Source organism: Pistacia vera, unplaced genomic scaffold, assembly GCF_008641045.1.
Source record: "Pistacia vera cultivar Batoury unplaced genomic scaffold, PisVer_v2 Contig171, whole genome shotgun sequence".
NCBI classification, from domain to species: Eukaryota; Viridiplantae; Streptophyta; class Magnoliopsida; order Sapindales; family Anacardiaceae; genus Pistacia; species Pistacia vera.
The window spans coordinates 7,958-80,046 of record NW_022195801.1 but is presented as its reverse complement, the minus strand read 5'-3'; the positions used below and the strand labels follow the sequence as shown (position 1 = coordinate 80,046).

Genomic DNA, 72,089 nt, shown 5'->3' with positions numbered 1-72,089 from the left:
TGTAGTAGGTGAGTATCAAGCTTGTGAGTGGTTAGGAATTAGCCACCTGCCCAAGCACTACGCAATTTGAAGATATTTCTCGTGTAGACCACCAATGGGACGCAGAGAAGGATTTACACGACACCGACCCACTTGCAAGACTTGTAATCATTACCTTAGACTCTCCTACTATAAATAGAGGATACCCCTCTCATTTGCGGGATTGGCTAATCTTAGTCAAAAATAGCTTACACATTCTCTCTCTTTTTGTATTCTCTCTAGATTATAACTCAGCTCGCTGCACGCGACCTGATCTTACCCATCTATTAATCCAATAGCAGTGGACGTAGGATTCGCTTTTGAGCATCTGAACCATTTTAAATATCGTTTCTTATTCATTGCATTATTTCATTTCTCTTTATCACGTGTAATTTCTAAGTCCGTTTAGCACTTTACACTTGCGAGTCGTTGGTGTCAGAATCAATTATCAACAGTTTGGCGCTAGAAGGAGAGCCTGATTTAGTATCTGCTCTTCATCAGAAATCTCTAACTAATCAGTCCTCCCGATCAACAAATGGCTCGCGGTTTTGAACCTGAGTGAACCGACTATGATAATGAGGAAATCCCCTAGGTACAGGAAGACATTTCTCCTAAAGTGTCGCCAGTCCAACAGAGTATCGTGGCGGATATTCCCTCAAGCTCGCGACTCAACCCAGCCATCATGAGTTACTTGGATAGGTTCAATAATACTCTCCAAACGGTTAGCCAAAGGCTAGACCATTTGGATCGGGTTATGCCACCAAAATCCAATGAGGTGGTGCCACCACAAAAAATGCTTGTAAGTCACGTGAAAGCGCGGAAAAGGGCGAAAGTCCATACCGCGCACTACAGCGCGTCAAAGAAAGGAAAAGCAAGTGGCAAACAGCGGACTGGAGGGTTTCGAGAGACCAGCAAACTTCAGTCGCGCCACAAATAGAATACCTGTGGCACTACGACTCGGCGACATATCACAGCATGAGCTGTCCCGTGCCACGTCGCATGGGCATTCCCACAAAAGTGCAAGGCGGGGAGATTCCCAATATCACGAAAATGACGACCTCGACCGTCGTCATGCAGGGAATTCCCGTTGTCCATGGGTCGGTTCGGACCATTGTGAAGATCGGGAAAAATTTCCAAATCATTCAACGCCATCACACGGCTCCAGCCACATGTGTCAAGGTTTGCCGAAGCTTCCGATCGAGTGTAGGAAGAGCCTGATTTGCGGCCTTTCCTCAACCGCAATCGTGAGGGTCAAACCCACGTTACGGAAAGTGATTCCCAGACAAGTCCGCTGCCTCAGATTAAGAAACTATAGCGAGCGTTGGATCAACTTAAGGCTCAGCTAAATGAGCATAGGAAGGTCGTAGAGGCATCTCTCTTTTCTCCAGTAGTGTTAGCTGCTCATTTCCCATCGAGATTCAAAATGCTCGACATGCGAGCATTCGATGGGAATTCAGACCCGCAAGATCACCTGTACGAGTTCAACAACCTCATGGAACTCCACCAAGTCTCCGACTTGACAAAATGTCATTGTTTGGCAATAACTCTAACTGCTCATGGCAAGCGTTGGTTCAAGTTACTTCTTGGGGGATCAGTCAGGTCATGGCCTCAAATGAGCTCGTCATTCCTGAAACACTTCCAGGCGAACATGAAGTTCTCGATGTCGTTTAGCTATCTGAACAACATACGGCAGGAGAGGGACGAATCCTTCCAATCTTACATAGACATATTCCACAAGGAACTCCACAAAGTGGCTCATGCTCCCGAAAAGTCCGTTCGGACTCTCATTATCGTCGGAGTTTGCCTGCAGACAGATTTGTGGAAGAAACTGCAATCAGAGGACGATGTTTCCCTCACTCGCTTCTACAACCTCACCGAAAGATACCTTCAAATTAAAAATTTTGTGGCCGCTCTCAATCGCCATGACTCCGATCCCTCGGGCAGTGCTCCCAACCGGGGGGAGAATATGAGGATTGATCGCAGATGGGCTAATGACGATCAGCGGAAAAGAAAGAAGCAGTGGTTTGAGCCCAAGAAATCTTATGCCTTGGTTCCTCGTCGTGGTCGCGACAAGAATCAATACACTCCTCTGAACGCCTCGATATCGGCCATTCTGGATAAATTAGAGGAGGCCAGCTTGCTCAGAGAGCCAGAACCCACAAAGAATCCCCCTTCAGCCAGAAACAATAAAAAGTATTGTCGCTATCATAGGGATAATGGGTATAACACTGATGAGTGTCGAGCTCTCAAGTAGGCAATCGAAGACCTCATCAAGCAGGGGCACTTCAAAGAATATGTTAATGGCTCAACTCCCATTCGGGAGAAGGATCAAAAGAAACCAAGGAAGAAGTGTCGTGGTCACAAAGGACTCATTGTGTGGGAATCCTCTTCGGAGGACCACATCTCGCAGGGAATTCTTGAGGTGCCTAGGAGAGGTATGCTCGGGAAGCCCGCCATGACCTGGTGAGTGTAATGAGCATGGCACTGCAACCCGCTAATGTTCATAGAGAGGAGGAGATCACCTTTTCTGGGAAGACGCAGTGCGATTGCATCATCCCCATAAGGATGCTCTTGTCATCGCGCTTGAAATAGGTCGGTGTAAAGTCCACAGGATGTTGGTGGACAATGGGAGCGTCGTGAATATCCTATTTTTGCGAGCATTCGAGAAAATGCAATTGGATAAGGCAGACCTGAAGCTTGCCTCCATCCCTCTTTATGGTTTCACCGAGGTTCATCTGATTCCCAAGGGAATGATCTTGTTTCCAGTCATGTTGGGAGTAACCGATGAAATGACCAAAATAATAGAATTTTTGGTAGTATACTATCCGTCCTTCTTCAATGGAATTTTGAGACGACCTCTACTGAGAAAGTTCAAGGCAGTCATCTCCATCTACCATCTGAAAATGAAGTTCCCCACCCCGACGGGGATAAGGGAAGCAATCGAATCTCAATGTGAATCTCGCGACTGCTATATAAGAGCAGTGCAGATGACGTGCAAGGGAAGAGGAATACCAGTCAGCATCCCCGAACAGGCAATGGCAATTAGTAGGATCGAGCCACAACCCAACCCTGTTGAGGATAAAATAGATCCTCGCATCCAGGAATGCCCTTACAATGGGCTGGTCGAGGATTTATCTAAGGTGTCAATCAACTAAAATGAGCCAACCCGAGTGTTGAGAATCGGGAGTAATCTCAACCCTCAACTCACCCAAGACCTGACAAGTTTCCTTAGAGAAAATGTCGACGTGTTCGCATGGACTCACGTTGACATGATCAGGATCAACCCAAATGTCATATGCCATGCGCTAAATATTGACGGTGCGGTCAAGTCTGTTCACCAAAAGAGAAGAGCAATGGACCCTGAACGATATGTTGTCTTAAAAGTTGAGGTAGATAAGCTTCTTTTGAACGGGTCCATCCGAGAGGCACTCTACCCGAGTTGGGTTGTAAACCCGGTCTTGGTAAAGAAGCCTAGAGGTAAGTGGCGAACCTGTGTTGACTTCATCGACCTCAATAGAGCTTGTCCAAAGGATAAGTTTCCCTTGTCAAGAATCGACCAACTCGTCGATGCCACCTCCGGGCACGGGCTACTAAGTTTTATGGATGCCTACTCGGGATATAATCAGATTCTAATGTATGCACCGAACGAAGAGCATACCTCGTTTGTTACAGATCGGGGGCTATATTGTTACAAGGTTATGCTCTTCGGCTTAAAAAACGCTGGGATGACTTACTAGCGCCTGGTTAACCGAATGTTTTCCGAACAGATTGGAAAATCGATGGAAGTCTATGTTGATGACATGTTGGTCAAATCGCATGTCGCTTTAGATCACATAGCGCATCTCACTGAGATGTTCAACGTACTCCGAAGGTATAAAATGAAGCTTAATCCTCTCAAGTGCTCATTCGGAGTATCCTCGAAAAAATTCCTAGGGTACATGGTTAACCAGAGGGGGATAGAAATCAACCCTGAGAAGATCTAAGCTCTCTTTGATATGAAAAGTTTGACTAACCGAAAACAGGTTCAAAGTCTCAATGAGAGAAAAGCGGCTCTTAGTCGCTTCATATCAAGGGCAACAGATTGCTACTTGCCATTTTTTAACATACTCAGGGCCAACAAAAAGTTCAAATGGACTCCGGACTACAAGCAGACTTTTCAGAGTATAAAAGAGCACCTCAGAAAGCCACCTCTCCTGTCCAAGCCTCTCCCCGAGGAAATTCTACTTACGTACCTGTTCGTCTCTCTATATGCGGTCAGTACAACTTTCATTCGGGAGGAAAGCAAAGTCCAATGGCCGGTATACTATGCGAGCAAGCGACTGCTAGACGTCGAAATGCGGTTACCAGAAATAGAGCGATTAGCTTATGCCCTGCTGATCGCCTCCAGAAAGTTACGACCTTACTTCCATGCCCACACAATTCATGTCTTGACCAACTATCCGCTCAGGCAAGTCCTTCAGAAGCCAGAGGCTTCAGGTAAGTTACTCAAATGGGCAATGGAACTGAGTCAGTTTGATTTACATTATAGACCAAAAGCAACCATTAAAGGGCAGGCTGTTGTCGATTTCATTTCAGAGTTCTCATACCAACCGAATCAGGAATCCGAACAACAAGCCAACAAAGTCACCTAGAAAACTGTTCAAAATTTATCGACTTGGAGCCTTTATGTCGATGGCTCCTCGAACATGAAAAGAGCTGGGCCAGGCCTTATCCTCCTTAGTCCCGAAGAGACTCACATCCATGGAATTCTTTGATTCGGGTTCCAAGTTACAAACAACAAGGCTGAATACGAAGCGTTACTCGCTGGTCTGCGATTGGCAAAGGAAATGGGGTCAAGTACGATTAGTATTCATAGCGATTCCCAACCGGTTGTCAACTAGATCTTGGGAGAATATCAAGCCAAGGAAGAAAACATGATCAGTTATCTGAAGAAAGCTAAGATCGCACTCGAGTCTTTCAAGCACTTCACAATCAGACAGATTCCTAGGGACAGTAACTCTATCGTGGATGCCTTGGCAAGAATAGCCTCTTTGCTACACTCAGATGAGCCAAAAAGTATTCTTGTTTGATACATAGGGACTCCTAGTATCAGCTTGCCCAAGCAGGCCATGGCTATAACAGAGTCGGTTTCCTAGATGACTCTAATCATTTAGTACGTCTAAGATGGGACTTTGCCTAATGAAAAAACTGAGGCCAAAGTCCTGTGCACCAAAGCTACTTGTTACACACTTATAGGAGATCAGTTGTACAAACGAGGGTTTAATGCCTCTCTCTTCCGATGTGTAACCGATAAGGAAGCAGACTATGTCATGAGGGAGATACATGAAGGGATCTGTGGTAATCACACTGTCGCGTGATCCCTCACCATCAAAATTATCCGCCAAGGATACCACTGGTCTCTACTTTAGGAAGACACTTTCAACTTTGTAAGAAAGTGTGACAAGTGTTAGCGGTTCGTGAATATACTACGAGCTCCTTCCCACCAGCTGATAACCATGACCAGCCATCGGCCGTTCTTCGTGTGGGGAATCGATCTTATTGGGCTCATGCTGGCCGAAAAGAGAGGAGTCAAGTACATTGAGGTCGCGGTGAATTACTTCATCAAATGGGCCGAGGCTGAACCTTTGGCCATGATCACTACCAAGAAACTCAAAGACTTCGTCTTCAAAAATATAGTGTGCCGCTACAGAATTCCTCATACACTCATCTCTGATAATGGGAAACAGTTCGACAATGAGGAATTCAAGCAGTTTTGCGATGAGTTGGGGATCCATAAAAAGTTTGCCTCAGTCATAAGATCGCAAGCGAATGGTTAGGTTGAAGTTATCAACAAGACCATTAAGTACACTTTAAAGGCTAAGCTTGGCGTTGCCAAGAGTAATTAAGTCGACGACCTCCCAGAAGTTCTATAGGCGTAAAGAACAACTCCAAGAACCCCTACTTCAGAAACGCCCTTCTCGCTAGCATATAGCTGCGAGGCTATGATCCTAGTGGAAGTAGGGACTGGTTCACTTCAGATAGACCTATTCAATAAAATAGACAATAAAGCACTTCTGCGTGCAAGTCTAGACTTAGTTGAAGAACACCGCGGCAAGGCTCGGTTAAGGATAGCATTCTATTAGTAGCGCGCAAAAAGGTTCTTTGATTCTAAGGTCAGGAGAAGAGACTTTCAGGTCAGCAACCTAGTTCTGAAAGAAGTCTTTTTCGGTACAAGGGAACCAAGCGCGGGGGTATTGGGACCAAACTGGGAAGGCCCATACCGCATCGCCAAGGTGATACGGCTAGGAACGTATCACCTCAAAAGACTTAACGGTTCTAAAGTACCGCGAGCTTGGAATGTTGAGCATTTTCGTCCCTATTACCAGTAATTACGAACTCGCTTTTAATTTTTAATCTCCTTGTAAAATTTGTAAATAAGATCGCTCTTAAGCAAATTATCTTGTATGATCTTGTTCGTGGCAATATTTTTACAAAGCTTTATGTTCGCATACGTAACATTAGTCTTGTGGAGTACGCAAAATTATAAATGCTATCACAAATGGCTAGAAAAATATTTTTTTTATTTATGTAATAGAGATCAGTTCATATAAAATTAGGATATGCAGAAATAAGATTGAAGGCAAGGTTGTGCAGAAGCAGGAAGAAGCGATCATTGGTGTCCACCTCTAAACCCTGAGGGTGCGACCTCGATATCCCTCGATTAGTTGTCGACCACCCGGCCAACTGTTAGGTCCTCTAAGCCATATTCCTCCGCCTGATCGCCCCTTGGAAGAGGCTCTTGTTCCTCATCCCCCATGTCATCATTAGCATCCGTCATGGAAGTGAGGATGTCCTAGTACTCGATCGACAGGTCGGAAAGGTCCATCCTCGGGTTCCTTGGCTGTAGGCTATAAATGGCTTGGATCGCCTAATTGGCAGCCTTCCTCTTAATTTCCAGGCTTTGCCGCTTCTTTTAATCAGTTAATGAAGCAACCCACCCCCAATGCTCTCTTCTGCTTCTTGGTGTTTTCCTACAACCGAGCTCTTTCTTCCTTTACCTTCTTGGCCTGTTTGGAGTTTGCTTGTAGCTCCTGCTCTTTCTTGCCACTGTCCTCTAGAGCTCTTTGATCACTTCTCCTTGCTTCTCAAACTCAGCCTTTTGGAACTCTACTGTACGAAGGGCAGAGTTCCTTTCTACATGGTACTAGTTTACCTGCATGTGATATGCCTTTGCCTCCACGTCCACAACTGCTAAGTCATACTTCAACTTTGCATTTTCTTCCCTCAGCTCGTGGAGCCCCTTAGCAGAGTCCAGGTCAGTATTCTGTTGGGCTAAGTGTAGAGCGAGCAAGGACTACATGGGAAAGAAAACAAGGGATAAACTCCATTGTTCTAAAAAAAATAAAGGACATGAAAAACAACCGATATTGGGAAACCCTCGATAAGGACGAGCTGCCTTACTTGGCTTTGTAACTGCAGCGCTGTAGTGATCAGGTTTGTAGGTCGAGAGGCCACGAACTCTTCAAAAACCGCAACAAGTTGGCATTCTAGTAGGATGTATACCACCGGCTGCAAATGTTCCGGAAGTTGTCCCATGGAGTCCAACATAGGTCTGTCAAACCCTGAAGGAGTTGGCACCTCGCCAACCGGATCTTTGCTAGCTCTCCTTCGGGGGACCGCGGCCTTCCCCTGTTCCCCCTGTCCCCTACGCAAGCGCTCCAAGACTATTGTCATGTCAGGCATGGGCTTCAAGGTCACCCCCGAGCGAGAGGTTTGGTAAGGTTGTGACCTCCCGAGCTGCACACTCGTTCCCTCTGGCTCGGACTCCGATTCCTCAGCTCGCAGCTGCTTCCTCTTCCTAGTTTTTTGGCCCATGGTTTTCTACTTAGGGGTGCGAGCAACTACGGGCCAGGAAGCTTCCCCTGGTCGGTCTGTGGGTATTCGCGCTCCCACCTGTGTGCCTCCGATAGGGGGATCACCAGGGATCGCCTCGGCTGGCTCAATGTGGGTGACCTAAGGAAAAACGACCCCCCTGGCCCTTGTCAACGGTCTTGGGACTTTGGGTGGCATGGTTGCTACATGAAAGTATGATTAGTGAAAAAGGTCACTACATGCAAAAGAAAGAACTTTTAAAAGTGCACGGACACTTATGAACTAAGGGTTCTAGAAACGCTTCAGAATTGAAAAAACCATACTTCCTCAGGTTGGCAGTTGTCATAAGCAGTCTCGCGTCATGACTCTGCTTGGGCAGATTACCAAATGCTACTATTCAGTTGAAATCAGTTAAAGCCGACAACCTAGTCATCTTGTTTCCTGTAAATGGACGAAAAAGTTTGTCAGAAAGCAAAAACTAAAGGAAAATAAAAAATTCGTAAAGTAAAAGAGGCGAAAACGTACTCAATTCCCTAAATTGGTAGACGCCATCATATTGAAAAAAGAAAAATTTGGTTTCGTAGGCCCCGACATTACTAGGGTAACCAAATATGCCTCCCTCGATCGTAGATCGCTTTGAGAGGTAGAAAGAGTCTGTGTCCTTGCTCTTTTTCAGATAATAGTAGCATCCAAGCTCCAGCGCAATCAACTAGCCAAGGCCATTCTCACCACATGCGATATACATAGTCACAGCTATCATATACGCATTGGGTGTCAGCTGCAGTGTTGCGACCTCGAAGTGATCGAGGATCAACCTAATAAAGGGGTGGAAAGGAATTAGCGCCCCGTATTTGAAAATCGTCTCGGAGACTGCGGCCATTCCCTCTAGGGGATTCCGAGCTATATATGTTCTATACTGGTAGACGTCCACGCTAAGTGCATATTGGTCCACTGCCTTCTGTATTTCATCTCAGGTGGCTACCGACATGATCTCCTACACGGGACCCGTCGGGGTGTCTTGTGCCTGCGAGCTTGTCCCTTCAGTTGTTTTAGTCGTTGAGGCATCCATTGCTCCTACGGTCTGAAAAAAGGGTGATACACAAAGATTACTCAGTCTTAGTATAGTATTTCGTACGACGATGTGGAAGGACAAAAGAACCCTAATGTACCTTCCTTAAACCCTAGAAAAACCTTTAAAAACCCTTGGGGACCACCCACAAGGATTCGTGCCCTAAATACTTACTCTTTATGAAAGAAAAAGTCTTCTCCTCACAACTGCCTATAAACATGCATCTTAAAGGTTTACCAAACAGTTCACATCCACCATTATCGTCAAGACAAGCTATCTACAAAGCATAAAAGAAAAGTAAAGGAGAAATCCTCTTTACCTCTTGGTTGTGGAAACGGACTTCCTATTGTAAACAAAAGGTGCGCACCAACTGGAAGATAGGGAGACTAGTCTCGTGAGAGCTTTGTTCTTTCTTTGAAAATATGAGTTTCGTGACAATGCTTGAGGCGAGCCTGGAGTTTTATAGGGGGAGGAAGCGATGATTGATTTTCCCTAAGTTAAGCGACGCTTGGGCAGAATACGTTTCTCGCCATTGATTACGACTACGTGTCATCAATCTTCGAGAAGGAGTAACTGCCACGCTTCGAGAACGTCAATCGACGCTTCCCTCCATTGGAATAACTGAGCGACGACTCGATTACCTCCTCCACATTAAATGTGCCCTCATCCGCATTTAATGCCTTGAAAGGGAATGTCGTTTCAGCATGGCTTGCATTTAATGCGCATAGCTGGCACTTATTGCGCACTAGACACATCTGTCAGAATAAAGATTATTTTATTGAATGGATTAGCTGTCAAGCGCAACGGATAACATCTGAAGAGGTCTTTGGGCAGAACACTCTTCGCCGCATATTAATTATGAGACAATGCAATTCTTTGTCTTTGGTAAAGATATGCTCAGTATTATCAGGTCGTAGACCGCAGATGGGATGTGAAGCACATCAGTATGGCAATGAGTAGGGTCTGATCCAGGTCGTTGACTTTGTGGAAGAAGGCCATCTCAGGTCGCTCGTAGAGGCATGTGCTATGACCTCCTTGCAGCTCGGTCAGCTCGACCAAGCGTCATTCGAAACAGGTCAAGTCGTGGCATAATTATGAAGTTCTCAAGGTTAAATCCTTAAACCTTAAAAACTATGGGACTTCTGTTATGCTTGAAAAGTTAGGGCTGACGTGGACTCTTAACAGTAAGAGCCAATCAAGGGTCAGGAAGGTTTTATGTCGTCCAGGCGCTGCCACGTCGTGCAGTAACGCAAGTGGCATGGTTCTTGTCAGTGTAGTAGGTGAGTGTCAGGCTTGTGAGTGGTTAGGAATTAGCCACCTACCCAAGCCCTACGCAATTTGAGGATATTTCTCGTGCAGACCACCAATGGGATGCAAAGAAGGATTTGCACGACACCTACCCACTTGCAGACTTGTAATCATTACCTTGGACTCTCCCACTATAAATAAAGGATACCCCTCTCATTTGCGGGATTGGCTAATCTTAGTAAAAAATAGCTTACACATTCTCTCTCTCTTTGTATTCTCTCTAGATTATAACTCAGCTCACTGCACGCGATCTGATCTTACCCATTTATTAATACAATAGCAGTGAACGTAGGATTCGCTTTTGAGCATCCAAACCACTTTAAATATCATTTCTTATTCACTGCATCATTTCATTTCTTTTATCACATGTGATTTAAGTCCGTTTAGCACTTTGCACGTGCAAGTCGTTGGTGTCAAAATCAAGCATCAACACATTACTTGCGAAGAGAAATTTGGTTATAATGTAATATTATTTGTTATTATCAATGACCATCTTTTTTTCGAGGAAAGTAAAATTGCACAAGGGAAACTGGTGCTAAAAAGCTAATAGTTTAGGCTTAGTTCCCATTAAAAGAAAATATTTTGGTAATTCTAAAAGTGAAATCGACTTTCGGAATCACATTTCTTTCAAATTAAAAAAAGTTTTGTGTAAATTTATAGATTTTTTTTTTTTTTTTTTTTCAGAACAAAGAAAGAAAGATAACCTAAATGTTCTAATCTACCATCTTATAAACTTCACTTTTATATTATTTATGGTTTGACAAAAATAATGTGAAGTGCTTCTCCAAAAAGTTTGGTGACTTTTTTTTTTTAAATAAAAGGTGGAGAAAGTAGAGGTATATAATTAACAACATCATGATTATAAAAGTTGTAATCCAACCGAGTAGATATTTTTTTTTTTACACTCAATTTGTACGAATTTGCTTTTGGTTTTACGTAGGTGTGTTTTACCCAAAACACGTTTACTTAGTTATATGGACTCTAAGCTTATAAACTGGACCAATCTTCATTCGTTAGAAATGTGAAATGTGACATCGTGGATTAGTTGAAGACTCAAACACCTCAAAGACAGTAAAACAAAGAGAAAATAAAGAGTTGTTGGACATTGCAATAAATTAACATGATATATGTTGATTTGGACCCAAAAAAAAAAATAATAAATAAATAATAAAATTTAGGTCAAGAAAATCAGATAATTCACAGGCTAAACTTTTTTACCTAAAAGTTTCAATTGTATAGTCCTAATAAACAACTACTTCTTCTAAGATTTCAAAGTTTGACACCATATGTCAATTGATCTGATCTTTATCTTCATATATAATATATATATATATTTAATTGTTTTCTTATTAAAGTTAATGATTCAATCGAGGAATTTTTTTTTATATCAAGTTGAATATCAAATAATAATACCAAGATTAATAATGTTGAAAGCTAAAGGACTTATAAAGATAAAAGCATACCAAAATCTAAGCATGCGAAGAGTATATTATTTCTAAAGTCCAACCTTGTTGGATATTATTTTGAAACATATAACATCGCAACAATTTATATAATAATCATGTTAGGTTTGAAGCTTTTGAATATGTATGTTAATATTTGTTTTCCAATGAGAAGATTTTCACAAAATAATTTGCATTATAAATTGTTTAGAAGATAATAATATTTTCTCATGTAACAACTTAGATATTTGTTATCTTATCAGCTAACAGTTTGGTTTGAATCGAGTAGATCTGTTGTATTTTTTTGTCTGTTTCAAATCATCAGCCTTTAGAATTTACTTTTATTGCTAAATTTATTTTAATTTCTCATAAACATAAACGTCTTATTGTCTAAACAATCCAAGATTTTGGTCAAGACTTTTTTTTCCAATAGTAATTGAGACTTTTCTTATATGGACGATAATCTCTCTGCACCATCAAATTACACAACTGTACTCCAATATCGCTTTTAAAGCCAAATCAAACTGAGTAGATACTGCTTCTGAATATATATACTTATTAGAGATCAACAAAGCTACGCACCGAAAAATTTACACCGAAAATGTGATCCGGCTTACGTATACCAGGCACCTGATTTTCTATCAATTTTTTTCTAGTGAACGGCCGTTTACTCACATGACTCCCATCCAATTATAGGACGGGTCCATATACCAAGGACGGGCGTCCCCATTTAAAGGACGCCCGTCCATAAATAAAATACAAAAAAACATTTGCAAAACATTAGGGACGGTCGTCCATTAGGGACGGCCGTCTATTACTTTGGACGAACCCCACAAATAATGGACGCCTGTCCTTGACCCAAATATGAAAAAAAAAAAAAAAAAAACTTTTGGGACGGCCGTACATAATTACGTTTGGACGAGCGTCCATTCTGTCCATACTTTTATAAAAAAAAAAAAAAAAAATTCTAAACAAAAACTCATTCTTCTTCGTCTTCATTCCCCATCTCCTCTCTTTTTCTTCGTCTTCATTCCCCATCTCCCTGTTTTGCTTTTTCACTCCTGTTCTCTCTCACTTCCTTTTGAGCATAAAGTTTTTTCTTGTTGGTTTTATTTAGTTCATTTCTTCATACTTACAGGAGCTCACATTGGACCGTGTGGTTTTGAACAAGGCAGACCAAGTTCATACTCAACAAGTAAATTTTTTTTATCCCAGTCATTTATTTTTCTGGTTTTGAGCATGTAAATTTGGAGATGCAGGTCTTTTATCATATCAATAGAACCTGCTTACCTGGTCTCCTTTTTCAGCTGATTAGGGTTTATGGAGCTTTGATGTGGTCACTAGGAAAAGTACTTAATACTCCTGAAGTTGTCAACGCCTATATTGGGTAGATTCTTTATCTTTTTAAGTGTATAAATGTTGATACATTTCTCTCTGATGATTTAAGTTCAATATTATTTGAATATGCAAAGTTAATCTCCCGCTTGCTTTTTACAGCTCATTCAATGAGAACATTGTAACTGAAGCTGCAACTGGTCCAATTGAGAAAGAACTTTTTGAAAAAGAACAAGAAGACCTTCTAGCTGATCTGAAAGACATTCCGAAAAAGGCTTGTGATCGCCGAGTGAGTTAGTTTCATTCTTTTCTGCATATTAGTAAAGGTGTAAAGAAAGCAGTCATCGCCCATCCACTCCATTTTCCATATAATCTTTATTTCAAAATATTTCCTCAAAGATGCTTCTTGAAGGGGATTCTAACTGCAATTTTTCCTCATAGGTCAATGAAGTCGTGAAACAAGCCAGAGCTGCCAAGATGCATGCTTATATCATCAGTCATCTTAGAAAGGAGATGGGGAATGAAGACGAAGAAAAATAGAGGAGATGGGGAATGAAGACGAAGAAGAATGGGTTTTTGTTTAGAATTTTTTTTTTTATTAAAAGTATGGACGGTCCAAATGTAAAGGATGGGCGTCCTGTCCAAACGTAAGGGACGGCCGTCTAAAATTTATGGACGGCCGTCCCAAAAGTTTTTTTTTTTTTTTTTTTTTTTCATATTTGGGTCAAGGATGGGCGTCCATTATTTGTGGGCGCCCGTCCAAAAGTAATGGATTGTTGTCCATAATGGATGGACGGCCGTCCCTAATGTTTTGCAAAATTTTTTATTGTATTTTATTTATAGACGGGTGTCCTTTAAATGGGGACACCCGTCCCTGGTATATGGACCCCCGTCCATATAATATGGACAGGAGTCCATGTGAGTGAACGGCCGTCCATCAAACTAGAAAAAAAATTGATAGAAAAATCAGGCGCCTGGTACACGTAGGCCGGTACACATTTTCAGTGCAAATTTTTCGGTGTCCGTAGCTTTGTTGTATTAGAGATAACCCATAACTTACATTTTTTTTTTCTGTTAATTATCCGAGGGGGGCATTTGGATCATATAATATTTTATTATAGGATGAAGATTCTTGAGCGGAATTGAAAAGAAGAATAAAAAACAACAAAATATTGAGAGAAGAGTTTAGAGCTGGAAAACGAGCTGAAGAAAATGAGTGGTATTCTATTAACTGAATCTTCGCTAATAATAAAAACAGAAATAACAATCTCTTATATAGAGATTGAAGCATATTACAAAACGGTGCGTTTAAGCACTACTTGCAAACTTTGCAAAACACACCTTAAGCACTACTTACAAACTTTACAAAAACAACCTTACTAACTCTTATACCTAATATTCCCCCTTAAACTAAAGTGCCTAAACACTTGTCAAACTACCTTGCTTAACCATCCTTGTACTTAATATTTCCCCATAAACCAAAGTATCTTAGTGATCTTTGTCCAAGCTTGACTAGTGCATCCTTATATTCTATACCTCCAGAGTACATTTACACATGGTTCTAGAGTAAGCACTTGCTCAAATTAATACACAGTCAGTGAATGCTCCAGCAACATTTATCAATAGCACAACATACCAGAAACAATATTATATTAACGGAAAGAAAAAATAACCATAAAGATTATTGGCAATATTTAGAAAATGTGTTTGGTTGGGAGAATAAATAGGTGGATATGTTATATAGATTATTAAATTGCCCTCCTTTTTAAACATTAATATAATAGTATTTTTTTTTTTTTTAAATCATTTCTTTTAATCCCCTACATTTGAAATTTTGCTAAAACATCCCAAACATATAAAACTTTAATTTGCAGCAAAATTATCCCCACCCACCCCCAAGCCACTACCGACAGAAAGCCACCACCGCTGGCTACCATCGACAAACAACGGAATGGTGCACAACTGACAGTATATGGTCAATCGTGTGCTGACAAAGCCGGAAATGGCCATGGATCACAAATCCATGGCTGAAAAACAGCTAGATCTATGGCCATTTCACGGCCAAAGATGTGGCCATGAAATGGCCACAAATCTGGCTGTGAAAAGGCCATATCTATGGTCATTTCATGGCCACGTAAAATGACCATAGAAACGCCAAATCTGGCAGTTTTCAGCAGATCCATGGCCAGAAAAGGCCTTATCGACGCACAACCGATCAGATCTCGCCTATTGTGCACCATTACGGCAACTGACGCCGACGGTCAGCAGTGGTCTTGGGTGGCTAGGGGTATTTTGTTAACTTTTAAACTTTTTGTGGTCAGGGTGTCCAAAATGGTTTTTAATTAAGGGCAAAATGGATAGAAAAATCATATTACCCCGGTAATGTTTTAATAACACCCCCAGCAAGGTAATAAGATTACCCCTCACATTATCAACAGTAAACTCTATTTGCAATAAAGATTACTGTAATATTTTATTACTTGCAAACCAAACATCGGAATCTTTTAAAATAAACTAAGATTACCATCATTGTCTTATATACCCCTGATCCAAACGGCCCTGAGATGTAACATTATTTTACAAAATTTCAAAAATACTATGCGCCAAATTTTGTTTCACACCATAACCTTAAACCCATGAAAACATGCCAAAGCATGTGTCATCATTGGGTATGGAAGACTTTTTTGCAATCTAATATTGGCCTTTTCTATAAAAAAAAAATAAAAAAAATAAAAGAATCCTCTCAAGTCTTGAATCTTCACCCATGCTACTACATTGGGGAGGGTCTCTAGAGTCTAAACATAATACCAAATTTTTATCCATAATTAGGCTTAGTGGAAGGTGTTTTGGGGGACAAAAAGTCGCACAAATTCCACCTTGTTGGGTCCCTTTGCTTTGAATTTTCATGCCTTTTGTATTATTTCAATTAATTTAAAATTCTTGTTGTATCCCTCCTTTTCCTTTCTTTTCTTTTATTACCAACCGAAAGAGATTCATTTCCTTTTCTCTCCAACCGCCAAAAAACTATTCATATATAACCATAGGTTGAGGAAAAAAGTCTATGGACTATGGCACAATCAACATATCATGTCAATACAATAGTACATGATTGAGAAACTATATATTAGTTATTCTCTTTTGCGAACATCCTGATTTTCTTTTCATAAATTGTGAATTTGCAATTCTGCCATCAAGATGTGTTAAAAGAAAAAAAAATTTAACATATATTCTTGATGCAAGAAACTTGGTTAAAATTTTATCTTTCAAAACATTCCTATTGTGAGGAGATTTTACCAAAAATTTTCAAGTAATTCATATGGAGACAAATCTTCGGTCTAGCGAGTATTTCAAATCGCCCATAAACTTAACGTATATACATGTTATATATAATTTTTTTATCATTTATTTTAATAATCGACATAATAACTCTACTATTTTAAGATTCTTTCTCTTTCTGTGTATTATTAAATGAGCATATAAATGACGCGGGAAACATTTGTAACTTGAAACTTCTTGTCAGAATCATTGTATCACCAAAAAGCTAAGTGGAAAATCTGGCTACAAAAGTCCCTTGGTTTTGACTATAAACACTTAATTAAGTTGGTCCTAAATGGTGGATCAATGTAGATTTATTCTCTTTAATCGAAAACATATAATGATTTTTTCACCTAATTTACCTGCCTACTAGATTCTTGTTGGTTTCTCAATAGGCAGCAAGAAATGTAGTTGTTTCATTTACCCACTTAACTCATTGTGTCTTGAATGTTGGTAAAGTTGTATTCTTACATGTGGCTTTGAAATTTTGAAGAAATTTCCAAATAAATAAATAAAATACTATGATTCCATTTACTCTTTTGCTAAATGACTAAACAATTATGTGGTTTTGTTTTTTTAATTTCTAATGTGTTCTTAATCATAACTTTATTAGATTCTTGATTGACTTTAGGTTGCATATGTAAATATATATATTGGAAGCTTATATATATTCAGGATTATCATTGATGGGTTAGAGAAAAAAAAAAAAAAAAAAAAAAAACCAACTAGAAAACATGTGAAATTCAAAGGAAATTATGTTAGTGAGCCAATTTTTCATTCATCTTATTCTTTTCGACATTGGCGATCACATAAAAATCATTATATATATACGCAATATTTTGATTTAAATAGTGCGAAAAATCTTTCTCGAGATCACAAATAAATAAATGAGAATTAAAATATTGATTTGATAACATTATCAATAATAAGTGATTGCTGTTGATGGATCGTTTATATTGAATTTAACAGTTTATTTCATACACCCTTTGTAGGATAGTTTAATCTTAAGTGCACTAGATTTTTTTTGGAAATTATTAAAACTCCTTTATAATTAGAGCAAACGACATGTTCCTACCTAAGGTTTAGCGAAATCCTGAGTTCATACCTCATGTTGTATTTATTCTATATTCACACACTTAAACTAACACTATTCATAAATTTTGATTTCTGACTTGTGTTTAAACACAACACCCCCCCCAAAACACAGCCACCACCACCACCTAGCCACCGGCGTTTTTAGCCTTGTTCTGACTAGTTTTTCACCCAAAATCACCTCCAACCTCTTCCCTATAACCCCTACACCAAAACTCTTCATTGTTGCACCCTCCCATCATCGGAAAATGGCGTGTGCTTGGCTGGGCAGCTGGTTGAGGAGTTTCCTCAGACAACTGGTAGGCGTAACTTTGAATGGAGATTATGGGCTGGTGGATGATAACCGGTGCCCAAAGAATGCACAACAACCACAACAAAGCAACAAAGAGGAGGATGGGGGGTCAAAAAGGGGGTGGAAACAGTGGAAAAGGGCACAAAAAAAGTTGTCGCATGGCGATGGGAATGGAACTTGGGCAGCAAACAGCGAGTGACGACGATCGATGAGGGTTTTGTAAAGGTGATGAAAGGATTTGATTGGTGGCTTTGGGGTGAATTTTCAATAAGGGAATCGGCCGAAATTTGGTCACAAAGTTGAGAGAAAATGCAATGCCAAGGAGGCCATTTTCTGGTGATGGGAGAGTGCAACGGTGAAGGGGTTTAGAGGATTTTGGGTTAAAAACCAGCCAAAACAAGGCTGAAAACGTTAGCGTCTGGTTGGTGGTGGTGGCTGGATGGTAACGGTGATGGTGGCTGTGTTGGGGGGAAATAAAAAGTGAAGGATATGATGGTAATAGCCAAGTCAGAATTAAAATTTAATTAACAGTGTTAGTTTAAGAGTGTAAATTTGGAATAAATGCAACTAGGGATATGAACTCAAGATTTTGCTAAACCTCGGGGGAGAATATTTCGTTTGCTCTTATAATTATTAAAAATCCACTTGAAACTTTCAAGTGGATTTATAATAATTTAAAGGGGTATTTAATAAGCATAGGAAGATTTTTTTTGGTTTACGAAAAGTTTTGAGTATGTTTATATCAAACAATCCTATGAGGAAATAAACGAAATAAAACCCTGAATTTAAATATTACAGATCTAATACTGTAATATAACTTTAATAATATTATAATTTGGCATGCTCTCCTTATATCTTAAAATTCTGATTTAAAATGTAAGCATGGCAATGTTCCCCAGAATTCTGGGGACCCGTCCCTCCCCACCCCATATAGGGCGGGGAAGCCCCGGTTTTTTAGGGGATAGAGGCGGGGGTGGGGGGCGTTTTAATCCCCGTCCTCGGGGGTGGGGGGCGTTTTAATCCCCGTCCTCGGGGATGGGGCGGGGGTGGGTGATGCCTTTCCCCCATCCCGCCTCGTATATAATATATAAAATTAAAAATCATATATATATACACTTATACTTTTCACTAACACCCCTATATTTCACTTAATTATACAATTATCTTACCTATATAAACCCATATTTTCCCAATTTTCCTCACCCTAAACAATTGAACAAGAATAAACCCTAACCCATATTTATGTATAATTAATTATGTTTAAACGATTAATTTAAGTGTTTGTTATGTGGATGAGAATTAACTATTATGTTTAGTAATGCTCAAATTAATTTATGTTTATGTAAAATTAACGGGGTGAGGACGGGCCTCCAACATTCCCCTTTGGGGTGGGGAAGGGGAATTCCTATCATCCCCGTAATGGGGATGGGGCGGGGGCGGGGAGTGATTTTGAGGGCGGGGATGGGTACGGTGAATGAGATCCCCGCCCCGCCCCGCCCCGCCCCATTGCCATGCCTATTGAAATGAGAGATTATATCTTATGATTGTAGGTAAAAAAAACACATTTATTGAATTAATCTAACTTGACATTGGAAGCCACATGATAAAAAAAAAAAAAATTTTTATTAATTTAAAATTTTGGGTTTAATAAAAAGTCACACCAGTAATAATATAATTTGACACTACTTTTTAAGACTAATTAAATTCTATTCAAACCAGCAATTGAAGAACTTTCTAATTAAGCCTATAAATTCTCGCAATTTTTCAATTATTACACTTAATTCTTAAATTCAACTTAGCTAACATGAAAACTTTTCAACTTAGCTAACATGAAAACTTTTCGGCCATGAAAGAAAATTTTGCCAAATGGAAGAAAATATTGAAAATTTTCTTGATCTAATTTGACATGTGTTTTGCATGATTCAAAATGATAAATATTCTCTTCTCCGTATATAGTACATGCTTTTATTATTACTCATGTGTGGTCAAGAGGATGAACAAAAGTTCTCTCATTATTTAATTTTATTTTACTAGGTTGAAAATAAGATTATCGTCGGTGAAAGAGAATTTAAAAAATAATACATCATATTATACATCATATTAATATAACCTTAAACTAACAAGTACGGGCCTTGCATTATGTTATAATAGTTCAGAAGAATGATGAAAAACGAAAAATTTGAATTCCTTTATATTCTTACTCTGATATCATGTTAAGAAACCATATGTTAGTTAATAGTAATTAAAGGCTCTATAACTTTAATTTTAAAAGTGACGACAATTACGCTTATTTTACAATTCATTCTCTTGTTATATTTATTTATTTTATTACTCATATACATGTTAAAGAGTTAAATATGCCCTTACCTAATATTTTAAGTTATTAAGTTGAGAGGTTTCTTACTAAATTACCATGGTAACAAAGTTACATAAAATGTTTCATGATTCATTATAGCGTTTCTAACAAAATCGAATCGTTGTTTTAAAAAAAAAAAAAATTGAGTGTTTGCAATAGCGGAAGAAAAAACTCAAAAAAATAAGTTCATTAGAAAGTCGACTACAACAAACTCTTAGCAACGCGAAAAATCACTATAGTAAACTATCAGTGAATGTTGTATCATACATTTAATTTTCTTAATAGGAGTTCACTACAACCACTGTTGGAGAAGGTAGATGTTGTGACGCAACCAATGTCGAGAAACACATAAAATGTCTTGATGATGACAATCGGAAATTCGTCAGGACATGATTGTCGAGGGCAATGTGTCCCAACGAGATTAGTGTATGGTTCCTCTATACCAAAGCGTCCTACGTCAGCCATGAGTAGATTTGATGGAAAGTAGTATTTCATTATAAATAGATGATTTTGTAAAGTTGATCACTCCAATTTTAAATAGTCTCTTTGACTCATAAATTGAATTAGTCCAAGACTATATCTATTAGACTTAAATATGAATGTTGGGAAATTTCTCTACTTTGGATTGGTGAGTGGTGAAGTGAAAAATACACAAGAAAATAGTAGATTTGATGGGAAGACTTTAACACAAAATTCAACTGGTTGTTAAATCATTGAAACACATTCATTGACAAACTGCAATAGACCCCATAATTGACTGAAATTATAATAATTGGTTCCATTATCTCTAAGATCTTCATCTTCTTAATTTCTAAAACCTCATTATGAATTAGTTTTGCCATTGGGACCAGACTAATTAGCTTTTTCAATTTTCATCTTTTCAAATTTTTTTTTTTTTTTTTTCTGCCACTTGATCTTTATTTTTGATCTTTTGGAGAAATTGAAGTAAAAATATTATAAGAAAATTACTCTAATTGACTTGACTCAGGAGGCATGAATATGAAAGGCCAAATTAAACAAGAGAAATTACAATTAATGGAATTAGAATAGGTCTTAATTTCACTGTTCATTTCTAGGCATAACGTGTTTACAATTTTCTAAGATAAACTTTTGTTCAACCAACCGCCACTGGCAGTCTAATTCTAAGAGTAAAGGAGAATTTAATAGGATTTTCTAAGTTTGAGTTCTCTTGATGATAAAAGAGTAAGACGAAAATCTAATATAGACTCTTAAGTTTGAGTCTCACGACCCCTATTTGTGGTGATCATTGGAGCTCTTATCCGACTTATAGGTTAAAGATCTTTGAGGATTAGTTGACGTGCACGCAAACTGGTCCGGACACCCCTGATCATTAAAAAAAAAAAAAATTTGTTCAACCCTCTTAATTAAGTTTGACAATTGACATAATTATAGTAATAGACATGACTCTAAAAGAGTGTCCATGTTCATACGTTAGAATTTTCAATTTTTTTACAAATGTCTTTAAGAAAATGTTTAATGCTAATTATTGGAATTTTAACTAAATTTTCTAAGGGAGACCAATGAAATTTTTATCTAAAAGATCAATTAATTTTCATTGAGTTGTCATCAAGGTAATATTAAATCTCTTTCATATGTTAAATTCTTTGTAATAAAACTATTTAGGTCTAGGATGGCCTCGTTACACTTTGACCTCCCAAATGCAATTTTCTGATTTCGTCACTGGATGATAACGTTAAATTTTAGAATTATTCAAACAAACCGAATTAATTGACTTTAGAGTTTTTTTCGTTCTGATCAAAACCACACCTTAACATATAAATTTGGTGGTATTAATAACGTTCTAAAGCATGTGTTTCTTTCAAATATATTTCAAGACCAAGCCACGTTCTACAAGACATGAAAATTAAGATTGCGTATGACTAAATCAAGGTCACATGCATGCTCTTGTACTAATATTGTTTATTCCAAAATAAAACGTGTTACAAACAAGAAAGAAAAACGTTAGGGACACTCCACGAACGCGATTAGGGATGACAATAAATCGGAGTCTTAGATGAATCGAATCTATATTCTATAAACAAAACAAAATATTCAATCAATGACAATCGAATTTATTTTTATTTTAGATTTGTTGAATGTATCCGTTAACACAATAATTTGACATTATAATTCATCGAATGTAACGAATGCCAGAATATTACTGTATGAACAGGTTATGATATTGAAGGAAGAAAATATGGCAATTAGCGTGGTCAATGGAGATTTAAAAAAGCACCCAAATGAGTGAAGAAAATATTCATTGAATTTTACAAAGAGGAGGGTTCAGCTTTCTTTTAACTGCCGACTCTTTGTTTATATGATCATAATCTTATGTTATATATTAAATTAATTTAAATTTAATAAGTGGAGAATGTTGACCAATTGATGATATATATATATATAATGTTTCTGATACTGACATTTGCACGTTCTTCTTCTCCCTTAGTCCCACAAATCTTTAGGATGTGGGCATTTATGTTTGTTTGTCATGTAATTCAAATGGACATGCTTTCATTTGTAATGAAACATATTTTGCTTTATTCATGTTAAATCCTTTTCTTCAAGGTCGTTTTAAATGTTGCTATTAATCTAATTCTTTCTTGCAACACGTCTAATTATATATTTACCGCCATCACTTTTTACTTTAAGGTTGTCTTAACGTGTGTTCTGGAAGACAAAAAAATAATTATTTAGATGTAAATTAATACTACTATTAGAAGGTTTTAAAATCAAACAAATAAATTAAACATATGAATTAAATTTTTGATGTTAGTATAATAACAAAGGTAAAGGTATATAACAGAGAAAATAAGTTTATATATCATTCTCTTGTACGAACGTTCTCATTTTTTTTAAAAGACAAATTTGTAGTATTTTAATATGAAAATTAATTATTTTACTAAAAATTTGTCTCTAAACAATAGAAAATACTAACTAACATACTTTGGATTTTATAAAAATTGTGTCTGTTAACAATGACACTCTGCATCTCAATAAATTACATTTATTGACGTTTATATTGTGTACTCGGAAATAATAATGTCTCTAAAGATTAGTTTTTTAATAGTGTTTACACCTGATAATTTCACGACAGTTTAATTAAAATTTTATCTTTTTTTTTTTTTTTTATAACTGAAGTATTCGGGTTAACTTTTATGTATCTTAATTAATCTTTAAGATTTATTGAACACCTTATAAATCTAATATTTCCAGTAAGTCACAAATGTAGTACGTGATTTTAAGGTGGTTTAAACTCAAAAAATTAATAAAATGAACAAACCTTCTTGACCATCAGATCAAGATTAAAATTTTTACCTTTTAATTATTAGATAACACAAACTAACTTACGCCGGATTTTATAAGAATCAGGAGGTCCATAATTATAAATATGTGGATTGTAGATGAAGACTTTGTAAAGAATCCCCGCCAAGAAAAATATATATTAAAATCTAACAAAATCATTCACAACTAATCATATGTTAGACTTATTTCAAAACCATCTTTTAGGTATGATTATAGTAATGATTTTGGTTAATGCGATAATAATTTTATGTCATATTCATCCACTAGAATGAGAGATTTGAGACAGTTTATTTCTTGATGTTGGCAAAAAGTCAATGAAATTAAATACTATTTAATTATTATTTTTAATCTAAAAATTTAATGACAAATTAATTAAAGATTTGAAGGGCATGTTTGAGTTGAAGTCATGATATATATGGCATCTATACAGGAATTCATTTTGTCTGTTGATGATTATGGTGGTTAATTGGTCCAAACCACTTACTTTTTTTTAGCTAATTAATTAATTAAAAAACCACTAAGATATTAATTAATTAGTGGATATTCTAAAGAGGATTATAAAGAAATAGTAAAGTGAAAAGTTTGCTAAGTATTATTGTTGTTGGGGCAGGTGGTTAGTCACTAAGCATACATAATATTGTAGCTTAGAAGTCAAGGCAGGAACAAGATGAAGAAGAGGAAGGCCATATACTTGAATTGTTATGTAATTGCATGAGGATTGAGGCCTTTTTATTTCTTTATGTTTTTGGTTGACCTTCACATTATGACATCCTATTTATATATTTAACAATTGAATCTAAGTCTCAAGTCTCGATTAATTTATAAGTCTTAATGCTCTTCAATCAATTAGTAGATGTTATGTGAAATCAATCTTAACAGTATCATAAAGGGTACCACATCAGTTTTACTCTACAAACTGATGTCTTTATTACGCGTATATTTTATGATATACATAGTAGCTTATAGTATTGCTGATGTGATGCTTTTGTGGTACTATAAACCCTCTAGTATTGATTTTTTTTTTTTATAATTTCGATTATTTCAAGTATTGACCTTAACAGACCTAAAGTAATGCATAATTAATCGTGCACACCTGACAAAATTATATATCTTTCTTAAAATTCTACTCTGCTTTCATAATCCCACTTAAAAAAGTTGTATTAAAAGGAAGTCTCAATTTTTAACTTCTATACAAATGTCAATTGATTTCCACTAGTAATTGCCAAAGTAAAAGACTCAACACCCCTCCAAATTGTTTAATCAATTGTCATATACAGTACTCCTTAGTGTTTTCCAAATCCTCATTTCATAACCACTACTTTTGCAAAATATTTCCAAGAATATTTTCAAAAAGAGTAATCATCTACACCTCTAACTTTCTAACAAAGAGTGCATACAATTTACTTTTCTCCCTTTTTCTTTAGCTTTAGCTTTAGAGACTTAAAATTCTAGTCATGTACCCTTGGTATATTCCCAATTCTAGTATTATTTGGTCCATATATTCACACCAATTTGATATATAATCCAAAATCCATGCGCCACATGAAGAGCCAATAGATTTAATATTTCCAAGGGCGTGGAACACTAGAAATGGAAAACTTTTTATTCATATTTCATACATTGGATCCATAATTTCTCTAATTTTTATAATTGGATAACTATCATTTAGCCCCCTAAAGTTTTGGTTGATAAATGGAATCAATAGTTTTCAAAATTTCAAGAACCCGTTATTTTTTTAAGTTTTTGTGTGAGGTTTGGTTGCAATTCAGAAAAGCTTATAGGTGATTAATTTTGTTGTGCTTCATGTCTAATAGGAGAGTTTAAAATTTGGGCTTTAATATTTTTAAGGTTTATTTGAAGTTTTTTTAAAATATCAAAAACATCCCATGTTATTGTTCTTTTTATGTTATAAACATTTTGATAACATAAAATTAAAAAGTTTATGTACATTTCTCTAGTCACTATTTTATCAAAATTTCCATTATCTGACTTACCTATTTTTTTTTCCTTGATTTATTTAATTAAACAGTAAACCCCAACGAATCTTTGACAACAGAATGGAACTTGTTACTTTCGATACTTGAGGGGTAACTTGTAATTTAGTGATATACAGGGGAAACATTAAAATTAACACTAACCAAGGTTACAAGATGGGGTAGAATGTGTTGATTCATGTCTCAAGTATCCATGGAAGCATCATATTTTAGAACACTATTTAGGTAGAATATAAGGACCCACCAAATGAACCATCATGAACCTTCTTTAATTGACAAAAACCCAACAAAATCATACCTTTATATTATGAGTATTATACTATATAATAGCATGCATTCATGGACACATTCAGATAATTAAATCAAAAATAGAATAAATTATCCACAACCCCAGAAATAATTTAAAAAAAAAAAAAAAACCCATTAAATAAACTAAAAAGAGTCTTGTCAATAGAGATGTAGATGAGCCCACGTCCTCAAATGTTTACTCACTCTCTCACTCTTTTCCTTATATAATCAGCTCAACCTCTCCCCTTCAACCCCTCTTCATCTTCTCTTTTAATTTCCTTGTCAATCTTTCTCTCTATAGCAGTACTTTATCATATCTTGCTCTTTCTTCCTCTCTTCACTAGCTCACTATAGCTCTCTCTTTTTGATCTTTTGTCTTTGAGCACAATACCCTTTTGTCTTTTCGACGCAAGGTGCCCTACAAATTGAGGGCAAGTTGTATGTTCACAAGTGAGAATTTGGGGCTATTGTGTTTGTGTTTTTGTACTTTTGTGCCGTAAAGTTACACAATTGGAAGAAAAGAGCATGAAGGAGAGTGGAAGAAAGCAAGGAGCACCTTCACCATGTGCAGCATGCAAGCTTTTAAGGAGAAGGTGTGCTCAAGACTGTGTTTTTGCTCCTTATTTTCCTGCAGATGAGCCCCAGAAATTTGCCAATGTTCACAAGGTTTTTGGTGCTAGTAACGTCATCAAGATGCTCCAGGTTCATCTCTACTTTTAATTTACTTGCATTTTTCTTAAATCACTTCGAGTTTTTTCTTCAAGTTCTTCTCTTCTTCATGTTATAGGTGAAATTTGGGTCAAAATGACAGATCTAAATCAACTTTTTCATGTGATTTTGTTTATGGTTTCATGCAAATNGCACTTCAATCAATTAGTAGATGTTATGTGAAATCAATCTTAACAGTATCATAAAGGGTACCACATCAGTTTTACTCTACAAACTGATGTCTTCATTACGCGTATATTTTATGATATACATAGTAGCTTATAGTATGGCTGATGTGATGCTTTTGTGGTACTATAAACCCTCTAGTATTGATTTTTTTTTTTTATAATTTCGATTATTTCAAGTATTGACCTTAACAGACCTAAAGTAATGCATAATTAATCGTGCACACCTGACAAAATTATATATCTTTCTTAAAATTCTACTCTGCTTTCATAATCCCACTTAAAAAAGTTGTATTAAAAGGAAGTCTCAATTTTTAACTTCTATACAAATGTCAATTGATTTCCACTAGTAATTGCCAAAGTAAAAGACTCAACACCCCTCCAAATTGTTTAATCAATTGTCATATACAGTACTCCTTAGTGTTTTCCAAATCCTCATTTCATAACCACTACTTTTGCAAAATATTTCCAAGAATATTTTCATAAAGAGTAATCATCTACACCTCTAACTTTCGAACAAAGAGTGCATACAATTTACTTTTCTCCCTTTTTCTTTAGCTTTAGCTTTAGAGACTTAAAATTCTAGTCATGTACCCTTGGTATATTCCCAATTCTAGTATTATTTGGTCCATATATTCACACCAATTTGATATATAATCCAAAATCCATGCGCCACATGAAGAGCCAATAGATTTAATATTTCCAAGTGCGTGGAACACTAGAAATGGAAAACTTTTTATTCATATTTCATACATTGGATCCATAATTTCTCTAATTTTTATAATTGGATAACTATCATTTAGCCCCCTAAAGTTTTGGTTGATAAATGGAATCAATAGTTTTCAAAATTTCAAGAACCCGTTATTTTTTTAAGTTTTTGTGTGAGGTTTGGTTGCAATTCAGAAAAGCTTATAGGTGATTAATTTTGTTGTGCTTCATGTCTAATAGGAGAGTTTAAAATTTGGGCTTTAATATTTTTAAGGTTTATTTGAAGTTTTTTTAAAATATCAAAAACATCCCATGTTATTTTTCTTTTTATATTATAAACATTTTGATAACATAAAATTAAAAAGTTTATGTACATTTCTCTAGTCACTATTTTATCAAAATTTCCATTATCTGACTAACCTATTTTTTTTTCCTTGATGTATTTAATTAAACAGTAAACCCCAACGAATCTTTAACAACAGAATGGAACTTGTTACTTTCGACACTTGAGGGGTAACTTGTAATTTAGTGATATACAGGGGAAACATTAAAATTAACACTAACCAAGGTTACGAGATGGGGTAGAATGTGTTGATTCATGTCTCAAGTATCCATGGAAGCATCATATTTTAGAACACTATTTAGGTAGAATATAAGGACCCACCAAATGAACCATCATGAACCTTCTTTAATTGACAAAAACCCAACAAAATCATACCTTTATATTATGAGTATTATACTATATAATAGCATGCATTCATGGACACATTCAGATAATTAAATCAAAAATAGAATAAATTATCCACAACCCCAGAAATAATTTAAAAAAAAAAAAAAAACCCATTAAATAAACTAAAAAGAGTCTTGTCAATAGAGATGTAGATGAGCCCACGTCCTCAAATGTTTACTCACTCTCTCACTCTTTTCCTTATATAATCAGCTCAACCTCTCCCCTTCAACCCCTCTTCATCTTCTCTTTTAATTTCCTTGTCAATCTTTCTCTCTATAGCAGTACTTTATCATATCTTGCTCTTTCTTCCTCTCTTCACTAGCTCGCTATAGCTCTCTCTTTTTGATCTTTTGTCTTTGAGCACAATACCCTTTTGTCTTTTCGATGCAAGGTGCCCTACAAATTGAGGGCAAGTTGTATGTTCACAAGTGAGAATTTGGGGCTATTGTGTTTGTGTTTTTGTACTTTTGTGCCGTAAAGTTACACAATTGGAAGAAAAGAGCATGAAGGAGAGTGGAAGAAAGCAAGGAGCACCTTCACCATGTGCAGCATGCAAGCTTTTAAGGAGAAGGTGTGCTCAAGACTGTGTTTTTGCTCCTTATTTTCCTGCAGATGAGCCCCAGAAATTTGCCAATGTGCACAAGGTTTTTGGTGCTAGTAACGTCAGCAAGATGCTCCAGGTTCATCTCTACTTTTAATTTACTTGCATTTTTCTTAAATCACTTCGAGTTTTTTCTTCAAGTTCTTCTCTTCTTCATGTTATAGGTGAAATTTGGGTCAAAATGACAGATCTAAATCAACTTTTTCATGTGATTTTGTTTATGGTTTCATGCAAATTTTAGGGACTATATACAAAAAAAAATGTGTAAGGAAAAAGATAGAGGGAGTTGACTTGAGAAAATTGCGTCGAGGACACACAAGTTCCCTGGTTTTTTGTTTTTACCCTCAATCTGTTATTAATTCCTAGAGAGCGGCTATGTTATAATATGGGTAAATGGGGTTCCTAAAAGAGAGTGAGAATTTTTTATTTCTAAGGTTTTAATTATGAGTTAAAAGTTATTCTTTTTCTTTTAATACATATTTTATTATTTGTTTATTAATAAATACAAAATTGCAAAAAGGGTAAACTATGATTTATTATAGATTATAATGATCGTCATATTAATCTGAAAATATTATCGAAACTGCTAAGAATTTGTGGTTTTCGAATCAGTATAGACTGACACAAATTCTCAAGGTTAACTAGTATATTTGCTTGGTTACCAGTGAAATTACCTCAATAGCCCCAAATTTTGTAAAAATGGTACTAGTAAAACACTAAAACCCATTTTACTATGAAAAGGAAAGGGATAGACAAGGAATTATGCAATGGAAAGGACATTAATGGTCACTAAACCAAATGGAGGCATCAAAATCAATCATGTAAAAAGAAAGCTTAGTTTAATAGAATATTTAAGAAATAGGGCCACAAAGATAGAGACATGCACCAAAGAAAATCCAAAAATTAGAATTTGGTAACATGTAGATGACCTGAAAAAGTAAAAGCTAAACAAGATTTAGACTCTTGAATAAAACATTTTATTTTGTATTTATAGATGAGCAAAAAATCAACCTCCTCTTTCAAACATCGATCAAAATATGATGTAAATCTGATGTCAAGGCAAGTAGAGTTCACACCAAGGTTTTACACAAAGTTTAGGATAATAAATTACGCCGTTATATCATCAGTTTGTCTGTTCAATAAATAATTTTTTATATATTTCTGTTTACCTTTTTGTAACATATTGATTGTTATTGGGATTGTTACATGATTTCGAATAATATAATACATCTATTTAACCTCAGACTATGCATTAAATTTGGAAAGTTAAAAAACCGTTATTAGATGTATGAACAGATCACCGTAAATGCCCATCTAATGAAATTATGTCATATATATATATAGAGAGAGTATATCTGTTTAACCTAAGACTCTATGCATTACAATTGGAAAGCTAAAAGCTCGATATAAGATGTACAGAAAGATGATAAAACTACGTCTCATTTGTATTTATTTTCTATTTGATTGTGAAACTTCAGGAATTGCCTGTGCATCAAAGAGGAGATGCAGTGAGTAGCATGGTGTATGAAGCAAATGCAAGAGTGAGAGATCCAGTATATGGGTGTGTTGGGGCAATTTCATCACTACAACAACAAATTGATGTACTTCAAACCCAACTGGCTCTGGCTCAAGCCGAGGTGGTTCACCTCCGAGTGAGCCAGACTGCACCCTTTTCAAACCACGGGTTCGGCCCGACTAGCCCTAGCAACAGCACTGGCTCGCCCTCCTCCTCCAAGCTCATGGCTTCTCACCACCACCATCATCATCATCATCAACCCAAGCCTCTCTATGACATGGATATGGTGATGGACCAATCTCATTATGAAGAGTCAATGTGGACATGCTAGCTCAATATATTGTTCCTACTATATATTATTAATTATATATACGAATATATAGTAATTTTCTGATTTGAGCGTTTGTGCTTTTATTATTAAAGTACAGACGTTAAGATATGAGAAAAATTATATCTTTAGGTAAATTTTGGTTCCCCATGTTTAGTTCTCCTTTAATATTTCTAAAGCCTTATTATACATGGGTAGAGCTAGCTAGCTGTGGCATTATTACTTCACAGTTGTGTTGGTGAAGAGTATTTAGCTACTTTGGTTTGAAAAAGGATCTTGTTATTAACTATATTTTGTAAATAATATATTAATTAACTTTATATTTATATATAATGAGTTATAGATCTGCTATATTACTGGTCTGGTAATATTATCACTAATAGCAGTCATTAAATTGATTTCAATCAGTCTTTTATACTACAGTTTAGCATGGAACTTATATCTTGGTGTATCAAACATTAATATAAAAATTCTCAGATACAGTTGTTATAATTTATTTAATATCAAATGTCTATTGCAAGAGAAAATGACTTTACCAACAAGAAGCATACATCAACTAATATTTAAATTGGATTTTCTTTGATTTGGTCAATTAATTTTTCCATTCCCTTTAGTGGATAACTCTTTTTTCTACTAATGAGCCAAACTATGAAAATTCGACATGTTATAAATATTCTACAAATTCACAATGTGTTCAAATTGTTGAAGGTGAAAGGATGAAGATGTTGAGATTAATTAGAATAAATTAAATTAAGTGGTGTCAAAAGTCTTCCATAAACTTTGACAAGAACAAAAGGTTTTTTATCATGCAGCAGCAAGCTCTCATTATCCAGAGTTAGCTTTTGTTGAACATTTTGCAGAGGGAATGTTTTAAAATAGATATATGTATTGTAAGCTTTTTAAGAAAAAAAAAAAAAAAACAATATATAATACTCAATGATTGATCATTAATTCTTAATTAATAATTCGTGTTAATAAATTCAACTCTAATGGATGATTAATGTGTGATTAAGATAAACCAGGACGAGCTGTAAAAATGTGTCAGATTATCTAAAATTTGTCATTATCTTATTAAAATTAAGATTAAGATTAAGAATTTCTCATGAGAAAATTAATGAATTAATTCTCAAATGGATACAAGTCAAAAGACTCAATTATTATAATTTTGGTTTGAACCTCTGATATATTTTTATATGATGTCAGATTTGATCATATGACAATAAGTTTTGCGCGATAAGAAATATTTATCTGTTTTCGATCTTTAGTACATATGAGACATCATTGGTGTTTATTGTAAAAGAATTTAGACAATAGACATTGCATGTTGTCAAAACCCTATTTTCTGGTAGTGTTAACAAAAAGGCAATGAAAGGTATGTAAATATAGGAAGCTATTACGCATCTGTAGTTAGTCCAAATGGTTAGGGTAAATCGGAGATAATATAGATAGGTTTACAGTCTCAGGTTCAATCCATTTGAGCATTCGCGATTTAAGTGGGGTCTTGTGGCGATAGATTACTACGCTAGTCTCTTTCGAAGATTAGTCAAGGTTCACGTAAGTTGGCCCGAACACCTTGTTACAGAAAAAAAAAATATATATGTAGGAAGGAATTTCAAAAAAATTACATTATTCATTGATTGAAAAGTTGTTTTGTAAGGCTAGATATATAGGTGGGCAAACTTTAATTAGGTACTGTTTTTTCATAATGACTTACATTTTAATCAAAAAGTTTATGTGAAAAAATGTTTAATCACTACCAACTCATCATAAGAAGATAGGGAGATTGTAACTACTATGAAATGGACATATATAGTGGACTCTAATTCACCTAATGTCTCATGAAAAGAAAGGAAAAAGCAAGAAAAGTCTTGACCTCATTTACAATTATGTTTTAATTTTGATTAATTGATTAAAAAACCTAAAGTTATGTATAATTTTACTCAGGATTTAGATCTTCTCCTTCTTTAATTGCATGGGATCTCATTGGTTGAGATTCAATGTAACTTAAATGTAATTTTAAGTGATAAGAAGAAGATATATCAGCTGGTTGAGATTCAATGTAACTTAAAAGCAATTTTAATATGTCAATCAATTAATATCTACTTATTAGAGGTAATGAAAGTTAGGTTAAATGTTGGTTTGAAAAGTAGGAGAATACATGCATGGGATTCTAAATATAAAAGTCCACCTTTATCAAATTAACCCAATCATATCACTATAAATCTAAGTCTACAATTTGACTTCTTGCTCAAGAATTTAATGGTTTACACTTTACCCCACATGGTAGGACTAAAACCACATCAAACTCATTGAATTTACCAACCCATTGATTTTGAATCATACCAAAACAATTCAATCAAAACCACTTGTTCCTAATCCATGTTTTTTTCTCTTCAGTCTATAGTTTTAATTATAAGGATTTCACTTACATTGTGAGATCGGTTAATATGTATACCTTCTAAAACTATTAAAAACCACAATACTTAAGAGATATTTTACACATTCTAATAACCAATGTTTTGAAACTCAGCCCATGCAGTGACTCAATCAGGCGATCGAGTCTTGGGCCAAGCGGTCGAACCAGTCCAACTGGTGGGTTGAACCAGTCAATCTTTCCACTTTCAAGATAATCCTTTTAATCTCCACCCTCCATTCCTCTTCTTTGTTTCAGTCTCCACCCTCCATTCCCCTCTTAACCAAATCCAATCCTCTTTTAGCACTCACTCTTTCTCTCACACACACAAAAACAAAAACACATAGAGAGCTTCAAAAACCTAAATAAATTTCTTCAATCACATTAATTCTTTGATTAAATCCACAAATCGATCAATCAAATTTCTTCCACCAAACCCACAAATTGATCAATCAGTTTCTTCAATCAATTACCCCAAATCAATTTCTTTGTCATTCTTAACACCCAAAGCAAAAATAGATTTCTTCAATCAAATCGAACATGTATTGATTGAACACCTAGATAACATCTATCAATTTCCACAACAAAAAAAAAAAAAAGATAAATTAACATTAGGTAGGCTGCAGGGATCTAACCAATTGCAATGTGCAGGCAGTTGGCTAGAACTGATCGTAGCAAGGTCCTTCGCCGGTTGGCTAGCTTTGGTCGTTGGAACACATTACCGATGAGGGCCAAAGAAAGAAGAAGATAGACGAGAAGAGGAGAGAAGAGGAGAAAGGAGGGAAAGAAAAAGAAAGAAAGAAATAATGATGTAGGGAGATTGAAAGCGAATGTTCACCCGGTTTTGGGTTAAAACCAGTTGCACCAGCGCTTTGCTATAGTAAACCCGATCCAACCGTGGGTCAAACTAGGTGAACTTTTACCCTCAGTTTTTCACCCTGATCGGCCCGACTCAATGGCCGATTCTCGGTCCAACTAGTCTAGTCGAGCTGGGTTTTAAAATAGAGGCAATAACTATGTATGCATTCAAGATTTAATGGGTAAGTGAAAATGAAACAAATAACAAAAACAATATATATGTGTATGTGTGTGTGCGCGTGCGCACGCTTTACCCAACAGGGTTTGTACCAAATGGAAAAATATATCAAGAAATTAGTTTATTTTTCTTCAGATATTCGTTGGTAGGCTTTACCTATTTCCATTTTGAAAAAGAAAAAAAAAAAAAAAGCAAGATAAGTGATTGGGCCGTAGAGCAATGCAATCCAAATTAGGACTATTTAGGGGTTACACTCCTTGCCAATAATTAATATATAACCCGTGTATGAATTAGTGGATAACAAAATGATATAAATTCTAAGGATATTATTAATTACGGTACAAACTTTTTAGATTTTATTAATGAGAAGAAATAAGTTACAATTTGTTCAATTAAAGGACAATAAACAATTACTTGGCGTTAGATTTAACTTTATATAATGGTAAAGATGTAACTAAACAAATTTAAATTATTCTTTTTTACAAAATAAATAATAAAAATTAATAGTTATCGAATTGGAAATAAAAATTAAATAAAATATTTAAATTATCCCTTTTTGCAAAATAAATAATAATTTTTTTTAGTTTTTTATTTAATTAAATTTTTCGTTTTTTGTTTTTTTCGATTTCCTTTAAAAAAAAAAATTGGTTTTGGCCTTTTTTTATTTTCAAAACTTTTAAAATTAAGGTTTTAAGAGCTAATTCACTTAAAAAAATAAAGGACATCTAAGTCATTTTATCATTTTCCATTGCCAAACGACATCTTCACACCGTAAATTTGCTCTAACAACATTTACTACCTAAAAAGTTTGAAAACGACAATTACCCACCAACGGTTAATTCTGTCTGTTAAACTAAAGAAATACAGGATGATAAATTCAAAAACAATCAAAAGGTAATATGTCATTTTGCCCCTTGTTATAAAAAAAATAAAAAATAAAATAAAAAACCCTGAACTACTCCTATCTTCTTCTTCTTCTTCTACATCTCCCCTTCCTCCCATCTGATTCTAACAACTATTTTAAGCTAGATTTTGGTTGATTTTGGCAACGAAAACCGCATCCGTCACCACCCTTCTACTCATCGGCATCCCCCTACAAAACCCCCAACATCCCCGACCATAGTAGCCTGCCATTCACCACTGGCCACTGCAAGATTTTTTTGCGAGTCACACGATTATTTTAAGCCAAATTCCGACGATGAAAACCCCACCCGTCACCACCTCTTCACTCTCCAGCATCCCCTCTTCAAAACCCCCAAAATCCCCAACCAAGGTAGCCTACCGTTTGTCACTGGCCACTGCTGGCTTTTTTCGCGCGACTCTTTTATGTCGAATTCTGGCTGATTTTGACAACGAAAACCCCACCCATCACCACCCCTTCACTCACCAGCATCCCCCCTTCAAAACCCCTAACATCCCCAACCATGATAGCTCGTCGTTTGCAATCGCCACTCATCTTAGGGTTTTGCAAAACAGTTGAAATTAGGTTTGATTAGAGGCTATTTTTGAGTTGTTTTGAATTGGAGATTGATTGTCTTGTGGGATTGAATTGGTTGTTGATTGATTGGGTTTTTATCGACTATTTTCCCTGTCGTCGACCACCATTTCTTCCAACTATGTTAATAACATTTTTTGCTTTAAACGGATTTTACTAACAGATCTTAATGGTAGATGAAAAACTATCTAACAAATCTTAACGGTTGGTGGGTAATTGTCATTTTCAAACTTTTTGCGTAATAAATTGTTGTTAGGGCAAACTTGGGATGGGAAGATGTCATTCGACCTGCCGTTAAAGTTAGCAGCAAATAGCTGTTAGATGTCCGCTAATTGAATAAATTATAACTTCTATTCTCCATTAAGACTAAAAAGTTTGTACCCTAATTGATAATATCCGTAAATTTCTAAAATACACAAAAATTGACAAAATTTCATAAGTTGTCAGGCCAGGTAGATTGTTGTGTGTATATATATATATTTTACATGATGAGTATATTTCCATATAATAAATAATTCATTAATGAACATTGGTTAAGCTAGTGCAGAATTTTAAGTACCATATAATGATGTAGGATTGCCAAATCAATGATAACAAAAAGTAATTAATTAAAATTTCACAAGTGAAAATTGAATGGAAAAGAGGATGATTTTTGAGTATTAATTGAAGACCAGCATTGCATACAACCAAGTTTTACAAATTAAATACAGAAAATTTTGCACTAATTAATCATTCCTCCCCTCTCATCCCATCTTTCGTCCTCCACCATATCAAGCATTTTCTATTTTCCATTCCATCTCTCTGCATGCCCAAAATCAAAATATGATCAGATTTAAATCAATATAAAAGCATATAACAAATGTGAAATTTCGTTTCCCTCATTAATTTGGCTTAATTATATTAATAGATCTCATGAGAGGTATATGAAACAAATCCGATGTATTTTTCGTTTAATTTTTCAAATAAAGTAAAAATTCTCTGGGTCTTTCATGATTAATATATAATATTTTAAAAAAAAAAAATTTACATGGGGTGATGATTTTATTTATTATTCTCTTTTTCCTTCTGCTATTAATCTGCCCCTCATTTTTTGAGTGACTTCACAAACACCCCCAACAGTTCGGAAACTATCACTCGCATCCCTGTTACTAAAAAAGCTGAATGAATGACGATGACAAACCTGATGAGGCGATTAGATTACACATCCTTGACAACAAGATCACCATTAACAAACTCTCTGTAAGCAGCAACCGGCCAACTGAAACCTCTGAACAGCAGCCGTGAAGCCAACGGTACATCAATAATAATCTCCTTCATCGCTGGCTTCTTTTCGTCGCTAATGGCGATCAAGTAGCTCCTTCCAACCCACCCAATCCACCCGGCAATGTACAAGAACAAAATCCCCGGCGTAATGAACTCTCCCCAGTGCCTCTGATCGCCGCTCACGATCAAATGGGGCAACCCATCCGACCCGCAAAGCAACCCCTGTTTCCCGTAGTTATCGAATCTACGTTTCGTTTTCTCCACCGTCGCTTTAATGGCCAGAGCCGGCGCGCTGTCTGGCGCGTAGAGTTTCAACGAAGATTCGAGCTTCTTTATCTGTTGCTTCTCTCGTTTCGCGAACTGTTTCGACTCCTTGCACGGGGTTAGCCCGGAGATGTCAGCTGCGGCCGGGAGCGGGGCGGAGAGGAGGATAGAGGAGAGCGCCAACGCTGCGGAGAAGGCCTGCAGCGGCGGAGGAGAAGGTTTCTGATCTGGGGTTGGAGCGGCGGAGCATGTGATCATGGGTCTTGAACATTTTTGAGAATTTAGCTTCGGTTTCAAGAGGGGTTTGGAGAGATTGGTGGGTATGGTGAGAGACATTTTCTAAGGTTTTTTTCAGGGTTTTTTTTCTTATAAATTTTTGGGTTATTTTAAAGGGAGAATTTTGAAGAGGAAGAAGAAGAAAGGGTTTGATGAGATTGAGATTGAGAGGAGAGTGTGGAGGAAAGGTTTTTAGATTCTGAGAAAGGGAGATTAGTGGTGGGAGGATGGATAAGGTGAGAAGGAGGGAAGATGATGAGGTGGCAGGAGGTGATTGGGTAGAGGAGTGTTTGGTTGTGGGTTAGAGATTTTCTGTCTATCTTTTCTAGGGAAAGTTTGGATAAGAGGTATTACTTGGGCCAATGTGGTCGTGTGCTTTACATGTTCTAGTTTTCTGATATCTCGTTTGGTGTGTTAGAGAGCTACATGTATCAAATAATATCAATACGAGGGGGCGTTTGATTCGCGGTAATGTCAGGGTATTGGAATAATGTTATTTTATATTATTTAATTATCAAATTTAGTTATCAAGCAGTATAAGATTTTAGTAATCTTTAAATATCAATAGTAGTTACTATTGGTAATATTTAAGGTAATCTAATTACCTCTATTTTCTTAGGTATTCTGAGATTACCATGGTTATATTTTTTTGTTACAATTTTATCCCTTATTAATGAAAATTTTGGACAATAATGCTCTCATTTAAAATAAATTTATATTAATATCCTATTTCAATTTTACCCTTATTTAACTACAATTTTGGACAATAATGTCCTTATATTTAAAACAATTTACATACCACCACTGTCACTCAGCCACCACCATCACTACTACCCAGACACCACCACCGACAGCGGCCAACCACTATGGACCGTTGCCGAAAACTCACCGGAGTCCCTAAAAAAGAAAGAGTTTCGGTGGGAGGCTTCGGGAGGCTTTGATATGGCCGTTTTCGGCCATATTGATGACCGAAAACGGCCATATCAGGCCAGATCCCTAGCCATTATCGGCCAGATCTGGGCGAGATCTGCTAGAAATAGATCTGGCCGTTAACGGCCAGGTCTGTGGCCATTAACGGCCAGGTCTGTGGCCATTAACGGCCAAATCTCACCGTTTTCGGCCATCAATATGGCCGAAGATTGATGGCCGAAAATGGCCATATCGAAGCCTCTTGGTCACGGTGAGTTGTTGATGGGGACTTTCAGAGACTTCCGGTGGTGGTCTGCGGTGGTGGCAGGAGGTGGGGGTGATTTCGTAATAAATTAAAGTTTTAAATAAGCAGGGGTGTTTTAACTAAATCTGAAATATTGGGGGTTAAAAGAAATTATTCAAAAATTAATAATAAAAATAATATTATATTAATATTTGTAAAGGGGACAATTTAGTAATTTAAATAATATACCCACCAATTTATTCCCCATAACCAACTATATTAATATAACATATCCACCAACTAACCAAACATATTTTCTTAAATATTCCCAGTAATCTTCCAAGGTTATCTATCTTTCTAGTAATTCAACATTCCTAGTAATCTAACATTCTTGAACCAAACGCCCNAGATTTTCTGTCTATCTTTTCTAGGGAAAGTTTGGATAAGAGGTATTACTTGGGCCAATGTGGTCGTGTGCTTTACATGTTCTAGTTTTCTGATATCTTGTTTGGTGTGTTGGAGAGTTACATGTATCAAATAATATCAATATAAGGGGGCATTTGATTGACGGTAATTTCATATTATTAAGGTAATGTTATCTTATATTACTTAATTATTATGTTTGATTGTCAAGTAATATAAGATTCTGGTAATCTTTAAATATCAATAGTAATTACTATTGGTAATATTTGAGATAATCTGATTACCTCCATTCTCTTAGGTATTTTGAGATTATCAGAGTTATATTTTTTTGTTACAATTTTATCCCTTATTAATAAAAATTTTGGACAATAATGCCTTCATTTTAAAATAAATTTACATTAATATCCTATTTCAATTTTACCCTTGTTTAACTAAAATTTTGGACAATAATATCTTTATATTTAAAACAATTTACAGACCACTACTACCACTCAGCCACCAGCACCACTACCACCCAGCCACCACCGTCGACAGCGGCCAACCACTATGGACCGCTGCCGAAAACTCGTCGGAGTCCCTAAAAAAGAACGAGTTTCAGTGGGAGGCTTCGATATGGCTGTTTCCGGCCATATTGATGATCGAAAACGGCTATATCAGGCCAGATCTAGCCATTTTCAGCCAGATCCCTAGCCATTTCTGACCAGATCTGGGCGAGATCTGGCCGAAATAGATATGGCCGTTAACGGCCAGGTCAAATCTTGCCCAGATCTAGCCGATAATGGCCAGGGATCTGGCCATTAACGGCCATATCGAAGCTTCTTGGTCACGGTGAGCTGCTGATGGGGACTTTCGAAGACTTTCGGCGGTGGTCTGCAGTGGCGGTAGGAGGTAGGGGTGATTTCGTAATAAATTAAAGTTTTAAATAAGCAGGGGTATTTTATCTAAATCTGAAATATTGGGGGTTAAAAAAAATTATTCAAAAATTAATAATAAAAATAATATTATATTAATATTTGTAAAGGGGACAATTTAGTAATTTAAATAACATACCCACCAATTTATTCCTCATAACCAACCAAATTAATATAACATACCCACCAACTAACCAAACATATTTTCTTAAAGATTCTCAATAATCTTCAAAGGTTATCTATCTTTCCAGTAATCCAACATTCCCAGTAATCTAACATTCCTGAACCAAACACCCCCCTAAGTATTTCTTACCATAAGCCGTGATGAAAAATTTTAAGACAACTTTTTAGACTTATAAGATTATGAAAATGTGATATTTATATTAGAGTTAAATTAATTCTCAAGTTTCATTAAATGACAAAAATATTGCTCAAGTTTCTAAAATAACGAATATTCTTTTATGGTACGTTTGATTCAAATAATGTTATATTAAAGAGAAGATATATTACTTTAAAAACTACTGAGAATGTTATATTAAATATATTTTATTAGATTAAAGTAAAGTAGTAGATATGTTATATTAATATATTTGATTTGGATGAATAAACTGGTGGGTATGTTATATAGATTACTAATTTGCCCTTCTTTTTTAATGTTATTGTTATATTATTATTATTTAGACTATTTTAACCCCATGTATTTGGGAATTTAACTAAAACACCCTTATAATACAAGTTAAAAAATTAACAAAAATAATCAAGCCATTGAATGGCACACGGTCGACTAGACCGACCGATTGTGCATCATTCTAACACCTGCTATGGTGGCCAGATTTGGCCACCCGTCTTGGGTAATTATTTTCAAGTTCAAGGGTATTTATGTCCTAAAAATTTTGTATATAAGGATAAAATAGTTCATGAATATTTTTGTAAACTGTTTTCAAAATAAAGGTATCATTGTCCAAAAATTTTAATAATTAAAGGTAAAATTGTAACTAAATTAAGATTAATAAATAATTTTAAAATACCAAAGAAAATGGTCGTATTTAGATTACCACCTCTATAACCAATAGTAATTACAATTAATTTTGAAAGATTACCGGAATGTTATATTACTTGATAACCAAATATAATAAAAATAAATAATATAAGATGATATTACCCCAATAATCTCGTATACACTCCAACTAAACGCCCCCTAGTATTATGTTTTAGGTATTAAAAAAATACGGCAAAGATATAACTAAGTAAAATATGAGCCTGTTTGATTTGTGATTCAAAAATAATTTTCATAAACTAAAATACAATTCAAATTTTTTAGTTGTATTTTAATATTTTTAATATTTGATATAAAATTTAAATACTATTTTTTGATTAAAAGTTGTAGAAAATTGTGAAAAAAATGTTTAGTTGTATTCTAGTTTTACATTAGTTTTTAATATTGTATTCAAAAATTGCTCTTGAAAACAATTCTACTATTTTTACGAAACACATTTTTCATAAGATTTAAAAATATATATATTTAAATTCTATATCAAACAGCCTTATTAACTCATAATAACAGGAAAAACAAAATTCACGTAAATTTTTTGTAATTATGTCAAACCTCAGGGTTGATGTCTTCTTAACTCATATTATATTATTATCATAACATTTTTTTTTTTTTTTGTAATATTACATCTAAAAACCACCCATTATTTAGTGATCTTGTAATAGTTTTATAAAATTGAGCTGTAGATGTAAGTGATACTTGATTTAAAAAAATATTAAGGATGAAATACGGAGATTAGTATTATAACTTACCATAATTATAATAAGATAAGGAGGTACTACATTATGGGATTATTTACCACATTAATTGGATAAAAAGGGTATTTCATCAAATGAATTGCTCAGAAATAGACTTGCAATTTTGCCTATGTTAGAACCCAGACTGAACCGATCGGTCAGACCGATCCGACTGAGACCCAATAGTCTTTCTGGTCCAGTTCAGGTTCTAGTGGAGTTTTGCTATATTTCAAATTTATAAGAACTAATTTGTGATTTTAAGGGGTGTTTTAAAATATTTCAAAACATTAGGGATTAATTTAATTTTTTTGGGCATTTTTAAAATAAATTAAAATTTCAGGGAATAACTTGATATTTATTAGGGTACTTTTTAATATACTAAAATTTAAAAGATTAACTTACAACTTTTTTAAAAATACTTTTGTTACCGATGTCACCAACTGGGAATTGTACCAATCGACTCAGGACACCACCAAGTGGAAATTGTACCAATCGACTCATGACACGATCACTTTGCCGGATCTCACAATAGATCGGGTTTTAAAACATTGAATTCCGCCACTAAGAAGGCAAGTTACTTCACAGAAAATTTAAAATTTTTATTCCCCCCCGAAATATTACATTTGAATAAAGATATTACAAATAATTCGACACACTCAAGTACAAAAATACATCAACAAGCTGATTATGAGCCTATCCAGGAGCTTCCATAAGCTCTCAACACATTCTATAGAACATGATACTTACAAAACTTCATACATTTTCTTTCTATATATAATCCAAATTTGCCCGTACTTGCTTCACAAGCCAAGTTTGAAGCTAGAGCCCCCACCAATAGGGGTGGAAAAAACTGGTTAACCGAACTGGTTAACCCGTATCTTGAACTAAACCGATTTTCGGCTTCAAGAAAAAATTGATCCAAAATCGGTTCGGTTTTGGTTATAAACCGGTTTAAAACCGAACCGAAAATTAAGTTCTGGTAACCGGTTAATTATAATGGACTGCATTTGCTTGGCCCAATTCGGTCAAACCCTCCACTTTGGCCCAATTTTTTTTTTTTCTAGGTTTTTTTTTTTTAACTTGAATTAAAGTTATATTTATTGTAATTGAATAATTTAAATTCATATAATTTTAATGTACATCAAGTATTAATAATTTAAAATTACATTAATAAAGACTTCGGGATAAATTTTTTAAAAATGCGCAAAATATAAAATTATTTTTTTTTAAATTGAATTTTGGACAATGCGCATTAGTGAAGACCTAGGGATAAATTTTTTAAAAATTAAAAAATATAAAATTATTTTTTTATTCATTAAACCGGTTTACCCTTTTTAATATTTCAAAAAACCAAAACCAAACTGAATATTCAGTTTACAAAATGCGGCAAACCAAAACAGAACCGAAACCGAAAAAAAAAACCGAATTTTCGGACTAGTTTCGGTCCGGTTTTTCGGATCAATCCAGTTTTCAGTTTTTTTTTTTTCCACCCCTACCCACCAGACCCTATAATCTTCGGAAACGGGATCCAGGTACCCATGAGTGGGCTCAAACCTCAAACCTTATGTGAGCAGATCTCATGGTCATAAGACTTTCATACTATTTCCATATAACTAATACATATAACCCAAAGGACCCTCTATCCAGTCGACATGAAATTTTCTCACTTTACGTTTTTATTTCAAAAATATATCTACTAGTAATAAAAAATAATAATATACTATATGAATAAAATAAAATGCGGATCTGCACTATGAGTTTCTTCTTCATGTCTCACTGAATAGGAAACAAAAAAAAAAAAAAAAAAACCTCTTACTTTCTCAGGGCTCTTTCATTATAAGAGAGATTGAAGCATCCTCATTTCTCAACATGTTTTACAATAAAACTATGAGCCATTACAGGCAACCCCAAAATCAAACTAATTGTAATACAATCAGCAAAAGTTTCAGTGTCCAAAGATCAGACTGACCGTTTAATTCATCGGGTGTTCAAAGATATAGATCATAGTAATGGTCAGCCATCATTGACAAAAGAATATAAGACCATGTAAAGCCAATTCCAGATATCGTTTTTTACCTCACAAATGATTCTCTTGTGGATGCCTTCTGTATTCTCTATCTGCATAATTAGAGCGATTCATCTTGTGTCCATCTTCTACGTTGTCGTGGTTGTAACTTGACATGTACTCATGTCGCTTCTTTCCTTCCAATGACCTATCCACTGGGCTCCCGGCTTTTCTCTTTCGACCGTTCACCATGGGGGAAGCATCATCAACCATTTCCCCTTCTTCAGCATTCTCAGTTTCAGATCCCCTTGATGACTGTCCTTTGGTGCCAAAATTGTTGTCATCTCCAGTTTCCACAGGTTCCTTTCCATGATCTGAATTCTCATGTGATTTTGACCAGCTTTGCCTATGCTCCCGCTTGATTTTCTCATCCTCAACTGCCAATTCAACACCATCTTCAAGCTCCCTCTCGATAAGATCATCCTCATCCATATAATCCTTTTTCCTTGTTTCACCACGAGACTTTCTTCTTTTCTCTAGAGCTGCCTTAACCTTATCTTTGTCAATCATCTTAATAGCTTCTTTGGGCGACTGGCTCACAGGACCTTCCCGAATATCTACATTTCGACCAACAACGCTGCTAGATTTGCGTGATGCACCATCATCTCTCCATTCTCCTGCATCTGCAGCATCATTCCTTCCACCAGCCCTTCCTTGGTCTTCAGCGATTCGCTCAATCCCAGATTTAGATTTGTTTTGAACTTCTCTTGAATTATCCTTGTGAGACAATTCCTCAGGATGCTGATTATCTTTAGTTTCAGCATCCACCTTATGGTCAGTAATAACACTACCCATCTCTCCACTTCCGTCATCGTTATTTTGGTTACTTTGAGATGTTCTTGGTGCTGCTCCATGGTTTTCTAGATGCAAGTGTTCACTAGCTGGACGGGATGAAAGTTGCTTTGAAGCCTGTTCTTCACTTAGTGCTGGAGTTTTTGGGGCCCGATGAGTTGATGCCGGACCAGCACTTCCTTCCACTTCACTACCCTGAGATTGGGGCACTCTGTTTTGCTCGTACAATTCCAGCATTTGATTGCTAACCTCTGCAAATTGTGATCATTCAAAACATTATCCAAACTGGTATGAAGTTAAGGACACAAAAGGACAGCCCAGACATAACAGTCAGCCTCCATGGCACACCATTTGGCATATAAAACTGTGACCGCTAAATTTTTGACGAAGTAGACAACTGTATTATATACATTATCAAAGTCTATTTCACAGACCAACATAATCTCATTCCCTAGGTTTTGACAAGTTATGGATAAAGAAGGATAGCTACGAACATATGACTGGGATAAACTTTTAACAAAATCTCATGGGTCAAATGCTCAAAGTGAACAACCATAAGCAGCATTAGTGCCATGGAGTTGTTTGAAGTCTGGCCCATGGAGTCCATTAATATTTACTAAAAAAAATAGGGGAGGAAACCAACCCTCCAATTGGCGTGGGGTGACATCAAATTCTTGCCACCAGACCTTCTCCCCATCAGATGGAAGCTTCACTTTGAGGAACTTGGCAGCAAGGAAAATGGCACCTGCCGCAATGTGATGAGGCTTAAATTGCAGGCAGAGCGAGGTCCTCAGCCTGCAAGCCGCTTTCCAGTGTGTGACGAAGAGAAATAGAAGGAAGATAAATATTAAAAACTAGAGAAAACAGCTTTTTAAGCATACCCATCATTTACAAAGTTCCACGCAACTTGAGCAAGAGCATTTTGAGCGACCTTGAATTTCTTTATTGCTTCAACGAGGGGTTTATAAGGATGATGAACATTGAGGTCGAAACCCAGAGTGGCAAGTACAACTCTCTCACCAAGTAAAATAAGCTCTTTTTGTTGCTCATATACCTCCTGCAAGTTAAAGGTGAATAAATGAATATGCTACAAGATTATAATTACACATTAAACTAACAGCAAATGAAACAAATAAACCAAACTAAATAAATGAACGAAGGTAACAGGGAGAGGATTTACCAATGATACAGCTGTTGGTGATAAAAAAGGTGGATTCTCAGCAAGAATAAGGAATCATGGGGAAGGTGAAAAAAGACTGATAAAATGAGACTAAAAGAAAACACTTTCCATAACTCAACAGAGTATAGTTTCTGCTAAGTTCTAAAGACCCTCCAGAGCACACTCATAGGTTTAAGAATTTTTTTAATAAAAAGGAAAAGAAACAATAACAAAGAAAAATCATTGTACATGTGGACCGCTACTAAGGGCTACAGACCTAATGGTGACTATATATCAAAGCCGTGATTGAAAAGGAAAGATTTGCAGAGTCAAAAGATTTATATTCCGTTGGAAAAAGAGGAGAAGCCGAAGGGAGTTTGTTGTACAGGAGAGAGAGGACAATGAGGCAAATGACAGCAAATACTCAAATCAGTTTTAAAATTTGCTGTAGATGTAAGTGATACTTGATTTAAAAAAATATTAAGGATGAAATACGGAGATTAGTATTATAACTTACCATAATTATAATAAGATAAGGAGGTACTACATTTGGGATTATTTACCACATTAATTGGATAAAAAGGGTATTTCATCAAATGAATTGTTAGAAATAGACTTGTAATTTTGCCTGTTAGAACCTATCTGAACCGATCGGTCAGACCGATCCGACTGAGACCCAATAGTTTTTCTGGTCCAGTTCAGTTCTGTGAGTTTTGCTATATTTCAAATTTATAAGAACTAATTTGTAATTTTAAGGGGTGTTTTAAAATATTTCAAAACTTAGGGATTATTTATTTTTTGGGCATTTTTAAATAAATTAAAATTTTGGGAATAACTTTATTTATTAGGTACTTTTAATATACTAAATTTAAAAGATTTAACTTACAACTTTTTAAAAATACTTTTGTTTGCCGATGTCCACCAGTGGGATGTACCAATCGCTCATGACACCACCACTGGAAATTGTACCAATGGACTCATGACACATCACTTTGTCGGATCTCACAACGATTGGGTTTTAAAACATTGAATTCTGCCACTAAGAAGGCAAGTTACTTCACAAAAAATTTAAAATTTTTATTCCCCCCGAAATATTACGTTTGAATAAAGTATTACAAATAATTCGACACACTCAAGTACAAAATACTCAACAAACTGATTAGAGCCATCCAGGAGCTTCCATAACCTCTCAACACATTCTATAGAACATGATACTTACAAAACTTCATACATTTTCTTTCTATATTAATCCAAATTTACCTATACTTGCTCACAAGCCAAGTTTGAAGCTAGAGCCCCACCAATAGGGGTGGAAAACTGGTTAACCGAACTGGTTAACTCTTGAACTAAACCGATTTCGGCTTCAGAAAAAATTGATCCAAAATCGGTTCGGTTTTGGTTAAACCGGTTTAAAACCGACCAAAATTAAGTTCTGGTAACCGTTAATTATAATGGACTGCATTTGCTTGGCCCAATTCGGTCAAACCCTCCACTTTGGCCCAATTTTTTTTTTCTAGGTTTTTTTTTTTTAACTTGAATTAAAGTTATATTATTGTAATTGAATAATTTAAATTCATATAATTTAATGTACATCAAGTATTAATAATTTAAAATTACATTAATAAGACTTCGGGTAAATTTTTAAAATGCGCAAAATATAAAATTATTTTTTTTTAAATTGAATTTTGACAATGCGCATTAGTGAAGACCTAGGGATAAATTTTTTAAAATTAAAAATATAAAATTATTTTTTTTTCATTAAACCGGTTTACCCTTTTTAATATTTCAAAAAACCAAAAACAAACTGAATATTCAGTTTACAAAATGCGCAAACCAAAACAGAACCGAAACCGAAAAAAAAAACCGAATTTTCGGACTAGTTTCGGTCCGGTTTTTTCGGATCAATCCATTTTTCAGTTTTTTTTTTTCCACCCCTACCCACCAGACCCTATAACTTCGGAAACGGGATCCAGGTACCCATATGGGCTCAACCTCAAACCTTATTTGAGCAGATCTCATGGTCAAAGACTTTCATACTATTTCCATATAACTAATACATATAACCCAAGGACCCTCTATCCAGTCGACATGAAATTTTCTCACTTTACGTTTTTATTTCAAAATATATCTACTAGTAATAAAAAATAATAATATACTTATGAATAAAATAAAATGCGGATCTGCACTATGAGTTTCTTCTTCATGTCTCACTGAATAGGAAACAAAAAAAAAAAAACCTCTTACTTTCTCAGGGCTCTTTCATTATAGAGAGATTGAAGCATCCTCATTTCTCAACATGTTTACAATAAAACTGAGCCATTACAGGCAACCCCAAAATCAAACTAATTGTAATACAATCAGCAAAAGTTTCAGTGTCCAAAGATCGACTATATTATTAAGGTAATGTTATCTTATATTACTTAATTATTATGTTTGATTGTCAAGTAATATAAGATTCTGGTAATCTTTAAATATCAATAGTAATTACTATTGGTAATATTTGAGATAATCTGATTACCTCCATTCTCTTAGGTATTTTGAGATTATCAGAGTTATATTTTTTTGTTACAATTTTATCCCTTATTAATAAAAATTTTGGACAATAATGCCTTCATTTTAAAATAAATTTACATTAATATCCTATTTCAATTTTACCCTTGTTTAACTAAAATTTTGGACAATAATATCTTTATATTTAAAACAATTTACAGACCACTACTACCACTCAGCCACCAGCACCACTACCACCCAGCCACCACCGTCGACAGCGGCCAACCACTATGGACCGCTGCCGAAAACTCGTCGGAGTCCCTAAAAAAGAACGAGTTTCAGTGGGAGGCTTCGATATGGCTGTTTCCGGCCATATTGATGATCGAAAACGGCTATATCAGGCCAGATCTAGCCATTTTCAGCCAGATCCCTAGCCATTTCTGACCAGATCTGGGCGAGATCTGGCCGAAATAGATATGGCCGTTAACGGCCAGGTCAAATCTTGCCCAGATCTAGCCGATAATGGCCAGGGATCTGGCCATTAACGGCCATATCGAAGCTTCTTGGTCACGGTGAGCTGCTGATGGGGACTTTCGAAGACTTTCGGCGGTGGTCTGCAGTGGCGGTAGGAGGTAGGGGTGATTTCGTAATAAATTAAAGTTTTAAATAAGCAGGGGTATTTTATCTAAATCTGAAATATTGGGGGTTAAAAAAAATTATTCAAAAATTAATAATAAAAATAATATTATATTAATATTTGTAAAGGGGACAATTTAGTAATTTAAATAACATACCCACCAATTTATTCCTCATAACCAACCAAATTAATATAACATACCCACCAACTAACCAAACATATTTTCTTAAAGATTCTCAATAATCTTCAAAGGTTATCTATCTTTCCAGTAATCCAACATTCCCAGTAATCTAACATTCCTGAACCAAACACCCCCCTAAGTATTTCTTACCATAAGCCGTGATGAAAAATTTTAAGACAACTTTTTAGACTTATAAGATTATGAAAATGTGATATTTATATTAGAGTTAAATTAATTCTCAAGTTCCATTAAATGACAAAAATATTGCTCAAGTTTCTAAAATAACGAATATTCTTTTAGGATACGTTTGATTCAAATAATGTTATATTAAAGAGAAGATAGATTACCTTAAAAACTACTGAGAATGTTATATTAAATATATTTTATTAGATTAAAGTAAAGTAGTAGATATATTATATTAATATATTTGATTTGGATGAATAAATTGATGGGTATGTTATATAGATTACTAATATGCCCTTATTTTTTAATGTTATTGTTATATTATTATTATTTAAACTATTTGAACCCTCTATATTTGAGAATTTAGCTAAAACACCCTTATAATACAAGTTAAAAAATTAACAAAAATACTCAAGCCATTGTTGGCCACCACCGCTGGCGATGGTGGCCAGAATGGCACACGGCCGACTAGATCGACCGATTGTGCATCATTCTAACGCCTACTATGGTGGCCAGATTTGGCCACCCGTCTTGGGTAATTATTTTCAAGTTCAAAGGTATTTATGTCCTAAAAATTTTGTATATAAAGATAAAATAGTTCATGAATATTTTTGTAAACTGTTTTCAAAACAAAGGTACTATTGTCCAAAAATTTTAATTGTTAAAGGTAAAATTGTAACTAAATTAAGATTAATAAGTAATTTTAAAATACCAAAGAAAATGGTCGTATTTAGATTACCACATCTATAACCAATAGTAATTACAATTAATTTTGAAAGATTACCGGAATGTTATATTACTTAATAACCAAATATAATAAAAATAAGTAATATAAGATGACATTACCCTAATAATCTCGTATACACTCCAACTAAACGCCCCTTAGTATTATGTTTTAGGTATTAAAAATATACAGCAAAGATATAACTAAGTAAAATATGACCCTGTTTGATTTGTGATTCAAAAATAATTTTCATAAACTAAAATACAATTCAAATTTTTTAATTGTATTTTAATATTTTTAATATTTGATATAAAATTTAAATACTATTTTTTGATTAAAAGTTGTAGAAAACTGTGAAAAAAATGTTTAGTTGTATTCTAATTTTACATTAGTTTTTAAGATTGTATTCAAAAACTGCTCTTGAAAACAATTCTACTATTTTTACGAAACACATTTTTCATAAGATTTAAAAAAATATATATTTAAATTCTATATCAAACCAGCCTTTTTAACTCATAATAACAGGAAAAAAAAAATTCACGGAAATTTTTTGTAATTATGTCAAACCTCAGGGTTGATGTCTTCTTAACTCATATTATATTATTATCATAACATTTTTTTTTTTTTTTTTGTAATATTACATCTAAAAACCACCCAATATTTAGTGATCTTGTAATAGTTTTATAAAATTTAGCTGTAGATGTAAGTGATACTTGATTTAAAAAAATATTAAGGATGAAATACGGAGATTAGTATTATAACTTACCATAATTATAATAAGATAAGGAGGTACTACATTATGGGATTATTTACCACATTAATTGGATAAAAAGGGTATTTCATCAAATGAATTGTTCAGAAATAGACTTGTAATTTTGCCTATGTTAGAACCTAGTCTGAACCGATCGGTCAGACCGATCCGACTGAGACCCAATAGTTTTTCTGGTCCAGTTCAGGTTCTAGTGAAGTTTTGCTATATTTCAAATTTATAAGAACTAATTTGTAATTTTAAGGGGTGTTTTAAAATATTTCAAAACATTAGGGATTAATTTAATTTTTTTGGGCATTTTTAAAATAAATTAAAATTTTAGGGAATAACTTGATATTTATTAGGGTACTTTTTAATATACTAAAATTTAAAAGATTTAACTTACAACTTTTTAAAAAATACTTTTGTTTGCCGATGTCACCAAGTGGGAATTGTACCAATCGACTCATGACACCACCAACTGGAAATTGTACCAATGGACTCATGACACGATCACTTTGTCGGATCTCACAACAGATTGGGTTTTAAAACATTGAATTCTGCCACTAAGAAGGCAAGTTACTTCACAAAAAATTTAAAATTTTTATTCCACCCCGAAATATTACGTTTGAATAAAGATATTACAAATAATTCGACACACTCAAGTACAAAAATACATCAACAAACTGATTATGAGCCTATCCAGGAGCTTCCATAACCTCTCAACACATTCTATAGAACATGATACTTACAAAACTTCATACATTTTCTTTCTATATATAATCCAAATTTACCTATACTTGCTTCACAAGCCAAGTTTGAAGCTAGAGCCCCCACCAATAGGGGTGGAAAAAACTGGTTAACCGAACTGGTTAACCCGTATCTTGAACTAAACCGATTTTCGGCTTCAAGAAAAAATTGATCCAAAATCGGTTCGGTTTTGGTTATAAACCGGTTTAAAACCGAACCGAAAATTAAGTTCTGGTAACCGGTTAATTATAATGGACTGCATTTGCTTGGCCCAATTCGGTCAAACCCTCCACTTTGGCCCAATTTTTTTTTTTTCTAGGTTTTTTTTTTTTAACTTGAATTAAAGTTATATTTATTGTAATTGAATAATTTAAATTCATATAATTTTAATGTACATCAAGTATTAATAATTTAAAATTACATTAATAAAGACTTCGGGATAAATTTTTTAAAAATGCGCAAAATATAAAATTATTTTTTTTTAAATTGAATTTTGGACAATGCGCATTAGTGAAGACCTAGGGATAAATTTTTTAAAAATTAAAAAATATAAAATTATTTTTTTATTCATTAAACCGGTTTACCCTTTTTAATATTTCAAAAAACCAAAACCAAACTGAATATTCAGTTTACAAAATGCGGCAAACCAAAACAGAACCGAAACCGAAAAAAAAAACCGAATTTTCGGACTAGTTTCGGTCCGGTTTTTCGGATCAATCCAGTTTTCAGTTTTTTTTTTTTCCACCCCTACCCACCAGACCCTATAATCTTCGGAAACGGGATCCAGGTACCCATGAGTGGGCTCAAACCTCAAACCTTATGTGAGCAGATCTCATGGTCATAAGACTTTCATACTATTTCCATATAACTAATACATATAACCCAAAGGACCCTCTATCCAGTCGACATGAAATTTTCTCACTTTACGTTTTTATTTCAAAAATATATCTACTAGTAATAAAAAATAATAATATACTATATGAATAAAATAAAATGCGGATCTGCACTATGAGTTTCTTCTTCATGTCTCACTGAATAGGAAACAAAAAAAAAAAAAAAAAAACCTCTTACTTTCTCAGGGCTCTTTCATTATAAGAGAGATTGAAGCATCCTCATTTCTCAACATGTTTTACAATAAAACTATGAGCCATTACAGGCAACCCCAAAATCAAACTAATTGTAATACAATCAGCAAAAGTTTCAGTGTCCAAAGATCAGACTGACCGTTTAATTCATCGGGTGTTCAAAGATATAGATCATAGTAATGGTCAGCCATCATTGACAAAAGAATATAAGACCATGTAAAGCCAATTCCAGATATCGTTTTTTACCTCACAAATGATTCTCTTGTGGATGCCTTCTGTATTCTCTATCTGCATAATTAGAGCGATTCATCTTGTGTCCATCTTCTACGTTGTCGTGGTTGTAACTTGACATGTACTCATGTCGCTTCTTTCCTTCCAATGACCTATCCACTGGGCTCCCGGCTTTTCTCTTTCGACCGTTCACCATGGGGGAAGCATCATCAACCATTTCCCCTTCTTCAGCATTCTCAGTTTCAGATCCCCTTGATGACTGTCCTTTGGTGCCAAAATTGTTGTCATCTCCAGTTTCCACAGGTTCCTTTCCATGATCTGAATTCTCATGTGATTTTGACCAGCTTTGCCTATGCTCCCGCTTGATTTTCTCATCCTCAACTGCCAATTCAACACCATCTTCAAGCTCCCTCTCGATAAGATCATCCTCATCCATATAATCCTTTTTCCTTGTTTCACCACGAGACTTTCTTCTTTTCTCTAGAGCTGCCTTAACCTTATCTTTGTCAATCATCTTAATAGCTTCTTTGGGCGACTGGCTCACAGGACCTTCCCGAATATCTACATTTCGACCAACAACGCTGCTAGATTTGCGTGATGCACCATCATCTCTCCATTCTCCTGCATCTGCAGCATCATTCCTTCCACCAGCCCTTCCTTGGTCTTCAGCGATTCGCTCAATCCCAGATTTAGATTTGTTTTGAACTTCTCTTGAATTATCCTTGTGAGACAATTCCTCAGGATGCTGATTATCTTTAGTTTCAGCATCCACCTTATGGTCAGTAATAACACTACCCATCTCTCCACTTCCGTCATCGTTATTTTGGTTACTTTGAGATGTTCTTGGTGCTGCTCCATGGTTTTCTAGATGCAAGTGTTCACTAGCTGGACGGGATGAAAGTTGCTTTGAAGCCTGTTCTTCACTTAGTGCTGGAGTTTTTGGGGCCCGATGAGTTGATGCCGGACCAGCACTTCCTTCCACTTCACTACCCTGAGATTGGGGCACTCTGTTTTGCTCATACAATTCCAGCATTTGATTGCTAACCTCTGCAAATTGTGATCATTCAAAACATTATCCAAACTGGTATGAAGTTAAGGACACAAAAGGACAGCCCAGACATAACAGTCAGCTTCCATGGCACACCATTTGGCATATAAAACTGTGACCGCTAAATTTTTGACGAAGTAGACAACTGTATTATATACATTATCAAAGTCTATTTCACAGACCAACATAATCTCATTCCCTAGGTTTTGACAAGTTATGGATAAAGAAGGATAGCTACGAACATATGACTGGGATAAACTTTTAACAAAATCTCATGGGTCAAATGCTCAAAGTGAACAACCATAAGCAGCATTAGTGCCATGGAGTTGTTTGAAGTCTGGCCCATGGAGTCCATTAATATTTACTAAAAAAAATAGGGGAGGAAACCAACCCTCCAATTGGCGTGGGGTGACATCAAATTCTTGCCACCAGACCTTCTCCCCATCAGATGGAAGCTTCACTTTGAGGAACTTGGCAGCAAGGAAAATGGCACCTGCCGCAATGTGATGAGGCTTAAATTGCAGGCAGAGCGAGGTCCTCAGCCTGCAAGCCGCTTTCCAGTGTGTGATGAAGAGAAATAGAAGGAAGATAAATATTAAAAACTAGAGAAAACAGCTTTTTAAGCATACCCATCATTTACAAAGTTCCACGCAACTTGAGCAAGAGCATTTTGAGCGACCTTGAATTTCTTTATTGCTTCAACGAGGGGTTTATAAGGATGATGAACATTGAGGTCGAAACCCAGAGTGGCAAGTACAACTCTCTCACCAAGTAAAATAAGCTCTTTTTGTTGCTCATATACCTCCTGCAAGTTAAAGGTGAATAAATGAATATGCTACAAGATTATAATTACACATTAAACTAACAGCAAATGAAACAAGTAAACCAAACTAAATAAATGAACGAAGGTAACAGGGAGAGGATTTACCAATGATACAGCTGTTGGTGATAAAAAAGGTGGATTCTCAGCAAGAATAAGGAATCATGGGGAAGGTGAAAAAAGTCTGATAAAATGAGACTAAAAGAAAACACTTTCCATAACTCAACAGAGTATAGTTTCTGCTAAGTTCTAAAGACCCTCCAGAGCACACTCATAGGTTTAAGAATTTTTTTAATAAAAAGGAAAAGAAACAATAACAAAGAAAAATCATTGTACATGTGGACCGCTACTAAGGGCTACAGACCTAATGGTGACTATATATCAAAGCCGTGATTGAAAAGGAAAGATTTGCAGAGTCAAAAGATTTATATTCCGTTGGAAAAAGAGGAGAAGCCGAAGGGAGTTTGTTGTACAGGAGAGAGAGGACAATGAGGCAAATGACAGCAAATACTCAAAGTAAACATCAGAATAGGAAACTAAAAATATATTGGTGAAAGCAGCTTAGTAGAACACCTTTTGTTGTCTGATCCTCTGGGGTGCAGTGGAGTCCTTTTTGTGTATAATCTCATAAGAAACAACAATAACATCCTTAAGCGGACGGGGAGTCTCTTCAACTTTCCCAGCAAGAAACATACACACAGTTGCAATGGTCTGCATGATCAATAAATGAAGTTAGGCCCTCGAATCGATCAACATCCAAATTATTCCAATACAAACTTATCTGTATTCAACCAATACACTATTTTCCGTCCCTGAAATGAAAATTAGAACTATTTCAAAATTCGTCTTTTGGCCACTCTACCAAGACTAATTGAAACTCCATCAACGTTTAATCAACTTAAACATCAAATGTTTACAAGAGAAGTGCTCGCAACAACCACTTCCACACTCACATGAGACACTCAGGCTATATAAGCGATACATGTCTCTGTTTTTTTTTTTTTCCTTTTTTTTTAACTGAAACAATAAAGGCTTCCTAACTTAATACTTTATCTTAACTTCGCCATTCAATTCAGTCATTTTACAACATTAGTCAAAACCCAGTCATATCCACACATCAAACACCGTTGTGTTCCAATCATTTTTAAAGCAACTCACACAGAAGCCGAAAAATGAGATTATTTCATTTAAAAAAGAGGAAGCATTAAAAAACTTAAGGTTGATTTTTTAAAAGATTGATAATCTAAAGCTTATCTCATCATAAAGTGGGTCTTTCTACATCATATATAACTGCCCCAATCTTTCCTCTAAAACAAATTACCCATCATAGTTTTACAATAACCACCATATGTGGAGTAAAAGGAAAGAGATATGGTTAATATTTGTTCGAGATGAAAATCTCAACAAAACAACAAAGATCATCAAGTTCATCTAGTTTTGAAGCATACCCAGATCACCAAAATAAAGAAATAAAAAAGTCATGAGAATCAGAGCTTTAAGCATCCCAACACACCATTAAAATGGCCATGAGTAAACAATTATGCTCCAAAACAATTGATAATAAAACATGCTTATGTCCACAAATCATAAATGAGACGTTAGGAGGCAGTAAATAAACCAAGTTCAAACATAATAATTTAGCCACTATAGTGCAACACAACCTTTAGATTACATATACAAAACCTGCAATTCTGAACAAACGCATCACTTGTAGTCATAAAATTACAAGTGAAATAATTGAACATGTTTACCAAGTATTTTGAGAAATTTAGAATAACATGAAAATAAGCATTAAAAATAACATCTTCATACAACTTTCAAAAGTGTCCATGCTATTATAAATCTTGCCAACAATCGAATCCCAAACCCAGATGCATATGGAAGGTATTATACAATTTGTTCTTGCACTCTTGTTTGGCTTAAACTTCTCATCCCCTGAATTCTACACTAACCTCAAACAAAACATTTTTAGAGGCATTATCAACAGCTCATACAAAATTACAATGATAAAGTATTGAACAATGACTAATGCCCAACAAATTAAGAATTCAGATCAGGTAAAAGACAAGGCACTATTGATAAAAAATAAAAGCATAACTCACCCTTCTATCATTCTTTGAATGCGACTGACGAATGAAGAACCGATGACAAAAGATTATTGCTGTAGCTATAGTTACCTGGGGACTGCAGCAAATACTAATTCAGTCAATCATTTTAAATTTCATTCAAATCTACAGTCAATCCATTCAAAGCTTCAGGGGGCAAAAATATTGATAAAACTTGAACTAGTGAGCAAAAGAAAATATATACATATACATGTAATTTTGTGTGCATGTGTTGCAATTTCTCCTAAAAGTTTAAAATGAAATGTCAAAAGAAAAAAAAAAGTTTCAGTAAAGTTATGAAAGTGAAGAGCTTTTAATTTTTATTTTTTTAAGGACTTTGTAAGAGAATAAAAACTATAGAAAAATAAAATGTTAAAATGTAGTGTTGTTCCTCATGTTTGCAAACTAACAATAGTCCACGTCATTTAATCTAAAACTTTGTCACTCTTTAAACTAAACATATGTAGAGTTGATACTCATATTTGCCTAATGATAGTCCACGTCATTTAATCTAAAACTTTGTGACTCTCTAAACTAAGGATTCAAAATTGAAGTAAAAAATTGTGGTTAAAAAATAGGGCTATTGATATACATGAATAAGCCTCCTGTTACAGTGTCTTGGAAAAATATGTTAAAATTGAGACTTTGATATTTGACCTCTAGATCAATCTAACAGTTGCACAATTAAAAAGGAGAAATGGTCTTCTAATTTAATAAGAAATGATAGCACACATTAAATACCCGACATGCAACAAAACAATCTATGGTTTGCACAACATGCAGCAAGACAGCCCATTGTCAACAGAAACACAACAAGCATCAAGTAACCTTCCCTCAGAAGATACTCACGCAAAGGAACACCCCCGCTACTACCATAGCAATTGCCAACAAAACCATCATTGTCGCTGGTGATGCTCCCACCTTCAATACAAAACCCCACCAAAACACCATTGGACCCATCTAGACAACATCAGAACAACTTTTAAACAATGTCAAGTGAAAGCCACCAACTCACAATGTAACACCCTAGCCCACAACCAGCCCAACACTGTCAAGATATTGTCCGCTTTAGCAGTCTGGCTGGCCCGGCTCCGAAGCCCAACCCCTCACGGTTTTGTTTTCAGGCCGAAGAACCCTTGCTTAAGCCTAAAACGTGTCTTGACATTTGGGGGATTTCCCTGATATTTAACCAGCTCAGCCTTCTCCTTCCCAAGTGATGTGGGATATCTCATTCTTCCCCCCTAAGGATCTAGCGTCCTCGCTGCTATCACTCTTGGGCTAGGTAAGACCTCTTGACTATCCGCACACTTCCGGTTGGGATTGGCTCTGATACCAACTATAGCACCCCGGCCTAACACTGTCAAGATATTGTTCGCTTTGGTAGCCTAGGTAGCCCGACTCTGAATCCCAACCCCTCACAGTTTTGTTTTCAGACCCAAGAACTCTTGCTTAAGCCCAAAACGCGCCTTGACATTTGGGTGATTTCCTTGTTATTTAACCACCTCAACCCTATCCTTCCCAAATGAGACATCCCATATCGCTTGGGAAGGAGCGGGTTGAGTTGGTTAAATACTACGGAAATCTCCCAAATTTCAAGACGCGTTTTACGATTAAGCAAGGGTTCTTGAGCCTGAAAACAAAACCGTGAGGGGTTGCGCTTCGGAGTCGGGCCACTTAAGGTACCAAAACGAACAATATCTTGACAATGTTAGGCCGGTTGTGGGTCAGGGTGTTACTCTCTATACTTGTTGAGTTACTATAACATGTAACAAAACAATTTGGTGCCTGCAACAGCCTAAACTTACTGCACACCATAAAGGTTAAATATCTACACATCGTAGTCATCAAATCTCACCAGATACTCACTCTTGCTTTCTTTGCAACATAAAATGCAACAAGTGTGGGCAACTGTGCAACCAATGGACTGTTTTGCTACATGTACAACAACTGTATTGTCTGCTGCAACTTGCACTCAAAATTATTCAAAGATTGTTCCAGTGGTGCTTGGGTAAAATTGGTAGTATTCTGATGGGATCTGTATCCTCTCCTCGTTTTTTCTCATCCTTGTTTTTCCTTAACTTTATAGTATCTCAGGCCATGTGTCAATTAAAAGATTCAATAGTTCTGATTTAATTTTAAAAAGTTTTAACTTATAAACATTGTTTTACTCACGCTTAAAACACTTTCCAACTTAAATGTCTTTCGATCTAAATGACTTGCATATGGATAAAGTAAACAAATTTTAAGCGTAAGAAAAACAGCGTATAAGTTTATATTTTTTTAAATTAAATTTGAACCATTGAATCTTTTATTTGACACATGGCATGAGATGCTTGAAAGGAAAAAAACAACAAGAGAATCCTTATCCTTTCCGATGGGGTTCAACAATGGTGACAAAGACAACTTCACTAGCAACAATGGTGGTGCCAACAATAGCATTAATTCTAATGGTGATGATGGTGACACTACTCTGTAGTGAGGGAATTTTGATAAAAAAAGGTTAGTTGGAGCCTATCATGTCGCAAGATGTGCAGGTTATGTGGTCTATCTAGCTACACAACAGGTGTTGCTACACACTAGGCAACCTGGGTGGGATAGTTTGCTGCACATTAGGCAGCCAATGTGGGGTTTGTTTGATGCACACTAGACAGCCTATGTGGGATGTTTTGTTGCACACTTGTATATAGTTATTAGGTATTATGGAGCCACCAAAATATGTGTTGACCCATTTTAAGCATTAAAACATCCAAAATCATATTTAAAAACAAGCATACACTATCAGAAATGACATTCTGAATCACAAAGATAATTTTACAAGGCACATCAGCCTCAAATGAGACATATGACAGGAATTTAGCATGCAAACCAATTAACTAAGATAGCTCAGCTATTAATATTCTCATAGATTCATAATGATAATGCATTGCTTATACGAGTGATCCTTTTGGTGCTTCAAGACAATAGTTTATAAGGAAAAAAAGAAACCTACTTAACTTTATGGAGTGCCAACATCTAGTCATTTGTTAGTTCTTAAAAGGAAAAATGTTTGCTTGTTGGTCCACATGTAATCTGTACCAAATTACTGTTCCCTCTTTTAATAAATTTCTAATACCAATAAGGTTGCCAAAAAGAAATTCCAAAAACTAGAACATACAAACACCATATTGATAATGTCATTTTTTGAATAACAATGAATAATTAGAAAGCACAAAGGTGGCACAAACCATGTAATAGGTTGTACACGAGAAATTTATAAACAAATCAGGAACAACACATTAATTTGTAAAGTCAGCATGTATTACACAATTGCTTAATTAAAAATCTACTGGGTTGACAATAAAAAGTTTATGCCATATGGCTCTATCCAGAGATTCATATTTCATTCAGATTAAAGGCAATCACTTCCCCTCGCCATCCAAAATCATATTCATTTCAGAAATAAAACAGTTTGTAATATTTCTATACATAAATCAGAAGCTCATTGTTAATACTGTTTCTCTCAAAATTTCATAAAGCAGAGACATCAGTCCATTCTATATTTTACTCATAATTGGCAATGCCCAGATAAAAGAATAAAAGGAACCAACTTTCAACAGAAAACCAGCAGATGTCTTTTGGGCTTAAGTTCCACATACCTTTATCAATTAGCATACTGATGCAACAAAGAAAACAACTTAAACATAATTGCATATGGAACAGAAGTTCTTCCATTCAACAACACAAAAGCATAGAATTCGAACTACAATGTCCTTAACTGCTAATAGCAACATTCTCAGTCAACCTTTACTGTTTATCAGTTTCCGTCCACAATGTGTACTGATCCTACATCAAGGAAGGCAAAAACAATTGAAAGAATAAAATAAGGAAAAGAAAAGCCACTTAGTCTGATTTGCCCAGTTTGTCGCTAAGAGATAACCAGGATTACTGTTGAAAAAGGTAAAAACATAAACTATCTGTTTGGCATAGTTATAGAAACTATGCCATAAAGATTTTCAATTCACAAAATCTTTTTTTTTTTTTTTTTTTTTTTTAATCTGAAAAGCAAATACCGGGAGCTCTGCATCCTACAGACTCATTAAGAAATCCTGAACTGGTGTTCCATAAAACTAGTTGCATTCAAGAAGCTAATAAGCAGCAGAGGTCAGCCAGTCAAGAAGTACAGCACTATTGTAGCTTTCATTTACTTCTTATACTTGTGAGAAATTAACACAAAGAACACCAGCAGCTTTATGTGCTTAAGAGATGTGATTTCAGATTTAAAAAACAAGAAATAAGAAGCTGTTTGGCTCAGACATTACATTATGGGCTCCCCACATTACATTCGGATGATAACTAGTTAGTTTGAGTTGAAAACTGGGCCAGGTTTTGTTGGTTCATTTCTAAGGATCTCTTTACGACATCTTTTGAGGACTTGCAGAATTTCCTTGGAGGGTGCCACAATTTGTTTAGCGCAAATATAGAAACAAAACTTAGTGGAAGCTGCTGAAAACCTTTTGATAAAGGATCGTCAACAAGGGCGTTCAAGTGCGTGGTAGATTCTTATCCTTGATCACAGCAACAATAACATCTTACTCTTATTACTGTTCAGTAGGGTTAATAGAATGATTTAAATGCCCTGCCGAAATTAGAATTATAGGAAACTTAATGCCAATTTAATCTTGAAAGGGTTACAATATATATAGGTTCTGTACCAGAAAATGACAGCAGATTTTTGGGGAAATAAATTGTTAATTAGAAATACTTTCCCTTCTCTCTCTCTCTCTTTTTTTTTTTTTTTTAAATTTACTTAAAGCTCCTTTTCTTAGTAAGAAACTATAAACTTTACATAAAATTAATGAAAAGATAAGGAGACAAGTTTGGAACAGGTGTCCACAAATAAGCAAAAACCACCGGGAAAACAATTCTCTACAAACTGCAGCAAGTAGTTGTCCCTCCCCTGAACCAAATAGTAAAGATAAAAATAAACCAAAAACTACGCAAAAGGCTAAACCAAAACCCCTTCCCACAGGAATGGATAAGAGAAATTTTAGCCAGTGGATTTAAACCCTAGGCCTTGTATTTTGTAGATGCTGATATTTTCCATACTGTGCAATATACCTATCAAGATTAGATCTGCCATCAACCGGGTTAATTTATTTCTATATTTATCAAATTCTACTCTAGGCTACACCAGAAATGTGTGATTTCATCTGGTATTATTCTACAGTCCTTTGTTTAAACTTCAAATGCCCAGTAATGAAATTATTGTATTCCATAAGCATAATTGTTTTGGTGCCTTAATAATGCTATTTCAGGTAGTTTTCATAAAGAACTTTTTGGTTGGCCATCTATATTTTAGAAAGCAAACAACCAACAAAGTTTCTAAGAAATTACAGATGGCACAGCACCTTTAAAGAAATTTTATAAAAGGATTTAAAGATACTACTCAAGGTACTCCACATATTTCATTATGTAGGAATTTTTCAGTTTGAATCAAATAAATAACTTCGTATAGGAACTCCACATTAGAACACAACATTTTTAGTATTTCAATAATAAATCACAATATCAAATGATGATATCGTCATCAAAACTTAAAGACTCCATATTTCCACTTCTCCAACTTACTGAACCACTGGTTTTTCTCAGCATCAAACAATGGTATACTAAATGCGTAATACACAAAAGTTCCAACTAACCTAATAACTAAAAATCTTTTGGCATCACACAAGACCTAAAATTGACTACTTCCACCAACAGGCATGGTCAAAGCAATTCTGTTGAGCAGCTAAGTTAAAACACAATTTTTTTTTTATAAAATAACAAACAAAATAGAGCACCGTATAGGCCAAACATTCAATAACTTCACTATTTTGAGAGAGAAGCCATATAGAACAACCCTTTAAAATTGGAACCTCTATATTCTAAGTGAGAAAGCTGCTGATAGCTCCAAAAAAAGTTCTATTCAATAACCAAGCCAATAGTAGGAAAACACAATACTCATGAACATGTACACATAAACAATAAGAGTACTAACTTCATCAAACAATAGAATTATATATGCACCAAGATCAAGTTCTGACCTAGAATATAGCATCATGAAAATCTACCATCCGAAACTAACATGCAATGCTTGATCCTCACATACACACACACAGGTAAATAAAAATAAAAAGTACAAACTACAAATTCAACCAGTTGTTACCACTCTAATTGAAACGACGATAATAACAAAGACAGCTAATTAAATTCAATGCAACTAATGAAAAATCGCACAAGAATAACAAAAAATGATTTTTTAGTCATGAACTTACACTTTCAGCCTCATGCCCAAATCCTGCAAAAATGTACAATACGATTTGCGAAGATAGGTCTCCTTCTTCAAATCAATTCCATCTCTTCTTGATGGAGAACTTTCTTCTATTTCTTTCCTTGAAAAATACCAACGAGCCCCACTTTCTTCTGGCTTTTCTTGAGAATTTCTACTCGATGGACCACTTTCAGATGTTCCATGATGTGAAGACTCCCCAGGTAACATCCCTGCCATATGTATCTTTCAAAACAAAGATAGCCCAATCCCGTATCAGTTCATCACCAGCATAGAGTATTATACGCTGCCCAGAAATACAATTAACAGAAATAAGTCAGCAACATACAAGAAATAACTAACAAGAATTTATATCAACAACCAAACAGATAATTTGAACCGTGTAATTCATAAAAGATATACAAAAGGACACAACTATCAAGCTGAAAGTTTAGCTTAAAGTAACATAATGCCATATTTGCATGTGCAACAACTTATTAGGATTTTTACACAAACATCATTGTAACAAAATACAGCCCACAGCTACTCATTTTTACCATTCTCACATTGTTAACTGATCCAATACCATAACACACTAATGACCCACAATTCGAATACCTAACCAAGAGAAAATAATACAGAAGCCACTAGTGACAAAATATCCATACAATTAAACCCAACATTGCATTTCCCAACAAATCTTAAATACAAAACATCTTTTTATCCTATATTAACAAGCTTAACAGTTCATTAAAACGCATTACAAATAGCTCCCATCAAAATCCTTCAAATTTCCTAAGACGCCACCGCTTTAACCTCGAAATTCAATTTCCCAAACCACCCGTGCCCTAATTTCCCTCCCACAGCTCAAAATACAAATCCATCAAATTTACCCTCTTTAATTCAACCAAAAATTGACACCTTTAATTTAAAAACTCCCAAACACGCTTACTAAGACTTAACTCAGAATCACTCAAACACTTCCCAAATAAAAATACTATTTTTAAGTATATTCACGAGAACGATAAAATAAATAAATAAATTACAAAAATAAATAAATAAAGGCGAGTAAGTTTATTCAAAGCTTACATCCAGAAGTTTTTGAGGAGGAAATAGCAGGAAATTGAGAGAGAATTTTTATGATTTTAGGGGCGCGATTTTTCAAGGAAACAAACGGCGAAAAGAGAAAGAAAAGCGTTTAGAGAGAGAAAAGAGGGGGGGACGGGCGACGTACCTTAGAGGCGGAGGCGGCGACGGAGAATAGGATCTCTGAAGACTGTGAACCTTCACAAAGAAAGAGAGAGAGAGAGATGGATCGCAGCTCAAGACAGGGAGAGAGAGAGAGAGAGAGATCGTGTGTAAGATATGTTAACCTTGCGAAGAAACGGTGTCGTTTCTGAGTGCAAGTGAGATTTTATTTATTTATTTCAGTTTTGCTGTTAATATATTTTTTTTCTTTTTTTAATTTTTAAGTAATCTTTTAAGTGTATAAAATAATTTTGTCATTTTCATGAAATGGAGAAACATTTTATGAAAAAAGATTTCTGTAAACATTGTTTAAGTAATTTATAACACATTAACTATAAAATTCTATATTTATTAATATATAAAATTTTCTAATTAATTTTCTAACCTTAAGAATGCCCAAAATAAAAAATCAAACGACTCATTTCTTATATTATTTCACTTTTATAAAATAAATTTATTTTTTTCCAAATGATATTTTAATGGATGTGTCTTGTAACTAATATTCATTTAAAGCTTCAAAACCATTTTCAAAGAAAATCACTTCTATTTAAATTTATAAATGTTTGAAAACAATTGGAATAATTTTCCCAAAAATATTAAAAATATAATAATCTTATTATTGTAAAACTGTCCAACAATTATCCTCTTGAAAATAAAAAATCATTTATGATATAGTATAACGAGGGTTAATTTCATCCACTCAAAAGATCAATAAATCCGAACGCTCCAATAATTGCCGAAATTATCAAAAACCCTATAAAAGAAGTTAATTGAAATTTAATTATCTCTCAAAGGAAAAAAAAAAAAAAAAAACATAATGTGACAATAATGAAAACTCCCACACTCCCCAAATTATTATTATTTTTCTTTTTAATTATTGAAAAAAGCCCTAAAAATAATTAGAAAAACAATTATTTGCCATTATATTTTCACTAAGTTTGGGTATATGAATGTTCATACATGAATGAAAAGTTTTGGAGAATGAAAATTCAGATGTTAAAATATTTCATACCCAAAAATTTTATTCATTACAGAAAACACCTCATTTCTTAAACAATTTTGGAAGCCATGCCTACACATTGTGTATATCAAACTATTTCACTGTAATTTTTTCCTTTGATTAGCTAAGTACAGAGAAGTACCTGGAGTATAAGCAAGAACAGAACTAAACTACAGACACCATTTAACATTTGCAACTTCAATTTGCAAAATTCTCCTCCATCTGAGTGGAGTGGACAAGATCGAACTGCAGCTCGACCTAAGGATCCATGGACATAAAAACTCACCTCGTTTCAAAGTTTTTTCTCTACTTTATCTTGTCACAAGCCAACCCGTTTGATTAAGGCATCTTGCTTAAAGTCGCGACCAGTGACGAATTTGATTCACCTTGTCGACGGAAACACTGCATAGAGTTGCAACCCAGTTGCAATAAATCAAGCTTTCGACTAAACATATATTTTCTTTTCTTCTTTTTCCTATGAATAAACTAAACTACCAAGCCCTCGGCTTAGAGATTGTTGCCTGATGTTATGACATTCTGGAAAGAGGCAAAACTGTTTAAAGATCTTGCCACTCCAGAGAACATAAAATGGTTTATTTTTGTTCCCTAATCAGTAAAGCGCACCGTTTTGTCTTCATGAATAGAGAACGCAAGAATATCAGAATCTCACGCTATTGGTTTCAAATGATATATTTATGATACCCAAGTATATATTTTTTTCTATGCCCCGAGCGACCCAATGAAGTGTTTGAAGCAACCTAAGTTTCCTATTGATGCAAACTTGGTAACAACAAGAATTAAAAGAAAAAGATACGGGAACAGAATTGGCCAACCTTATAAACACGATAGTATCATCCGGATACATTGCAAATAGTTTAGTTCCAAGACGGGCATGACAAGAGTCACAGAGGCTCTCATCATTGATTTGCACTGCCGTGATCTTTCCTCTAATCTTGCTAACCTTGCATCAATATCTACAGCTCGGGATAGATATGCCACACTGGAAAAAGTAATCAAAATGCAGTTCATTTTATAGGCATTACAAGAGGGCGAAATCAAAGAGAATTTGGTAAAACTGCAACTTTACGCAGTAGGAGATATGCTTTGACACAAATAAACCTACAGATATCCCACCAATCAAACCCCTTATAAAGGCAAAATCATGAAAACAAAGGCCCATTCGTTTCGGATTTTAGGGTGTGTTCTCTTATGAATTGTATGTTTTTTTTCCTATTTTTTCAAAATATTAAAAAGCATTGAAAAATGCAAAAATGAAAACCGTTCGACATATTTCTCCAAAAACAATAATTTTTAAAATAAACTATCAATTCAAAACAGTAATTATATATATTTTTACAGAAAATATATGAAATGGAGATTAATTTGGCTTAATCTAGGTATGATTTAATTGAGTATTATTATTTGAATAACCATCTTTTATCATTTTTTCTCTCCATAAGCTCAGTTGCTTGTTTCATATAGGTTATATTCTCACTTTTCAGTAATAAATCCAAAATGGGTAAAAAAGCAAGTTTATGTAAATTACGAGACAAGGCTCCGTTTGGTTCACTCTTGGGAATACTATTATATTCTCCAATAAAGTTAAACAGTAAAAATGACTTATTTTTAAAATATTATTCTATATTATTCAATTTCTTCTTTCTTGAAAAACCCCCTAAATTTATTAATTTAACTAAATACCCCCAAATATTTTTTTTTAGAAATTGCAAAAACACCTCAACAACCCACATTTACTAGATTCTGGCTGTCCGTATTTAATGGGTGGATTGGGGGTGTTTTTGTTAAGTTTTAATATTTTATTATAGGGGTGTTTAGTAAATAAACAAACATAGGGGGTATTTTTATTAATTTTCAAATCCTACATCGTAATACCCGTCCAATTTAACTTTTTTCAAAATATTATTCTAAAAACTATCAGAATAATGAACCAAATGAACTCAAAGAAAATGAAAACTAGCAAATAAGGCCCTGTCCGTTTACAGATTTTATTTTTTGTTTTCATTTTTTATGCCTAGTAATTTACAAAAACTTTGCTCCATTACCTTTTTTTGGATTTTAAACTAAAAAAAAGTGAGAATATAGCCAATATAAGAGCCTATGTGAGAGAAAAAATGGTAAAAGAAAAAAGAAAGAAAACTTTTATCTTTTTCTGGCTACTCAAATAATAAGACAAAAACAAAATAAAGACAATTTCTCTCTCCTCAAAACTATGAACTAAAATTTATCTCATACGTTGTTCACTCATTTAATTAATATCATATCTAGATTAGTTGTTTAATTTGATCAAATTAAACTCCACTTTCATATAATTTTTTGTAAAAATATGTTTGATTAATTGTTTTGAATTGATAGTTTATCTCAAAAATATATTGTTTTTAGCCAAACATGTCAAACACATTTTCAATTTTCATATTTTTAAATACTGTTTTCAAACAAACATGCCAAACGTGTTTTCATTTTTCACATTTTCCAATCCTTTTCAATATTTTCAAAGAAAAACAAAACACCAAATTCATAAAAGAACAAACCCTTGTATCATATGCCCTTTTTTTATGCGAGCGAGAATAAGCTCATGAAGATGTAAAATAAAATGATCCAAAGGAGTTAAGAGGGCGGGGGACAAAAAAGGTTTAATGCATATTACAAAAGAAAATTTTATGTTTCAAGATGTAATACAAGAACTAAGCAGGGTGCAATTTCTAGCAAGAAAAACTTTTAATTTAGAGGGGAACAGAAGATGCATCAGTGAAGAAGTTTGCTTGAGAAGGTTTGCACATGTTTAAGGTAAGAAAAACTTACTTGTCCTTGACGATGGTGGTGAAGTCGAGCCCTCAACATTCTCAGTATTGTATCTGATGCAAGTTGAAGGGGCATATCTGGGGACAATGTCTGTGACATAAAATCTCAGATAATGTACCAACAATACAGGAAGAAACAAATGTAGAACAATACAGAAAAATATAAGCTCCCTATCCCTGCATAATATAGTCTCCTTGCCATTCAAATATTAGGAATTATGTTATAATAATCTACATCACAGATGTAAAAATTATTATCTTCTATGTAGCTACAAGAAGCTATCAGATTCAGTCCTCTATATTTTACCAGAAAGAAAGTATCAATGTACATCATAACAAGCCGTCAATAGATTATTTCAGAAAATTCATTGTAAGATCTTCATAATTCAATTTACTTTTATAAAAAGAATATGCACAAGTTTTAAGGTCAAAGACATATTTTAATGTATGCACATCAGTCACCGATAGAATAATATTTTTAATATTATTATATTATCATCATTATGTCTTGCCCAATAACATCAAACCCAACCATAATCCCATAATTAAGAACACCAAATAATTTACCAACTCATTAGCATCAGATGACGATATGGGCTTTAATATACCTCTAAAACTTGCAAAGGATCCAGTGATTCTCCATGATTGTGCAAAAGGCGAACAGCAGCCTTGAACATAGGCTCCTTACCATCTTGTGGATCTAAATACATATCAAGTAGCCTGAGATTGTAATATCATAATTTGTCAAAGCCTGAGAATACAGGTATATATTAAAGCATCACATTAACGGGTGAAATTAAGGGAGGAAAAAAAAAAGGAATACAAAGAAAGACAAAGCAGATAGAGAGCAGAAACCAACTGCATATAGGCATCCGGTCTTCCAATCTCTGCACAATATTGTTCTGCAGCTTCACTGTCCTCCAACTTCCTGAAAGTCCATAGGATCATTTGTAAATGTTAAAAATCAAAGCCTGCCTTAGCTATAATACAGCAATGACTACTTTCTACCTTTAGTATTCTAGAAATGACAAGAAGCTTACAGGGCCAAAATTTGGAGGACCAACGTTTCTTGACCTAGTTTTCTATACAAAATAGCCTGAAAAACAAAACCCAGAAATTTAATCAGCAGCAAGTAAAATGCAAGAAATATCATGTTGACAATAAAAGATATTATTGTCATCAACAGGGACAAAGTAAATCCATTTCCAGCCCATCTTGGGCCTCAGGAATAAGTACAAGATCAACTTATTTAGCTAACTATACTCAAATGAGCAAAATTCCGAGAGTACAAGGAAAAAAATATCATGGATCTTTATTCTTCTGATAAGAGACAGACCTTTTCCAACCATAACTCTGATCCTTCAATTAAGTCAAGAACCTCTTCAGGATCATATAAGTCTGAAGACTGTAAAAAAATTTGCAATCTTTCTCTTACAGGACTTTGAAAGATAGAATCCCTCCCAAAATCAGAACATTTTGCTTCTTCCAGCCTTCCAGTTCCATGGTTTGCTGAGCCACCTTCCGCTTCAAATGTTTCAATAGCTGACTTTGCAAGTGACAGAGCATATAAGGTATGGAACTGAGTATCATTAGAGTCTTGATCTTCAATCAACCACTGCAGGTACCTGCACACAAAAGGAATCTAAGTGCAAGATACACGTGGCAGCAGACACATCAAAACTGAGGGAAAAAATAATATATAAAACAAAAGAATATAGAACTGACACAAACAAAGAAAGGCACTACATATAACAAAAGAAAAGATATTTCTAATCCTTAGACTAATAATTCTAGTTTCCTATTGAAAAATAAAGAATGTAGGCAAAAAAATTTCACAGTAAGCTATATAAGTAGTGGTTCAGTTTATAACCCAATATCTAAGCATGAAAAGAAAAATCTCTGCCACAAAATGTACCCATGTGAATCAATCAGTAAGCTATATTTCCTACATAGCTGATTCTTAGTTTGGCAAATCAAACCATGAAAGATAAACAATAACCCCGAGGCTATATTTAATGAAGTAGGTTTAAGAGGAAACTTCATATGCTTTTGGGAAGTACAACACAAAAGCTAATTGCAAATCTTTTAATTGTTTACATGAAATAGTAAAGAGGGATGAAACAAGACCGAAGATCCAGTTACATTTACTGGGGAAACAACCTAAACCAATCAGTGAGCCACCTGTGATATATGTATAGTTATGGATAAGAACAAAAAACTTTATTGAAAAGAAGGAAGAATTACAAGGGAGTGAACCAGCAGTTCAAAAAAGAAAATGAAGTCTTAAATATATTATATGTGTGAAGCAAATATGATAGCATGTACATTACGATGGCTCTCTGGAAGCACTATAAAATCTAGTCTATTTTCAAAGCGAAAAGCCCCAAGCTTCTGCACCAACTCTATTCTTCAGGCATTTAAATTTTGCGAAAAGAAAAATAATAATAATAACACATGACAAGAACTAAATTGCAATTTGAAAATTTCTCAACAGAAATTCACTCCCATCTCTTTATATGTTTATATCCAACACATGCTGAGATATAATATTTGACAAGGAGCCAGAGGATTTATAAACTCTCGAAAGTTGATTCCAAATTCTGGCCTCAAGTCTGCAGATGGCAGTTTGCCATATCAACAAAACAATTCTGACTGCATCTATAAAGGCTAGCTAAAGAATGGAATGATCCAAGCAATAGCATGAACTCTGTGGAGACATTCCTGTACAGATTCTCTTGTTTTTACAATTAAAGGCAAAGTCTATAACTTCATTGAAGTATATTACTGCTTTTATGTATTTTGAGTGTAGCGTGCATACCTTTGTAGAATTTCAACCTTTTTCGAATCAATTGCTGCAATCACTTCATCTGCAGTAAGAAACTAAAGAATAAATTTGTGATCACCACATGAGCACAATATACAGGAAATAAATTCCCACACGACATAGATGCAAAAACTAGCCCGTCATGCAAATAGGAACAACACCATGTTATTCCAAAAGTTGTAGGTTCTTAGCATACAAATTTCAAAATAAAAAGTAATCTTCAGCTTTGAAACTGTTTCAATAACATTCAATGATACAATGAAAAGCATTTTATGCAAATATGGTCTCCAGGTGATTGAAATTTCTATTTTAACTAAAACAATTCCATGAATCAATAATATGATCAAAATTTTAAATCGGAAACTGCAGTAATAACAGTTATGATTATTTTTACACATCATATCATATATTGAAATATAAGAAGCTATTTTCTATTCTGATTTCACTAGAAGAAACAAAGTTTTTTGAGTCACTAGAAATACTACTAAAAAAATTAAAATGCTATGTCAAAGGCAATATAGTGTGGTACGCCATATAAAACCAGAACCCCAGAAGCAACACAAGGTGTCATGAAACCAAAGTAAATAGAAAAACAAGTGAGAGTCCAAAAGACTGAGCATTCTATAAGAGATTAGACCTACCTGGAGAAAGCTGAGTCACTCTTTTCTCTGATGTCAAAACTTTAACGGCCAGTACAGGGTTTATATCTGCAATCTAGTAGATATAACCAATGTATTAATTAACCAAACCATTAATATCTAATCCCTCCTTCCCATATTGTTTATATACCTTTACATTTTGAGGTTTACCAAAATATTGTGATGTAGGAAGAGTGGGATATTGTTAAGAATATTTTAGTAGTTTCTTTAATTTACATTAGGGATTGATTATCAAAGTTATCTTAGAGTTTCGTTTTGTTTTGAGTTTCTTAGTTTCTTTGGACTTTATTTCGTACTTGATTAGGTTTAGATTTCTATTTCATAAGCCCATAAATCAAGGCTTCTATTGTTATTGTGCACAGGTTTTGATTGATTATTAACTGAGTACTGGTTTTCTCCTTATTATCTCTTAGTTCTTCTAACTCTTCTTGATTGCAGGTTTAAACTAGGAGTCAATGATGAAAATAATATCTAAAAATTCTATTCATAAGAAAATTTTCAACAAGAAATAGTACATACCCATCCAAGATGTTGCAAAATTAAATCCTCATCGGATGACTCCTCAAGGATCTTCGTAGCCTCTGTAGCAGCAATCTCTCTACCGGATATAACATCTGTACTGCCATTGTGCAAGTCATTCTCAACAGCAGGGTCCTTCCACAAGCCAGATGAATAATTTCTAGCCAAGATGCGCCAAATAGCAAGAGCCTTTGAGTTAACCCCTTTACTTGCATAGAGGAAGGCAAGTGTGCG

At 34.8% G+C, this 72,089-nt stretch overlaps 4 protein-coding genes across 4 annotated transcripts; 1 reads left to right on the top strand and 3 right to left on the bottom strand.

Moving 5' to 3' along the window:
- Window positions 1–28,226: 28,226 nt before the first annotated feature.
- On the top strand, window positions 28,227–30,781 carry LOC116125810 (LOB domain-containing protein 4). The gene is made up of 2 exons (XM_031411519.1): window positions 28,227–28,695; window positions 30,095–30,781. The coding sequence occupies exons 1-2, from the start codon at window positions 28,519–28,521 to the stop codon at window positions 30,461–30,463; spliced, it is 546 nt and encodes a 181-aa protein (XP_031267379.1). The 5' UTR covers window positions 28,227–28,518; the 3' UTR covers window positions 30,464–30,781.
- Window positions 30,782–36,033: 5,252 nt separating this feature from the next.
- LOC116125764 (photosystem I reaction center subunit III, chloroplastic) lies at window positions 36,034–37,419 on the bottom strand. The gene is made up of 2 exons (XM_031411477.1): window positions 36,585–37,419; window positions 36,034–36,205 (listed from the first exon to the last, which is right to left on the bottom strand). Exon 1 carries the CDS (start codon window positions 37,265–37,267, stop codon window positions 36,602–36,604), a length of 666 nt encoding a protein of 221 aa, XP_031267337.1. The 5' UTR covers window positions 37,268–37,419; the 3' UTR covers window positions 36,034–36,205; window positions 36,585–36,601.
- A 5,861-nt stretch (window positions 37,420–43,280) lies between these two features.
- On the bottom strand, window positions 43,281–48,022 carry LOC116125786 (cyclin-T1-5-like). The gene is made up of 4 exons (XM_031411502.1): window positions 48,017–48,022; window positions 45,221–45,396; window positions 44,983–45,134; window positions 43,281–44,590 (listed from the first exon to the last, which is right to left on the bottom strand). The coding sequence occupies exons 1-4, from the start codon at window positions 48,020–48,022 to the stop codon at window positions 43,560–43,562; spliced, it is 1,365 nt and encodes a 454-aa protein (XP_031267362.1). The 3' UTR covers window positions 43,281–43,559.
- Window positions 48,023–52,264: 4,242 nt separating this feature from the next.
- Window positions 52,265–64,127, bottom strand: LOC116125763 (cyclin-T1-4-like). The gene is made up of 7 exons (XM_031411476.1): window positions 64,021–64,127; window positions 62,794–63,093; window positions 56,498–56,579; window positions 54,969–55,106; window positions 54,205–54,380; window positions 53,967–54,118; window positions 52,265–53,574 (listed from the first exon to the last, which is right to left on the bottom strand). Exons 2-7 carry the CDS (start codon window positions 63,024–63,026, stop codon window positions 52,544–52,546), a joined length of 1,812 nt encoding a protein of 603 aa, XP_031267336.1. The 5' UTR covers window positions 63,027–63,093; window positions 64,021–64,127; the 3' UTR covers window positions 52,265–52,543.
- Window positions 64,128–72,089: the final 7,962 nt, after the last annotated feature.

Coding starts and splice junctions, on each gene's coding strand:
- LOC116125810 (XM_031411519.1), top strand. CDS start 28,519: ATGAAGGAGAGTGGAAGAAAGCAAGGAGCACCTTCACCATGTGCAGCA. Junction 28,696..30,094: donor ACGTCAGCAAGATGCTCCAG/GTTCATCTCTAC, acceptor GTGAAACTTCAG/GAATTGCCTGTGCATCAAAG.
- LOC116125764 (XM_031411477.1), bottom strand. CDS start 37,267: ATGTCTCTCACCATACCCACCAATCTCTCCAAACCCCTCTTGAAACCG.
- LOC116125786 (XM_031411502.1), bottom strand. Junction 45,135..45,220: donor TGGAACTTTGTAAATGATGG/GTATGCTTAAAA, acceptor AGCGGCTTGCAG/GCTGAGGACCTCGCTCTGCC. Junction 44,591..44,982: donor CACCCCACGCCAATTGGAGG/GTTGGTTTCCTC, acceptor CACAATTTGCAG/AGGTTAGCAATCAAATGCTG.
- LOC116125763 (XM_031411476.1), bottom strand. CDS start 63,026: ATGGCAGGGATGTTACCTGGGGAGTCTTCACATCATGGAACATCTGAA. Junction 56,580..62,793: donor TTGGGCATGAGGCTGAAAGT/GTAAGTTCATGA, acceptor TATTTGCTGCAG/TCCCCAGGTAACTATAGCTA. Junction 53,575..53,966: donor CACCCCACGCCAATTGGAGG/GTTGGTTTCCTC, acceptor CACAATTTGCAG/AGGTTAGCAATCAAATGCTG.